Genomic DNA, 72089 nt, shown 5'->3' on the forward strand with positions numbered 1-72089 from the left:
TTTATCATAATATTTGACATAAAACAACTTCCTTTACCTTTCTGAGTTCAAAGATTTTGAGGTACTTCAAACTATGACTCTTCTGGAAATAATGTCCAAAATTCTAAATAAAAAGAATAAGAGAGTAATTAATGTACTTCATCGCAGAACAAAACCAGTGCAACTCCAAACAAGAAAATCATGTACCGTGTATGACAAATCTAAAGGTCATGTGTCAACTTCAAGAAGCTGTGATAACCTCTTATTATTATTTAAAGAAAACATGGTGTGTCCTCCACATAACATTAAATCCATGACATTTTTCTTCCTCTGCTGTTTCACGGTGATTTGAATACGTTTCTTTTCTCTTTAACAAGGCCATCTATATTTACAGGTATCATGATTTAGATTAAAATTATTTACTACTTTTGCCTTCTTTTCTTTAAGTAATTATGCTGAGTTAGTAAGTCAGTTTGGTGATTTTTAGTTCACTCTTTTTATGCTAGAATGTTTAATGTACTTTAAGAGTGTTCTGGGAAAAAAAACACACCAGTAGCTAGCTGATATTCACCTTTACAGTGTAATTCACCCTATAAAATGAAAAAACCATAAGGTAATTCAAACCTCAACAGGATAAAATCCCAACGCATCTAGGCTGCTCTCATAATGTGTTAGGCTCAAAAGACAAAACTGAGATAAAAGGATTCAGGTCTTTATTCTCTTAGTAATTCCAATGTTCTGTGTAATTGTTCAATCTGAATAGAAAATTACATTTATTTCCTCAGTAATAAAAAAGTAGAAGTTAGAGTTCTATCAGGTAACACAGATATTGTCTAAGTGGTATTTATAATGCAGATTAATAAGCATATTATTAACTGACTTAGAAACTAGATGTAATTTTGTAAGGACTGAATTACATGCATCTCGTGATTCAGCCTCCATTTTTACTCTGCCTACACAATGGTGCCTCAAAGTTATTTGTATGCTAATTTCTCGAAAGTAAATGTAGTCTGGTAATTAACTTTTGGGGATTTTGCATAGTGGTTTCACATCTATCCTTTAATACAAGTTTATTATCAAAGAATTTTTTTTTTTTTTTGACCATGCTGCACAGCATGTGGGATCCTGGTTCCCAGACCAGGGATCTAACCTGTGCCCCCTGCAGTGGAAGCACGGAGTCCCAACCACTGGACCAACCAAGAAGTACCTATCAAAGGATTTTTGCCATGATTGCCTGTACAGATTTTTCAATAAAGAAAAAACATGGTATCTATGGATATCTATTGTACTAACATTGGTCATATTTTATAGCTTTTGCTTGATTATTATTTTTATTTTCTTCTGGATTTTTTTTCTTGTTGATAATAATAGTAATAGACATTATAGTAAATATGAGCTACTCAGAACAAGTTTTTTATTGTTATTAAGTCATTTCTTATAAAGTCAAGTATTCATTTTTTAAGAGGAATGGAGGTAGTTCTGTCTAAACAGTCTTTCAAAATATCCTCTCTCCCAGTTTTTTTTTTTTTTTTTTTTCTTGCGGTACGCGGGCCTCTCACTGTTGTGGCCTCTCCCGTTGCAGAGCACAGGCTTCGGACGCACAGGCTCAGCGGCCATGGCTCACGGGCCCAGCCGCTCTGCGGCACGCGGGATCCTCCCGGACCGGGGCACGAACCCGCGTCCCCTGCATCGGCAGGCGGACTCTCAACCACTGCGCCACCAGGGAAGCCCTCTCCCAGTTTTTAATGTGAGCCTTTGCCATTATCTACACAATCATTTACTTTGTAGGTTAGCCCCTGCAAGTTAAAAATCCCAGCCTTGGTAAGTGCTGATCACTCAGCAAATTCTCTGCTCTTGAATGACAAAATCAGTTTAATATTACTCTAAGCTAACTATAATTTTTAAGGTAAATCTAATTCAAAAATCAAGGTCTTGTGACAAATTGCAAAGTCAGGATAACACTTCTCTGAACTGTCTGCTTTTTTATATAATAAAATTAGGTACAAATGTGAGAGTCCAATAGAAGTAAGACTCTGTCCCACCCAGGCCTCTCATTATCTCTCTTGCTGTGAACATAATACTTAATCTCTTTCCTCCTGGTTCCCCATGTACAAAATGAAGACAAAGTAGGGCCTACCTCATAGAGAGGCATAAGCATTAAAGAGATAATATGTAAAGCCTATAACATGGGTCCTGAAACACATCAATCACAAAACACTATCATGTTATTTTATTATATTAAATATATATGTCTTGTAAATAGTATCTATTATACATTATAAAAAGATGTATTAATATATATGTATTATAAATATTAAATTAAGTGTATGTAACATATTTATAGGAATAGTATATATTATTTATTACATTAAATATTAACATTTATTATAAAATGTTATTTTTAGTTTTATCTTAATCATTGCTGTTTGTCTCCTCTCTGTAGTACCGTATGTCCCATCTTAGTTACATATTTGAGAACTGTATTGGCAATCATGTAAAATATTTTAAGATTTATTAATAATGTTATCTGAGTTCTATGTTTATTTTAAAACTTCAGTCACAAGATAATGTCAAAGGGAATGTAAAATAGTTTCTGATTGAAAATATTCTTCTATTATGATCCTTTTTAAAGAACTTTTTGACTACAACTTAGTGAGCAAACTCCCTATGAAGAAGAATGTGAAATAAAGGGGAAAATAAAACTATAAGACTGATATAGATAACAATTATTTATCAATTTCTTCTTCCATAATTTACATCCACATTCGGCTACTATTATAGCACTATATCTGCTGCTTTATAATGATAAACTGGTTTTGAGTGTATATATATGTGATAATCCTACGTTTATAATACATATGGAGAGAAATTCAGAATTATTATTCCATCTTACCTTCCTGATTTCCAACGTCTCTAATATATTTGGTACAATTATAAAACTGTAACTCAAGCTGTCAGCGTATAGTGATAAAAGGTGCATTTAAAACTCTCCCTGAACAGGAAGACTGAAGTGGAAATACATGAGGAAATCCTCCTTTTTAAGCATATTTATATAACTCCAAACAAATAGAGTGGACCTCTCTTCTATCTTTTTCCTTAAATAAACAATCGGCCTGGGAAAGGCACACGTCTTATGGATGGTAGATCCAGCACCTTCACTGTGTGGAGCTCTGAAGGCAGCAGGAAATGAAAACAAACGAGAAGTAAGCACTGACGTATGGCAGTAAAACGATGTAGCCGGATTCAAAACTGCATGAAGGACAGAGATCGAAAGAAGATAGGGACGGAGACGCATTGCGCTGAGAACATTAGTTTACGTTTTCACCAAACTACCCAGAAAAGACTCAACACTCCAAAGAACACACATTGCTGAAGGGAGATGCACTTTAAAGAAAAAACATCAAACACATGTACTCCTGAAGGTTGGATAACATGTGACTTTTGTAACTATCATCTCTTCAAAAATAGATAAATTGACTAATTAAAATCATTTTTTCCAACTCTTGACTTAATGTGGATGTTATAGACAATATAGCATTTATAAGTTTATTTTCCCCATCATGTCAGAGGAGAGCACATGTTTCTGATGTTTTATGTTAAATCTAGCTCTCAATCTATGTTCAATTCCTTTGATGTAGATCTAAAAGCAGGAGCGGGTGACATTCAAAATATTTAAGAACTGGTCTGGCATCAAGAAATCAGAACAGGCACCAGCCGCAAGCCTACAGTATAACTTGACAGATTGTGTGACATGGATGAAGCATAACCGATGCTTCTATCATTTTCAAATACAAAGGAAAACCAAATTGCTATAAGCTGATCAAGATTGACAAGTTTTTGCATGAGAAATTTGACACCCAAAGTATCCTTGGATGGTGACATTATAACAACAGATCTCACAGAGTTAGTACAATTCAAATATTGAGTCAAAAGAAATAGTTTTTTTAAAAAAGTACAATACAGAGAAAGAGGTAAGATAATAATGTATCTGAAAAATAGTTGACACTTTCATTTAACTGTAAGCCTCATAGGAACCATACCATCTGATGGGACTACTCATTACTACACACAACACACATATCACGAGAATTTCGTGTTCAGATCTGGGAAATGGTCTAATTCAAAATAATGGCCAGAGAGAAAATGGCGAGGACTGTAAAGAGACTTGAAACCTCCTGATGAACAGGCTATAAACATCTGTGATGAAAACAAGAATATCTGGGCAAAATATCATGGTTGCTTCCAAGTATTTGAAAGAATAACAGGAGGAAGGGGGGAGCTGAGTGGGTCTCTGTCATCCCGGGGGATAGAATGAGAACAATAGACCTTTTTCTAGCTAGGAAATATTTTGCTGTTCAACGTAACAAACAACTTCATAACTGCGCTCTTCAACAGAAACGCAGACGCCTGGGGTAGGGAGTGAGTTTTTCATCGTTGAAAAGTGTGAGAGGAAGCCTGGGCCATAGTAATGAGGGTTGCAGCCCAAGGCATGCCAATATTGGACGAGGAATCTTACAAGATGATCGCATTAGGATGGTGATGGTTTATCACTGATTACTGCAGCACTGAGACTGATTAAATCCTGAAAGTAGAGAAATGAGCTGGTTTGATGCCACAGCTGGGTGACTAGCTGTGAGGTGCACCTCTCCTAATGAAGGCTTCTTACGATATTCAGGGCCGCTTCTGAGAACCAGCGGGGCCAGCTAATTCTTTTCTCTGCCTACCTGTTTAGTCAGTAGCTACACCCATGAAACCATTTCTGAGCATCTTGCAAAGCCTGTTTGAGTTATTGCTAAACAAGAAACAAAGACTTCATGATAAAGCAGACAACACAAGAGGTTCGTCACAATTAGCCCTGATTCAGAAATAGGTTCTTACGTAGTAACCTACTTATACATTCCTCAGGAATCATCTTGGTAGATCGTAGAAGAAAAGACAGCATATTATTTTAGGAGTTTTTTATTTTAAAGTTTTGAGGCAGTTTAAAATCTCAAGTTCTCTCAAGTCAATTTTCGGTGGTAAATAAATGTTTGTTGCAGAAAACTTAGAAAACATTAAAGCATAAAGAAAATAAAAGTCACTTCAAGCCAAAAAACATGTCATCCATCAACTGCTCTCACAGCATTCGCCCAATTTGCTATTATAGGAATTTTCATTTTACCTACAACAGTTGTAAATGATCTGTTTCCTCATCTAGATTCTAACCTTTTTAAGGACAGGAAGTCTCTCTTCTTGGTATCTCCGGATGTTGCCTTCTCAGATTTACTGAATGAGTAGCACAGTTGTAAATGTAACTCCACTTTTCAAAACAAGTCAGGCAAAAAACATATTAAGTGTTACATGTTGTATTCTGTTTCTGCCCACCCCCTGCCTCCAGAAAGATATGTTGAGGTTCTGATTCTCAGTACTTCCAAATGTGACCTTATTTAGAAACAGGGTCATTGCAGATGAAATTAGTTATGTTTGGATGAGGGCCTACTGAACTAGGGGTGAGCTCCTAACCCAACGTGACTGATGTCCTTTTAAGAAGATGGCCACGTGAAGACAGAGACACACAGGAATGATGCCATGTGACCCCGAAGGCAGAGAGATTGGACTCATGCATCTGTCAACCAAGGAACACCAACAGTTGGCAGCAATTCACCAGAAGCTAGAAAGAGGCGAGGGAAGCTTCACCTTCAGGTTTCAGTGTGAGCATGGCCCTGCTGACCACCTGATTTCAGATTTCTAAACTGCAGAACTGTGAGACCATACATTTTGGCTGTTTTGTTTTTTAAAATGTATTTATTTTTGCTACTTCTTTTTTACAATTTTTTATCTTATATTGGAGTATAGTTGATTAACAATGTTGTGTTAGTTTCAGGTGTACAGCAAAGTGATTCAGTTGTACATATACATGTATCTATTCCTTTTTCAAATTCATTTCCCATTTAGGTTATTACGTAATATTGAGCAGAGTTCTCTGTGCTATACAGTAGGTCCTTGTTGGTTATCTGTTTTAAATACAGCAGTGTGTACATGTCAATCCCAAACTCCCAATCTATCCCTCCCCTGGTGGTCCAGTGGTTAAGACTCCTTGCTTTCACTGCTGGGGCCTGGGTTCAGTCCCTGGTAGGGGAACTAAGATCCCACAAGCCTAGCAAAGAAATACAATAAGCTGTTTTTTATTAAACTCTCTTCCTTGTAGCTTAGTTCCTTGGTCCAGCTGTTGCTGTATTTTATTGGTTTATTGGCATCAGAATAAGGGAAGAAATCAATTAGATGTGCGTTTTGGTTTTTTTGTTTTTTCCTTCATTTCTATGGTTGGTTGAGCTTGGGAAACATAGCTGTTACTAATTGGGAGCTGCACAATGTTAGAGGGAGCTCCCGTCTCTGAGTTAGACAATACTTTCATTCTTTTAATCTCTGTAAGATAGTACTTTCATGATGTTGAAAGAAAGTGGTCTATGGGTTTCACGTGCTCATTCGTTTCTTACTACACATTTATAAATGCAATGCTCTGTGAATATTTATGTTTTATCCACAATGCTTCCAGCCTTCTGTTTGAAGGTGAAAAATTCAAGTGTCTGAAGAGTCCTATACCCCAAACTGGCATTTCTTGCTCAGGTTAGAGAATAGATAATTTGGAGGGCTTTGGTGGAACATCCCACAGTGAAACTACTTTGAAGAACCTCCAGACTCTCCACTCCAGAAAAATAGATATTCTGAACTTTTACTACTTTCTTAGGAGGCAGAGGGACAAATGTGTAATTGATAAAAAGAAAATTACTGTCTCCTTAGGGCTTAATCCAATCTGCTCTTGTATGGAGCAAAGTCCTAGGTGAAACCTTAAAAAGAGGGACAAATTTCTCCCTAAATATATGAGGGAGAGTTAGAATGACCTAGCATGGTCCCCGAACAAAAGAAATTTAATCGCAGGGATCTACAAATATACATATCCTTCTTTAATGTGTAAATGCAGATATCTTATAATAAAAGATGGTAAATGCTTTAGGGAAACATACTAAGAGCTGAGCACATAAATGCATCAATATTCCCATTAGAAGGAAAAATATCATGTGAATGGTGGACAGAGGACTGGAGCTTTCCCTGTCCATACACCCAATTCCAAAGAATGATTAATTTGTGACCTTATATTTAAGTGCCTAACCGATTGATGATGATTTTGTATCTCTACAGACACACTACAAAATAAGCAGGATTTAATTTGATTCATGCTACAAATGATGCCACAATGTTTCTAACTTAGAAAAACAAAAGACAAAACTGTTGGGCTGTTGCAGAAATTACTGATTTTTAATTTTTAAATATTTCCAAAGTCATGAGCTAATGTCTGCTTTATTTTATGTTGATATTGTAGATTTAAGTTATATTATTTCCAAGGCACTTGCAAACAACTGGCCTTGGAGCATAACGGTAGTTTTTAAAGTTACCAAAAAAAACACAAAAAATGGGAAATTTTCCTCTTTGCTTTCCATTCACTCAAGATACTCTCCTAATGAGTATGATATTTTGTAAGATGCTTTCAATATTTCTAATGTTAGACTGCAGTAATTTACTTTCACATCTATCAAAAGGCTTGATAAAAAGTGAATAAATGTGGGCTTCCCTGGTGGCACAGTGGTTGAGAATCTGTCTGCCAATGCAGGGGACACGTGTTCGAGCCCTGGTCTGGGAGGATCCCACATGCCGCGGAGCAACTAGGCCCGTGAGCCACAACTACTGAGCCTGCGCGTCTGGAGCCTGTGCTCCGCAACAAGAGAGGCCGCGATAGTGAGAGGCCCGCACACCGCGATGATGAGTGGCCCCCGCTTGCCACAACTAGAGAAAGCCCCCGCACAGAAACGAAGACCCAACACAGCCATAAATAAATAAATTAATTAATAAACTCCTACCCCCAACATCTTAAAAAAAAGAAAAAAGAGGGCCCCAACAAATGCGAGGATATTGTTTCATATGGCAGGAATTCTGGAATAATGTCTAGTCTTTTATACCAAAGAGGCTTCTTGCAAATGAGATCTGGCCATGGGGACATTCATCCCTTAACTTACACAAAGGGAAATTTACCCATTGGCCAGGGCCAAAGTAATTTTTTAAGAGAGTGATTAATGAAAAAAAATATGCAAAAAACCCTGACCAGTATTCCTCAAGACTCCCAAGGTCATCAAAAACAAGGAAAGTCTGAGAAACTTAACACCCAAGAGGAGGCTAAAGAGACACTGACAACCAAATGTAATGGAGTATCTTGGAAAGGATCCTGGAAACAAAACAAAAAAAAGGACATCAGGCTAAAAACTAAGACAATCTACATAACATACAGGCTTTATTAATAATAATAGGTAATATTGGTACATTAACTGTAACAAAGGTACCCTACTAATGTAAGACGTTAATAATAGGAGAAACTGGGTGCAAGGTATAGGGAAACTCTCTGTACTGTCACAATCTTTCTTTAAATCTAAAACTGTTTTCAAAAATGAAATTTGTTTTAAAAACAACTATTTAATATATATATGCATATATGACACTCTAGCAAACGATGCACCTGAAATCTTACTCATATGAAATTTAATTCCTATAACACACACACATCAATGTGTATATGACAATAAAATTTCTCTTTTTTTCCATGCAAAGACCCTAATAAAATGAAGAAATACATTTCCTGAACTGCATTACTGAAGACAGTTTGTGATGACCTTGAAGGGTAGCAGGATACACTACCCCAAAATATATCCCTTCGGCATAAGGATTGTTTTGATCTGAAGGCAACAGGAGAAGAAAAGCTCTCTCCTCTCCCATTATTTGCCCAAGAGCAGTACACAAATTTTTTAAGGTGCCTCCTCTCCCCTTTCTACCAGGAAGAACAGGAAATAATCATCGGAGACAACCCTAGACCCATATCAGCCCAGAGGCAGTACCAGAGGAATCTATATAACAAACTTCGCTAAAACTAGCTCTTATCTACCATCATCTTGCCATATATTTGCCTTCCCAGAATTTGCTGCCCTGAGAAGCTCAAAGTTTGCCATTTCTCTATAATATTATCGTTCTTTTGTTAAGATGCTACATAAACCCAAGTTCTAACCACCCCTTTGAGTTACTCATCACTGGGTGCGTAAACTTCTGCTGGCTTTTTTCTTGTCAATTAGTCTTTTGTCAGTCTAATTGACAGAGCCCTAGCCAGTGAACCTCAAATGGGTAGAGGGAAAAGATATTTTTTCTTCCCCTACAACCTTAACTCCCACTGATATACCTAGAGTACCAGTTCTTAAGAAATTTCTTCCCAGACCTGGACACTTCTTGCATCTCTAGCTAGGAAAGATGAGCCCGTGAGGCAGAGGAGCCCTTGTGCAGCTGTTTCTGTGATTATAAAACAAACAGCTATTCTACTGTCAATGAGCTATATGTTGAAGAGAAATTACAAGTGACTCACTTGCTAACAAAAAGTCTTGGGTTTTAAAAAGCAGCTTCCCTCATGGTCTAGGGAACAAGGAGACGTTCTTTAACCCAAGCGTCCTACAGCCCTGGTGTGTGCATATACGTAGGTGTTCAATTCATATGTTTAGAATTTAAATGAAGAGAAAAAAAATGTGTTTTTTCCCAAACTTGGCAGCAAACAGATAATTCTACCGTATCATTCACCCTAAAAGGTTGATGTGAGTTTTATTTTTCCTATATAAAGATTGAAAAAAAGCCACAATAATAAGACAAGGCCTCTCGTGATTAGCATACGCACTGCAGAATAGCAGACGTTACAACGTATCCTAAGGACAAAAGAAGCTGCACAAATTGAATACGCCAGCTATGACCACCCTGGAACTCAGTTTTGCCAAATGTTTGAAGCACAGGAAATGACTTGAGCCACTCTGTATTTCTTTCTTTTTAAAGCATGACTAAAGGTGGAGTCTTTCAGATGGGAGGCAGGTAGCCCATTACAGCTATGCCCATCGTCTGCAAATTTCTCCATGAGATTGCTGTGTACATTAACCCAGAGAGTTATTACTTCAATTACCTAAAGTAATAGGTTCATGATAAGACCCCTATCTTACCATCAACTTATGACTGAGTTATTTGCAGTCGTCCAGACTGTATGGTCTAAATTAGAGGGGCTGAATAAGGAATTAGAGGAAATATCAAAAATTTAAAAAAATCTCAGTGTGATATTGTTTCACATTTTTTATTCTCTGGATTATAAGCCTTGTACTCCTGCTTTCATCCTACAAATATTTATGAGTGTTTTCATCCAATTTTCATTCGTAATTACGGACACCCCGAACATACTAAGGGGGCATGGAAAATTTTTTTTAAAAAATTCAAGTAATCTATAATCATTTAGTGGATTAATTTTGTCAGAAATTGTAGCATTTTGTAATTCTGTAGAAATTTGCCTAAAGGAAAAATCAGGAATATTTTTGGACAGATATTGTACCTATATGTGCATATATTTATTTCTGAACAAACAACCATTAAATCATTTGACAGTTTATTCTGGCATAGGACTGAAGGTCATATGCTTAGCCTCAGTGTGTGACAGTTGACTTTCTTTTACAATCTCTGACAACACCATTAAAGGATTCCAGCTGTGTTGGTCACAAATTTATCATCAGTGACAGAAAAACAAGTCAAAGTACAAGCAGGTTGGGCCAATAACATCATGATTTGCATATGCATGGCAAGTCTTTTCAATCCTGCTCCCTTGTTTCTATTTGTCATGTGCCCAGATTACATTGCCACTATAATCCTAAATCATATCAAGGATATACAGAAAGGGAGTGGCTTTCAAATGGTTGTATATATGAAATACACTTTGTGTAAACGGCTCCTGGAATTATCAAAATAAACTAAAGATGGATGACTCTTTTGTTCTGGCCAAACTTCATCCTCCCAGAACCCAGCTTAGAAATCATTTCCTCTGGAAAACAAATAAACTATCCTCCACTTACCCACCTCCTCAGATAATCTGTTTCTATTGTGCTACATAGGAACTCTGTACTTTCTGTTCAGTTTTTCTGTAAACCTGAAACTGCTCTAAAAATTAAATCTGCTTGGGACTTCCCTGGTGGTGCAGTGGTTGGGAATCTGTCTGCCAGTGCAGGGGACACGGGTTCGAGCCCTGGTCCGGGAGGATCTCACATGCCGCGGAGTAGCTAGGCCCATCCGCCACAACTACTGAGGCCCACGTGCCTAGAGCCCGTGCTCCGCAACAAGAGAAGCCACCGCAATAAGACCCACACCACAACGAAGATTAGACCCTGCTCTTCAGAGCTGGAGAAAGCCCGCGCGCAGCAGCAAGGACCCAATGCAGCCAAAACAAATAATTAATTAATTAAAAAAAATTAAATCTATTCACTTTAAAAATGTATTGCAAAATAAAATGTGTAGGGGTCAAGATTTTGTTTCATGTGACCGAGCCATATCAAATTTTTTCTCAAACGTTACAACTGCCATTAGCGTATTTAAAAACTCCAATGTCAGCATATTAAGATTAATTTGGCCAAGCTGTAGTTTGAATGTCTCAGATTCTTTACATTTCTGACACGCTGCCAGTAATCATTACTTGGCAAAGCAAGTCTCTCCTTAGGGAATCTTCCCTACTTCTTCTTCTTCTTTTTTTTTTATACAGCAGGTTCTTATTAGTCATCTATTTTATACATATTAATGTATATATGTCAACCCCAATCTCCCAATTCATCCCACCACCACTCCCTGCCACACTTTCCCCCCTTGGAGTCCATACGTTTGTTCTCTATATCTCTCTATTTCTGCCTTGCAAACTGGTTCATCTGTACCATTTTTCTAGAAGGAATCTTCCCTACTTCTAAACATACTTTTCTATCTGTCAGCAGCCTGCTAATGTTTAAAGTATATTAGGTAGAGTTCCCTGTGCTATACAGTGCAGGCTAACACAATATTATAGAGCAACCATACTCCGATAAAAATTAATAAAAAAATAAAAATATAAAGTATATGTGCACACAAGGGAAGAGTTTCATGTTTAGTTATAGTAGTATTTATTTGAGGATTCTATGTGAAGTTTTTATAACGTGTATAATAAACTTATTACACTAATAGATTATATTCAAATAGTATATTTTTGACTCAAATCTATAGTGCCGAGATTATTTCCTCGATCAAGATAAATCTTTAAAAGACTGCCCCAATATATACTTTCAGCTATTGTGTACTCAATACTATTAAACTCAAAAATACTGAAATAATTAAATTAATTAAAATTATAATTTATCTAGAATCTCTTATCCTTCCAAAAATATTTTAAATTACACAACTTCCAGACCAGGTGTGAGAAGCTGAGAAGATAACAGAGGACATTCCTACCATTAAGGAATTTACACTTTCTTGAGTGAAAGGGACCAATGAACAGACAATTATAATACAGTACAATTATTTCTACAGTAATGGATAAGTTTAAGATTTTTAGTGAGTAAAAATTGTTCACATACCTATTGCTTTTATGCCAGTCTGAGAGATATTGCAGAGTTAAAATAGACAGGATAAGAAAAATGATTAGGAAAGGAAAGAAAAGGTGGAGGAATAGTAAGGATATGATGATGGTCTCTGACTTGGGGAAGTGGGGCGATGAAGACATGGTGCGTGGGAGCAGGACCGGATTCTGGGGCCTGTTGGAGGTGAGAAGGGGAGAGTGATCAATGCAGATGGAATTGCAGATGCAAGAACCGGGCTTTAGATTTGAGAATGGTTTGCATTTAGACAAAACTGACGCCAGGAAACGAATGTGCATAACCAGCGAGTCTGTGTAACGTGTGAAAACAAGAGAAGGCGTTAGCATTTAGAAGTTGACATCAACAGGTTAACAGAAGAAGACCTTGCAAAGAATCCTGAAAAGACTCAAAAATTAGAGAGAAAAAAGCATAGAGTGCAAGGTCAGGAAACTCAAGGCAAGAAAATGTTTCAAGAGGTAAGTGATAAAGAGGGTTAAGTGGGGAAGAGAAGTAAATGTGGTCAAGACTGAAATGTGCTCGGGCCTTGCGGTGTGGGTACTATTATCATCTTAACGGAAATGTAAGATGGTTCTGTTTCATCTGCCCACTCTCAGTGCCCAGCTCACTAAGCACCACCCATTCACTGATTCAGAAAATATTTATTAAGGGCCTATTATGTCCCAAGAAATGCAGTTCTTTCAAAAGAAAAGGTGAGCTTTTTCAGGTTTGGAATATATCAAAGACAAAACACACCCAACTCTTTGCCCTTGTGGTGTACCCATTCCAGAGGTAGGGAAGACAGACAATAAAACATACATATATTTTTTAATGGATTGAAAAATGAACAGAAAGTGATGGATTTAAGATAATGAATATATACCAATATGAAAATACGTTAACTAAATATGACAGCAAGAGATTTTTTTCTAATTCAACAGAAAAGAAACTGGAAAATTTTCGCATAGCATTGATGCTAGCAGAGAAAGAAGAACTGAAAATAAGGGGGAAAGGAAGCGGATAAATGGTGAATTAGCATTGCTATGAAGAGGGAAAGGACTAGATTTCAAAGTACAGATGGAGAGATTAGACTTATACCAAAGTGACTTTGCTAGCATGATTTGGATACAAGGAGAAAGGAAGTAAAGTCACAGGTAGGTTGATAATATTAGAGGAAATTCCATTTTATACTTTCAGGGAAAGTAAAAGGTTTCCTCCTGACAGTGAAAGGAAAAGAATAGCGATAAAGGGGTTAGAAGAGAATTCGAACGCTTGAATTATATAATTACCATCGGGCATGAGAGAGAGGACAGCATTGTTAGAGTTTATGATTTGCCCTCATAGCACCCTAACTGCCTGAATTTGAAAATAGAGAAGCTGGATAGTTGTGTCATTATAGGTCCAGTATACGGACAATGGCACAAAGGTTACTGGCAAGAAGGTAATGCACTAGTGGGTTGTGGGTTCTAGAAAAGACGAGGAACGGGGAAAAGCAAGAGAGGCCGGATAGGCAAGAAGAATGCCCAAAGATCTAGAGGTGCAAGTTTGAAAGCCTTGTGAAGTCCAGCTTATCGATTCTTCCTTTCATGGATCATGCCTTTGGTGTTGGATGTACAAAGTCACTGCCAAACCCAAGGTCAACCTAGATGTGCACCTATGTCATCTTCCAGGAATTTTATATGTTTGCATTTTATATTTAGGTCTGTGGTCCATTTTGAGTTCATTTTTGTGAAGGGGTACTGTGAAGGTCTGTGACCGTTCATTATTTTTGCATGTGGATGTTCGGCTGTTCCAGCACTATTTGGTGAAAAGACTATCTTTGCGCCATTATATTGCCTTTGTTCCTTTGTCAAAGACTGGCTAAATATAAAGATCTTCCTCGACCTATGATGTTGTTACATCCTGATAAACCCATCATAAGTGGAAAATATCATAAGTCAATAATGCATTTAATACACCTAACCTACACCTTAGGGGGACATTGTTCCCTCCTCTCTGACCCCATTTTGGCCAAGAAGACCCAGTCTGAACCTGCTGTATAAAAAAATAAATAAAATAAAATTTTAAAATTAAAAAAAAAAAAAGAGCCAGTCTGGATATTGCTGGCAACTTGCAAAGAATTTTTTCTTCTCCCAGTTTTGATCTACTTTGCATTGCTGACAAATGCCACCTAGGAAAGACTACAGAACTTTGTGGTTCTCTTCTGTGGCCTGGATGCCAGGGGTTTTTGAGGATCCAGAAGTCACCCTGAGGAGGGGGAAGTTGTCATGACAACCTCTAGTGGTTTGGGGAGAAGGATGAATTGACTCCCTTTTTCCCAAGAGATGTCACATAACACCCAGCACATAGAGGGGGAGCTGTTCCCAGGTACTACAAAGGAACATGCACCCTGATGTCCAGAATTTGGTTTGCTGGAGTCACTTGTGGTAAGACTACAGGGGCCAAGCTGAAACCATAATTTGTACAGAGACACTGTGTGTGATATGAATCACACAGGGTCTGGAGGAGACTGTACCAAACTTGAGAGACAGTGCCTTTTCTGAAGGTGCATCCCCAGATGTCTTGATGACTACGGTTATAAGAGATGAGTGTGTACATATCACACTGGGGCATTTCCTGGAGTTGAGGTCATTGTCAGAGCAAATAAGGGTTTGTTTACTCCTGTAGCCTATGAACTGTTCACCTCAAGGCTATTACTGCACAGACAAGAAAATGAAAATAGAAGAAAGGGAAATCCTATAGTCTTTTATCATCCAGCCAGAGTTTTGTCGACTCAGATAGAAATGATCTTTACGCTTACCAATGTTGCCGGCCCCTAAGGAGGGCTACCCTTCCCAAGGCATGGAGAGACAGAAGGTCAAGTCAATATAAGCGTGAGAAATCTTCCAGTTTCTGGAAAAAAAAAAAGAAGTAGATCCAAACTTTTACTGAACCATTTTTTAAAAAAGTTCTACTGACATCTGACAAACTATAGACTGCACATAATTAAAGTGTACAATTGGATTTGTATGATGTACATATAAACCCATGAAACCATTGTTAATCATTCTAATGAACACTTCCATCACCCCTATATTCACCCTGTGCCCTTTGGTAATCTCTCCCTGCCCTCACTGACCCTCAGGGAAACCACTGATTTACTTCCTTTGACAGTAAATTCGTTTGTATTTTCTAGAATTTCACGTGACTAGAATCATAACATGTTTACTTTTTAAAAACAATCCTGGTTTCCTTCATGCTTCATAATTATTTTAAGATTCATAAACACTATTTTTGTGAATAGTTCATTATCTTTATTGCCGAGTAGTATTCCACTGTATGGATACACCAGTACTTGTTTATCTGTTCAGCTGTTAATGGACACTGGGGCTGTTTCCATTTTGGGGTTATTGCAAATAAAGCTGCATTTTTTTTTTTTTTTTTCTGGTACACGGGCCTCTCACTGTTGTGGCCTCTCCCGTTGTGGAGCACAGGCTCCGGACGCTCAGGCTCAGCGGCCATGGCTCACGGGCCCAGCCGCTCCGCGGCACGTGGGATCTTCCCGGACCGGGGCACGAACCCGTGTCCCCTGCATCGGCAGGCAGACTCTCAACCACTGTGCCACCAGGGAAGCCCTAAAGCTGCAAATTTTAAACGTACAATTTGATGTTCTGATACATGCTTAAACCCTTGACACCAAAGGTGTCCTCTGGCCTTTTAAATCCATCCTAAGTGACTAATAAAATTATTGGTACAAGGACGTATCCTAGCTTTTGGAGGATATTCACATGGAGTGGATAGTCACACATCCATACAAATAGCCAGGAATGTGCTATGAAGGCTTAGTCCTCACTGTATCTCACGGCTATTCTTGCTTCACTGGTGTCCACCACGTTACGGGGTTATTTTACTTACAATTCCAAACACCCTGTCACTTAATGCATAACCTCTTCAGAGTGCATTTCTAAAATATAATTTCATAATCTTTGTAACTATCACACAAAATAAAAATATTTAAACTATGATCAGAAATGGATACGGTGAAGGAGCTGACAATTCATAGAATAAAAAAAAGTGACCAGTAAACATATGAAAAATATCCAACTACACTAGCAATAAAGATATACAAACTCAAATACAGCCACCGATTTAAATTTTTTGCCCACATTTGGCAAGCCAAGGAGAGAGGCCTCAGAAGAAACCAAACCTGCCAACACCTTGATCTTAGACTTCCAGCTTCCAGAGCTGAGTGAAATAAATATCTGATGTTTAAGCCACAGAGTCTATGCTATTTTGTTACGGCAGCTGGAGCAGACTAGTACGCTATGAAAGGTTAGAAACATCTCACCTGTATTCTGGAGCCGAAAGTTTACCCTCATCAGCATTGTTTTTCCATTTTTTTTTTTTTTTTTTTTTTTTTTTTTTTTTTTTTTTTGCGATATGCGGGCCTCTCACTGCTGTGGCCTCTCCCGTTGTGGAGCACAGGCTCCGGACGCGCAGGCTCAGCGGCCATGGCTCACGGGCCCAGCCGCTGCCGCGGCATGTGGGATCTTCCCGGACCGGGACACGAACCCATGTCCCCTGCATCGGCAGGCGGACTCCCAACCACTGCGCCACCAGGGAAGCCCTGTTTTTCCATTTTTACCTGTCTTTTATCTCTAAATCCAGAAATAAATATGAACATCAAGGAAGAACCTAATAACAAGGATTCATTGGTCAAAGTATGCACGGCAGGTCCTGTAATGGGTGCTTCACAGAATGCCAGTTTACTCTGCACCTAACAGTCCAGGGCACTTTGGGCCATAGACATTGAGTAACCAGGCCAAGCTCATACCATCAGCACAAAGGTGGGGACGGCATTTGAACGCACATCTGTCGAAGAGCTGAGTTTGCTGGAAGGAGCAGAGGCTTGGGTTTGAACCCAGGTGTGTTGCTAAATCTCAAAGTCTGACCTTGGGAGAGATTACTTGTCTTCCATGAGCCTCAGTTTCTTCATCTGTAAAACGAGGGGAGTAATATTTACTTTGCAGGATTGGAAAAGGGATTCAGTGAGATAACATGCAGAAGAACGAGAACATAGTAGATATCCCAAAGTGGTCAGCTCCTCTGCTGTAGCTTGCAGAAGCAAAGCCGAGACAAGAATCCTTGACCCTGGTGTTAGCAGAAACTACCGTATTTCAACAGGGCTTTTTGGTTTCAATACGGAAAAAGCCTATTTCTGTGTTGCTTTATATGTGATTGTTTAAAAATTAAACAAGCTTTTATCTATCAGGTGACTGATCTGTCACAGGTAGATCAGTCACCTGATAGACTGGGGCCCTCACAAGCTGGGGCCTGTGACTAGGTACATTTTGGGATGTCTGTGCTCACCCCTGGGCACAGGACAAAGGAAAATCAAGTGGAAACTGGCCTGTCTTAACAAGTCAGGGCTGAGCTACAAGCACTAGTGTGTGTGTGAAAATATAATGTGATCAAGGAATTCTGATTTGAATTTTAACTTGAATTTAAGTCTGTTTTTAACTTGTGTTTCTTAAAGAAATCACTATTCAATCATGGCGAAAAGTACTGCTCCGCTACAATTATCTCAAAAAATAAAGAGTTTAAGAAAAAGAAGAAGAAGGAGTACCACTCAGGAGTCAGCCACACTTGGAGTCAAAGCCAGCCCCTTCTATTTTCTAGATAAGTGACCTTGGCCAAATCCCCTAACCTCCCCAAACCTGTTCTCCTCATCTGTAAAATGACCACAATAATAACCACCTCACAGTTTGGTAGTGAATAACAAATTCAATTACATATGTAGTATTTATTTAATTCGGTATAGTCTTTGCAACAACTTTATGAAATAGGTACTATCATCATCCTCATTTTCCTGATGAGGAAGCTGAGATTCAGAGAAGTTATGTCACTTGCCCAAGGTCACACAGCCAGTAAGCGGTAAAGCTGGATTCCAGAGGCTGTGCTTTTAGCCTCTATGGGATGACAGTCCCTGAGTAAATATCAAACACCTGCAATTGCATCAAAGGAAAAATAATCCCTTTGTTTTTAACATCTTTATTGGAGTATAATTGCTTTACAATGGTGTGTTAGTTTCTGCTGTATAACAAAGTGAATCAGCTATACATAAACATATATCCCCATATCTCCTCCCTCTTGCGTCTCCCTCTCACCCTCCCTATCCCACCCCTAGAGGGGTGGGATAAAAATAATAAAAATAATCCCTTTTAATTCGACTGTTAACTTTTGTTTTTATTTTAAGATAACTTTGTACAACAAACTAAATAAAACATAACCTATAAATAGGAATACTTTCACAAAATTATATGAATGATGGTTTGTTTCAGATTTAACCTAGTTTTAGCTAAGAATTGTTTTTAATTACACAAATTACATTGACGATAGAATTATAGAGTTAATGTAAATGAAATTAAATAATGTTATGAGCACGGAAGATGAGAAATGTTTATCAAAAAACCACAGAGGAGGGGCTTCCCTGGTGGCGCAGTGGTTGGGAGTCTGCCTGCCGATGCAGGGGACATGGGTTCAAGCCCTGGTCTGGGAGGATCCCACATGCCGCGGAGCAACTGGGCCCGTGAGCTACAACTACTGAGCCTGCGTATCTGGAGCCTGTGCTCCGCAACAAGAGAGGCCGCGACAGTGAGAGGCCCGTGCACGGCGATGAAGAGTGGCCCCCGCTCGCCGCAACTAGAGAAAACCCTCGCACAGAAACGAAGACCCAACACAGCCCAAAATAAATAAATAAATAAATTAATTAAAAAAAAAAAAAAAAAAAAAAAACCACAGAGGAATGGGGAATTTGTTTACTGGGTAAAGAGTGCTTCTTTTGGTTTTCAAATATACTATACATAATATCCTTTAGATATTTTAAAATCAAAATGTACATTTATTTAATATAAAATATCAAAACATTCTTCTTCCAAACCGCCATACCCACGTATTTTTTCCAGTCTTACTTTTAAGTTATATAAAAAGGTAATCACAGTCTATGGGAATTTTCACCATTTTCCATCTTCTCTCAAACACATATCTTATATTTATCTGTTCTTTTCTTTATTCAACATGTATTAAGCACAGACCCTGCCGTGGGTGCTCAGGACACAGCTTGAAGGCACTCAGGGACAGGAAGGTAATTACAATAATGTGAATGAGAAGTGTTTCCACTGTAGAGTTCTCCAGCTCAGTGGGAAGACAGGTGAAGAAAGCAGGAGGGGACTATACTCAGGTGAGCAGATACTGTATGGCAGGGGCCTGAGCCTGGACAGTGGGATAGGTTTTAACTGATGTGGCTTCCCAGGCTGTAAAGAGGGGTTACAAGAAAGATATGGGGAGTGGCATGCCCTCTATGCCATGCCCTGGGGTTGAGATAGTTTAAGGGTTTTTAACATCAGAATGTCTAAACACGATCAGATCAGTGTTTTAGAACTTTTATTGGGAGGAGTGTGGAAACCGAATTGGATCTAAGAAATCTGGGGGCAAGGAAATCATTCAGGAGTCTAACTGCTGCTGCTGTCACAGGAAAAAGTATAAGGGTCTGAACAAAGGCAGTGGCCATGGAAACCAACGGGAGGGAAAGGGGTTGGGGGTAGATCCCAGTCCTTCCTTTGTGCTAATAAACCTGTTTCTCACATTTTTCTCCATCTCATGTGTATTATTTGTTAAGGACCCAGCAGTAATTAGTTGAACTAATATTGTTATTATTTTGTGCCAGACGTAATTTCATTGTTGCAAGAAATCTGAGGCACAGAGCAGAAGCGACTTGCCCAAGATCCCACAGCTGGGCAGGAGCAGAGAGACAAGACCCGAACCAGCTTTGTGTGAATCCACAGCCAATGCTCTTCCAGTTCACCCACCCACCCCCGTACTGCTTCCTGTTTCCGGTTTTGCTCTCAGTGACTGGCAGCCTTTTAACCTGAATCCGTCCCCTTCCTTTCTTAAAAGAATAACTTATTGGCTTACTAATCTTTCCAACTACTGTCCAATCTACTGCTTTCCATATCATGTTGGTCTGGAGCCTCTGCAATATTCATCTTCTCATCAGACATTGTTTTCCTTAAATTTCAGCCATTGGGTTTCTGTGCCATCTAAATTTACTGACGTTGGCTACTGTCTGGAAAAATTCAAAGTATTTCTTCATCCTTCCTTCCCTGCACTTATCAGAGTACTTTGTGTTAGTAACAACTCCTTTATTCTTGAAACTCCTTTCCCCATATGTGCTGCAACACTTTGCTTTCCCAACATGCCCCTGGGTCACTCCAGAGGCTCCTTCTCTGGCTCTTAAGGTGTTCTTTCTTGATAAAGAAAAACAGTTCCTTTTCTCCTTCTATGTTCTGTGCGTGCCCCTAGAGGTGTTGGGTTTTCTTTGGTTTCCTATGTTTGTTTGAATCCTCTGCTGTTCTCTTTCAACGTGAAGACTTGTTTCAGTGATTTACTGACAACATACGTTTCACACAACCTCCCCAAACATTCCTGCCCTGTCAGTCACCTCATCTGCCGGTGATGAAGAAGTACACAAAGGATTCATTCTGCTGTGTAAGCTTTCTGCCTGACCCCCACCTCCCCAGGTGCTTAAATTTCTTTGATCATGAAAATAAATGCCAAGCAGGTATTAAGCTTACAGAATTAGAATTGAAGCCTGCAGGTGAGAGAGAAAGACAGACAGACAGACAGACTAGGTCAGCTGCATATTCCCAGCTGAATGCATCTCAGTTCACAGCTCAAGCTCAAGTTCCTGGAGGACCAGGAACCTCTGTCCCATACTTAACTCAGAGCCTCCAGAGCTAGTATGACTCAACCAGCAAGCATACCATTGAACCAGCACGCCACCAGGGTGACAGCGAGTCTGGGAGTCCCGTGCAGTCAGTGATGACAATTCTTGCTGGGCACTCTCCGGATGACCCAGGATTGATACTGATCTGAAACGTAAGTGCCAATAAGACTCCTATTTCCAAGATTCAAGAGTTCCAGCCTTGAAATGATAGGATCCAGGGGTTTCTGTTCCGAGCACAGTGCACCTTTCATCTCCAATATCTATACAGGTTTGTCCAAAACACAATTAAGAAAGAAAAACAAAAACCCCAAAAAACCCACAACGGTGTTCGTGACCTCTGCTCCCTCCATCCCCACCCCAATGTCCAGGAGATGGGAATTCAGACAAAAACTTAGACAAAAAAGCAACAGCCCTAAAATTGTGCTTTACTGTTTGCTGGGTTTGTTTGTGGTTTTTTTTTTCCCGGTTTTATTTTTCTTTGGGGTGGGGGGTGGGGGAGGAGAGAGGAGGACCTGGGCGCAGAGGAGGAATCCAGGCTCTCAAGCCTCTCCTCCACCCTTCTTTTGTGGGGTGGTCTTCAGCGCACTGAAGGGAACACTTCTTGGGGAGCACCCTTTCTGCTTGGTGCCTCCCACCGCCAGTCAGGCAGCCACAGGCAGAGGGGAGGCTCTGATCTGGGCTTGGCTGCGAGTCAGGAAGACAAAGATCGCGGAGCCGGAGCGCTCAGGGCCAGGTGACACAATCGTGGGTGCCCGGCGCTGCTTGACAGCTTCATCCCCGCCCACTGGCAGGAGAACGCGGACGGGCAGCACGCGAGCGCGCAGGGTCCTTAAAAGCCGCGGCCGCGCGGAGACGCCGAGCTCGCCCACCGCGCGCAGGCGGCGACATGCACGTGAACGGCAAAGTGGCGCTGGTGACCGGCGCAGCCCAGGGCATCGGCCGAGCCTCCGCCGAGGCGCTGCTGCTCAAGGGCGCCAAGGTAAGCGAGGCAGGGCGCACGGCGCGAACCTCGTCGGCCCGGGGTCCCGGGGGATGGGAGGAGCGACCGAGGCTGAGCCCCCGGTGCCCGCCGTGCAGTCTCCAGAGCTGCCCAGGCTGGCGCGCTCGAGCGGACCTCGAACGCTCCGGGAGAGATCCCGAACTGTAAACTGCCCCATCTCAGGTCCAAAAGAGGAGCGTCCTGTGGTCTCTTTATTGTTGGTCTATTTCAAGAGCCGCGCAGGATCTCGATTCCTCTCCTCTTGTCTGTAGGTAGCGCTTGTCGATTGGAATCGTGAAGCAGGTTTAAAGTGTAAAGCTGCCCTGGATGAGCAGTTTGAACCTCAGAAGACTCTCTTCATCCAGTGCGATGTGGCCGATCAGGAACAACTAAGAGGTAAGGGCGGGGAATCCATCCATCCACGCAGAGCGTACCTTGAGTAAGCAGCAACAAGAAGGCAACCCCCGGCCAGAGATCCAGCCTGGGGCGGGCGGGCGGCCGGCTATCTCCTGGAGAGCAGCTACCTCTGAGCTGCAAGAGATAGCTGGGACTGTTACGTTTCCTCTGATGTCTCAGTAGCCCTAAAAGCTAAGGAGCAAGAAAAGCCAAGCATGCTTGAGAAATCCTTTTATTTTAGTCCTTTGGCCGCACAGAATGTAATCAAGATTCCTTGGTGTATTCCAAGACGGTGCTGCTACAGTAATTATTAAATGATTGAACTTGCAGATGGAACTGGGAAAGACAACGTAGGCTAGGCGAGTATGGCAAACAACTTCTCCCAGAAAGCTGGAAGACACAGAGTCCAATGACAATCAAATGTGGCAGTGTTTCCCTTTGGAACGTACTAGAATGAAAGGTCAAGGGTTGTCATCACAGACGTACTGGATACTTTTAACCACATGCTCTCTCTGGTGTTTCCCCTATGAAATGATATTTTAAAAACAATAATAGCTGTGCTGTAGTCTTAGAATTGCAGAAGAAAAGTTTCTACCAGACTTTCCTCAATGCTTTCCTGTTTCCGTCTACTCACTTAAAATAGACCAATCTAGTTGTGAAATATCAGGGACCCAATTGGTGTAGACAATTAACAGATTTGGTCATATAGAAGCCCAACAGATCTATATGAAAAACATACATGTTTTTCTGGGGGAAAATAAAATATTTGTATTTCACAAAGTTTTTTTGAAAGACTAAGTAAATTATTAGGCACGTCTTTAGTCAAGGGACCAAAAATATCTTCATAAAAGTCACTCTGGTACTTCTGTTCTTAACGTGGATGTGTGTTTTTTCGAAAATGTTGGGCTGTTCTGTGAGAGAGTGAAAATGGAGGTCTATGTTAGAAGGAAACCAACTGCTGTTCAGGGAAACTGTTTTGAAGGAAATTATATAATTAAAATCCGAAAATGTTATAAAGACCTATAACATGGATTACAAGCACGAGTAGAAGAGACCTGTAAACATAGTGCTAGTTGCTGGAGGATAAAGTTTTGCTGATTGCACAGGATAGTTTTCATCAGGGATAAAGTCGTGTCAAATCCCAACAGCCGTGCTGATGGAATAGGGAACAGATTCCCTATAGATCATCTGAAAGCTATTTCTGTCTGAATTTATGTAGTTTCACAGGTGACATTTAACCTTAATTGTTTTGCTTCCCAGTATTTAAAATTAGTACCTTGACTGTAAACACATTCCTTAAGGATAAGTGATTGTGAAGGAGGAAACCAGACACATAATGAGTGACCAGCAGAAGGCATGTTGGTCGTGAGAAATCCACATGTTGTCTGGACATCAGCGTTTATTTGCAGTTTAGGAAAACATGGCATTGGCTCTTCCAGTGTCAGGATTTAATGCTGCCTACAACTTTTAAAACTGCTTAGACATGTGGCCAAAGAGACTTCATTGAAATCATAAAAATACAGAGGTGAAAAAGTTCTTGGAGATGACTTACAGATGAAAAATGCAACCTGAAGAGTTTAGGCAAATTACAAAGAGTACCACAGCATATAAATGTCAGCAAGAGTTACTAATAGACTGTAAGTTGCTTGAGCCCAAAATTCAGTGGTGTGTTATAAAGAAGAATACACCGATGTATAATTTGGTGTGTTATACACCAGTAAGGGCAGAGTATAAGGAATACAGTGGACACCGAAAGAGGAAAGAAAAGTAAAGAAGCAAGCAGACGTCCATATTTGACAACCTAATTTCCTGTAAGGTGGATGTGGAGTTCTGAAGAGTAGAATATATTTAAGATGAAAATGCAAAAATTAACAATAATAATATTCCTTAGATCTTTTCTACTGGAGGACCCTTTCTGGAATCAATTTGAGATCTTAAGAAGCATTTTAAAGATTCTTTGAAAAAATGAACAGTTTTTATATATTTTGTTGTTTTCCATTCCAGTACAGTAAAAGGTACTGTAAAGGGTACATATTAGAAAGTCTTGGCAATATTTTTGGCAGCTAACTTGCATAGTAATTTATCCATTTGGCAAATTAGTCCATGCCGTCTTCAATATGTTTGGTGGTTGTTAATAATTCTTTAATTTTATTTCAATCAGTATAAAGTTTGTGCGGATCTATTTTTTTCAAGGAACTCATGTTGGACCCAAGACCCGAGAACACATTTCTATCATTTGGAAGAATAACCACAATTGTTATCTATAGTTTCAAGTAATAGAACTAGAACCAGTGGTAAAAGGCCCAGGGAAACAATAGAACTATGTAAAAGGCTACTTTGAGAAATAATGTTTCTCAATACCAAGGGGTAAAGCCTAATTTTAACTGGTCAAGGAGGGTTGGCAAGGACTGGAAATGTGGTTGGACAACGTAATGAGGGACCTTCAAACCTCAGAATCTATGCAGACTTGACCTTAGTTGAACACAGTTGTTATACAAACTTGCAATACAAAGCTGTCAAAATAGAAAAAGAAAAGGCAAACATCGAAGTTACAATAATCAAATAAAATCATCTGAATGAAAAACAGACTTACTAGGATATCCAAATGCACTGAAACGATCATAATGGATCTGGATACATAACTGTTTAATATGACACTTTATGAAGAAAATATGGCTTATTTTTAAAGGGATGCTTGTCATAGTCTAAGCCACAGAGCTTCCGTAACTTCTTAGGGACAGAGATGCTGGCTGCCCAGACTGACTTCTAAGAGCTCTTAGCATAGGGTGCTCAGTTCTCTAAAATTTACACCACTGATACTGCTTACAGAACTTTAACGTGCATACAAATTATCTGTGGATCTTATTACGGTTAAGATTCCGATTCCATAGGTCTGTGGTGGCCGCAGATTCTGCATTTCTAGCAGGTTCCCAGGTAATACTGATTGATGCTGCTGGCTCACAAACCACACTTGAGAAGCAAGGCAGGAAGTCACCGTCTAAGAGTGTAACCTTCACGAGAAGCGTGGATGAATTAAAACCTCATTTCAGGGCACAGACTGTCATAAATGTGTCTGTGCAAAATAAGAACGTATCTATGATGTCTTTTTTCTTTTTTTCTTATTAGATACTTTTAGGAAAGTTGTAGACCACTTTGGAAAACTGGACATTTTGGTGAATAATGCTGGAGTGAATAATGAGAAAAACTGGGAAAAAACTCTGCAAATTAATTTGGTAAGCCGTCTTAGCCATGTTCATGGTCTACAATTACTTAACAAAATGCTTTAAAAGGAAAAAAGGATTTTTTCATGGAAACAATACAATGACCTACAATGTAGAAAAAGGGAAGTTATAAAAAGCTGGGGAAAAAAACATTTCCTTTTACAAATAGGAAGACATTTGAGGTTTTCAATTATGAAAATAAATCTGTCTTAAAATATTAAAAGGAGATATCAGAAAAAAACATCGTTTACTGTATAACTTAAGAGTTGGCAAACTACGGCCCTCAGGCCAAATGAGCCTGCCACCTGTTTTTGTGACCTGCAAGCTAAAAATGGGCTTTACATGTTTTAACAGTTGAAAAAATAAGAAAAAGAAGAAAAACAAGAAATATATGAATATACAAAATTGAAATTTCAGTGTCTATAAAGTTTCATTGGAACACAGCCAAGGTCGTTTATTTACATGTTATCTCTGGCTACTTTCATGCTACCGTGGTAGAATCAAATAATTGTGACAGAGGCCCTATGATGTGCAATGCCTGAAATGTTTACCATCTGACTCTTTATAGAAAAAAAAATTTCTAACCCCTGGCTTAATTTATGTACTTAAAAAATAAATCTTAATTCTAGGACTATAACAGACAACAAGGCTAAAGTGACCGCTGGACTCTGTAATTATTAAGATTTTTATCCTGAATGCCGGTGTGTGTGTGTGCATGAGTGTGTGTAATTCCCACAATGTTTGATGATTATTTAGCTCTTCCTTGAATTGTAAACATGTAGAATAAGGAAATAAAATTTGTCTTATTCATTGTATCATAAGCTTGCTGATTATCTTATTTTATAAACAGACTTGACATAAGATATTGGGGTTTAGTAACAAACTTTAGCTGAAGCCAAATGTCAGAACTGGGCGGGGCATGGGGTCACCCTGTTTTTGGTAAGGTCTTTCTTACTAGTCTCGCAAAGCAGGCACATGTAAAGTACAGAGGGGCAGCTGTGTGTGTATAAATGCACAGGGAGTGGTCCCTACTTCACCACATCCAACTCCTTAAAAACAGGAACCATGTGATGTTTTTCTTTGTTCTTCTCTCAGTAATCAACACAGTATCTTGAAGATAGTGCTTTGTCAATAAATGTTTGACTTGAATTGACATTCTCATGAGTAATGACTTAACTGTAATAACTTGATAGGAGTAATGAGAATTACCCTAACTCACAAGAAAGCTGAATCTGTGAGTACCACTTTGATAAGGTACAAGCTTGACAGATGCCTAAAGTCCTTTGACCCAGAACAAAAGGTACTATTTTAAAGTACAAACACTCTCCTTCCAGTTCTTTCTAAAATTTGTGTCAAGTGTTCCTGGATATCATTATAGTTCAAAATAACTTTAAAACCTATTTGTCAAGTGTCCCTCAAAATCTTTCTGGTGTAGTGTGTGTGTGTGTGTGTGTGTGTGTGTGTGTGTATGTGTGTGTATGTGTGTGTGTGTGTGTGTGTGTTTAGAGACATGACAACTGCTGTTCCTGAGTTAATTCTATGATTTTCTTCTACTTTAGACTAATAATGTAGTGAAATAAAACGAAACATTTTCATACTGTGAACCATACTTACATCTCTTGGCTAAATCTTACTTTGTCATGGTATATCCATGTCTAAGATACCATTGAATTTGCTTAGTTAATACCTAGTTTAATTTTATATTTGTGTCTCTCTGTTATAAATGATAAGAGCTTATAATTTTCTTTTTTTTTTTTAAAGAAGATATTGGGGGTAGGAGTTTATTAATTAATTAATTTTTGCTGTGTTGGGTCTTCGTCTCTGCGCGAGGGCCCTCTCCAGTTGTGGCAAGCGGGGGCCACTCTTCATCGCGGTGTGCAGGCCTCTCACCGCTGCGGCCTCTCTCGCTGCGGAGCACAGGCTCCAGACGCGCAGGCTCAGTAGTTGTGGCCCACGGGCCCAGCTGCTCCACGGCACGTGGGATCCCCCCAGACCAGGGCTCGAACCCGTGTGCCCTGCATTGGCAGGCAGACGCTCAACCGCTGCGCCACCAGGGAAGCCCTAATTTTCTTTTCTTAAAATATTTCTATTTGGTTTGGCTGTCAGCTATTCCTTTGCTTACTTCTATCTCCTTGATCTGTCCGTTTCTGAATAGCATGTAGTCATATCTCAAATGACAAACGTCAACTTGCCTACCTCTTTCAGTCATTCTGTCAGTGTGAATGCTACATAAATGGCTGGTGATTATAATTTACTGATCTTTGATTTTTTAAAGTTGTAGCCCCACTTGCAACCTGTGATTTTTGATTTGTTTTATATTTCCAGAAATAATATCGGTACCTTATGTTTTCTTTTGATTCACATTTACCTAGGCGTATCTTTTTCTATTTCTTTATTTTGAAAATGAAAGTAACCTTTTATGTGAATTTTGTGTCTTGCTAACAGTATAATGTGAGATCTTAGTTTTCAAATCACATCTAGAAACAAATGCTTTTTATATTTGTGAATTTAGGTCACTCATATTTATTTTTACTCTTCTATTAGGACTTATTCCTTCCACTTTAGTTCATACTTTATGTTCACTAAATTTTCTTTGTTTATGTTCTTTTTCCATTCTTATCTTAAATTCCATTGGATCACTTTAATTTTCTTCAGCTGGTAAGAAAACCATACGTTTTATACACAGTCTTTGGTGGTTATCCCTGACTTATGAACCATACTTCATTACATCCTTTGGTTGCCAGATTTGAAATAATTTTTTTTGGAATATGCAACCAATTGGAAACTGCAGGAATTTTTAAAAACATGTTTTTATAAACTTATGCCTCTCTCCAAAACCACATAAAGTGACAAGACTTCATTTTTAATCAAGCTATGTTAATGAAAAAGCACAAATCACACAGCAGCTCTCTCCCTAGAACATCACTACTATTTGTAGTTTCATCAGTAAAACTACAGATATTTTATAGATAGAGGTCCCTAGGGTATAAAGTTCCTATATTCAGTGCATTCATAATGGGCACCTACTGTGCCTTTCTTCTGAGAAATCAGCTGTCAGAAAACATGTGCAGTGATTAGAGTTAATATAATGAAACATGAAAATAGTGAAGAGATTGTCTCAGAGGTAATAGGATTCGAATTATCTATCTTCATCCAGCAGACAGGGCATGTTTGCTTTAATATAATAAATATACAGGTGAATAAACACCTGCTCCAATGTGGAAAGTTCCTGCATTATCTGCAAATAGAAAATTCTGCAAGACGGGAATTTTATTCGCCTTGTTTGGTTACAACTCACCCTCCTGGAGCTGGCCTTTATTTTTCTTTGAACTCTGCTGACAAAGGCCACTCCTTAGCTTAACTCCAGGGACTGATGACATTTATTTAATATTACATAAAAAGAACAAGCTATAACCTTTGTTACCCATATATAACTTAAAAACAAATTACTTCCCCTCCTACTTACAACACCCATTGCAAAAGTAGATTAGAGTCTGACCAATCATTATCCTTATAACTTGATTATCTCTGTTAGTATAATGCAAATATTTGTGTGTGGTTTGTATAATAATTTTCTTCAACTCTGCTCTGGATGTAATTTACCTCCTTGTACAATTCCCTGTGTGGTCTTTTGCATATTTTTCCATGTTCTTGTCCATGTCAGAGAGTAACGGCTTAAAGGACCTCACCATTTATCTTTCCCTCTTCTGAAATTTTATACAACATAGTTTATACCATCCTTATAAGGCATGTCAGTTTTTAAATTTTATTAGAATTATTTCTATACATGTATAACTTATGCTACTCTACTGTAAGTTCTCTGAAGGCAGAAAATTGTCGTTTTGCATACACAGATGTTCAATTAAAGTGTATTAGAAAAATAAACTGCTATTCTATGATATTTTGCATACGTGGATATTCATTTTTGTGTTTCAGTACAATGTTTGGATGGTTTCCTAACGCATCAGTGTTGCAAACAGTGTACGACAAACAGTATATATGTCCTTCCACTTTTACTCCTTAGCAAACTTGCCCTTTCTTTGTTCTTCAGCCAGCAGCTCCCACTGCTCTTCCCACACAAGAGATACAGTAAACCTCTTCCCAGTCTTTTGTTTCCACTAGGCTCCTCTGTGCGTCAGCCACAGCTGCCTTATTTATAGCTGCTCAGGCTCACAGGGAATGTTCAGGAAAGAATGAGTCTTTGTATAACTCTCAAAGGTTGGTCTGGCCATTGGGCAGAGGTAGACTTAACTCTGAATATTGATAAGGCCATTTGGTAATGTATTTATTTTACTTTTTGAAGCTTTAATAAACCTAAATAATTCATTCCCACTCAGATGGGACTTCCAACCTAATTTGGACCTATGACTAACTTATATTGACGCCTTTAGTATATTCAAATAAAAATTAAACAAAATAGATGGCTATTGTTGGGGATTTTAAAAAAGATTTGCTTCAGACCTGAATTTAAAATTCATGAACTTTTATTTCATGTCTCTGATCTTGAATTTCCCAGTTTGTGAAAGGATGAAGGTAATCCTCTTACCTCTAAGGTTGGTTAAGTGTCAATAAACCATAATTTGTATGAAGCATCCAGCACGGTGCTACTACATAGCAGTCACTCAAAAAATTGCATTTCTCGTCCAGAGACTAAAAACCTACACTTTCTTCATTCGCACTATCTCATTTCTAAACGAGGTGGGTCCCTCTGCTCTATACTGTCTCTAATGAAGAGTTGAGGAAATGGACAGAAACAGTGTTGTCAAGTGTACTCCTTTTTCTTGGCTCCCAGGGGTGTTGATTACACCTTAAATTAGTAACTACTTTCTGTTACTACTACTCTGCCATATCTAAAGATCCCATTGAAATGTTATAGTTAGGGAAAGCTTGCTAAATTTTCTAAGTAGCTTCTGCGAGGGGGAAGACAATCATATCTACCCCCTAAATACGCAGAAATTTTACAAGACTGAACATGGAAGAATAAAAGATGAGAAAAGGTTTCAGGAAAAAAATGATCATCTATATTAGTATCCCTTGAGAACTGGCTGGAGAAAAAAACAAGAAACCTGAAAGGCAGAGTTTCATGATTTAGATGACAGAATCTTTTAAAAAATTGCTTTAATTACAGTGTAGCACAAGAACCATAAATAAACTAAAAGCAACTGCAGACTGGAGGGAAATTAAATAAAGGAAATGACAGATTAGGAAAATTCCGTAGTGGATACACACACACACGCACACATATACACACAAATGTTATAGAAGCATATATACATATATGTGTGTATAATAGGAAGAAATTATGCCTAATAAGAGGAGTTAAACACGTTCATTTATCCATTTATCTGTATTACTAGAGAATTATTTCCAGGATAGAGGAATTTATGAGAGTGGTTTTAAGTTATAGAATGCTTTAACTTGTTAAAAAAAAAAAGTATGTTAACATTTGGAATACTATACAATTTCAGTATTACATATAAAAACTGTCTCTTCGTAACTAAAAATGTTGAGTAAGCATGTGTTAATTATATCACTTTGTCAATAACTGAATTTTCATTTATCCTCACTAAGTAAAAGTAGACTTTGGATTTTCCTCTTTTTTTGTTTGAGAGTCAAATACAAAATTTTAATACCTTTACAAAATGGACTAAAATAATGCTATAGATTCCAGCTTTTTTTTTGTATCTGTAGCGAGAACATATCTGTAATTTTTGTTTTTTTTTTTCCCTGGATATTACAATGGCCCAATCTATACAATGTATAAACATTGCCAAAAGGCCACAAATATATTTAGGAAACATTTTTATTCTGTGTTTTTCTAACAATTCCATTAATATATGATCTGGGATATGGAAGAGGTTGTCAAAGTAAAGGAAAAGAGGTGAAAATTTCTTATATGTACAGCTAAAACCTTAGGCTTTGTCTTGCAGGTTTATCCTAAGAAGCCTTTTATTTGAAAAGTTACTCAGTTCTTAACCTGATAATGGATGGCAAGATAATCCTTTGCCTTCTCCATCAAAAACCAGGAAATAAACCTGGCTTTTAAAAAACATTAAAAACATTCCCAAATTTTCTATCTGGCTGCATCTTGTAGATGTTGAAAACACAAAAGCAGGTGTCAGCAAAGCTGTAAATACCTGAGAATAAAAGCGTAGCGCCAATACACATAAACAGAAATTCTGTTCAGACATGCTGGAGACTTGGGCAGAAACACACAGAATCTAACTGACTTCAGTAATTTCAGCCATCTACATTCTTTTCCTTCTTATATAAGCCATTAATGTTTTGTTTTTCCTTTTTAAAGGGAATCATGTGCAGGTTTTACTCATTCTCCCTAAGCCTACTTAATATCAAACTGATGCATGCCTTAAGTGAATAGAATCTTCAGCTTACTTTTTTTTGTGCTAGAACTACTGTTAGGTAGAGAGGCAACTCTGGATCCTTGTCAAAAAGACTCCAAAAGGACTTTTTAAAATAAGAAGAAGGTAACCACCAATATATACCCTCAGGTTCAGACTCGTTATCTCATTATCTGTTGTATCATTTTCTTTGCAGTGCTATAAAGAATGAGAGACATAGGAATTAAGATGTCAAAAGCAAAATTTCACCTTTCAAAAGTCTGAGTTGGAAGGGAGAGGAGTTCTTAAATCTAAAAGGGAATGCAAGGTTTCAAATACGTTTCATGTCACAAGTTGATTTTGACAGTGGTTAATTCTTAAATGTTAGGATAAAACCGAAAAGGTGCCTATACCTGGATGTGAGTTGAGCAAAGCAGAGTAAGCTTTCGAAAGGACAGCTGCAGGAGTGATGAACAAAATTAAGTGATTTCATTACTGAAGACCATATGTCCAAGGAACAGAAATCCCTTTTGCTCAAACTGGGTACAACGGCTATGTGATCTCATACGACACAGAGTTCAGGATGGCTTGACGCTGCAGCTCCCAGATCTCATTCCCGTCTGCCAGCCATCATGGTGGTTTCCTCTTAAAGATGCTATCAATATAACTTCATTCCAGCCATCGCCCCCATATGAAGCAATGAGAAAGGAGTAACGCAATCATTTCTTCCTGGTTTTCTTAAGAGCGATGACAATTTTCTCCGCAGAGTCCTCTGCCATCACCCTCCCCAGCCCAGACTCCACCTCCAGCGGACTGCTTCTCAGGTCTCGCCAGAAATGGTCACATTTGGCTCCTAAACCAGTCACGGGCAAGGGGAATGGGATTTCTGTGATTGAAATAGATTAATCACTCTCTGCACTAAAACAGGGGAGATCACCTTCCTCTGTATTACATGCAGAAGAAGTAGACACGAATGCAAAATAGAAGAAGGAAATCAAAACTGTGTAGGAAATCAAGGGTATCCACTATTACATATTCCAAGATCCAAGAGAATGAAACAGAGCAGATGGATGTAGAATAGTTGGACAAGAGAACCATGTGCTAAGAAGGGTGAATACATTTTGTATCCAGTATTTAGAAAAGAAAAAGAATGTACAGAATTCTTGAAGATGCTGAGGATTAGTGAAAGTAACAAGACACTTGGAATATAACCTTTATCATAAAATCTCAGATCAGGCAACTAAGTGAAGTTTTGCAGAGATGTGATGAGCTCTACAAGTTTAGGCAAATAAAAGAGAATCCAGTCAGTGCGTTTGAAAAAAACACAGCCACTTCAAAACCTTTCATTGATAACATGTGCAGGAGTCTCCCTCGGTGTCTGGGATAGCAATAAAAACTGTGGTGTGTGACCATATGATAAAGTATGATAAAGTATAATAGCTATTTATCAGAGCTATACTCTTTAACAGAGTATAATAGCTCTGTTGCTTTTCCCATTTCTGCCCCGGACTAGGTTTCTGTCATCAGTGGAACCTACCTGGGTTTGGATTACATGAGCAAGCAAAATGGAGGTGAAGGTGGCATCATTATTAATATGTCCTCGTTAGCAGGTAAGGACAATTATCATGTTAATAATGATTTCTTACTGGTAATTGGGACCACAAAAGTAACTCGTTCAAAGTGTATTTATTATCAACTCAGGTTTGGAATTGAAACTTGGTTTACTTTTTTTTTTTTTACTGGTTCTATGGAATTTTCTGTTATATGATATCAGAAGTTCAAACTCTAAGTTTATTCCTATTATCTTAAATTGTGACTTTCTCTTTCTGCAGTACTATTTTAAAAAAATGTATAGATACTTTCCTAGAGTTGCTATTTGTCAAAGGTTACTGTGAGATTCCTAAGCAGGAAAACATGTAAAAGCACCTTTGATAGACTAAAAAGGACTAAAACAAAGTTAAGGTATCTCTAGTCCTGTGTGATTTTAGTAAGCGTGCCTCATTTTAAAATATGGCATATATAGTTAGTTGGGATAAACTGTAGGGGAAGCCAGACTTGATCTCTACTTCCTCAGCCTCTCTGGCCCAGCCTGAGAATGAAATTGACATAAGATGGATCAACAAGGGCAAAGCGTACAGGTTTTCACACATCCATGAGAGTCCCCACAGGAAAATGAAGACCCAAAGAAATGGCAAGGCCTCGCTGTTTATAAACTAGGTTGAACAAAGCAAGGCAACTGTGGGAAAGTAACTAAAATATATGGGGAGACTAAAGAAAGATAAAGTTATTTTAACAACGTCTGTACAGATGTCTCTTGGCCTTGACTCCTATCTCCAGCGATAAGGTTTCTTTTCTCCTGGTACCGGGACAGCATCTTTTACATGGGATTCTGTGTCCTGCTTTCAGGAAGAAAAGGGAGATTAAAGTGCTCCTTTGCATCTGCTGTTTTACAAGTGCCTTTAGCTCAAATTCACCCTTATGCCCATGTGACATACTTTGGGGTGGCATATTCCACTTCCCTTCAGTGCTAAACTGCAATAATAAATAGACCCAAAGGTGTAATGGTTTAAACATAGCGTAAGCTTATTCCTCACTCATATATCCGCCCAGGGCAAGGGAATCTCTTCTGTACGCAGTCTTTTGGGAAACCAGGCTGGCAGAAGCTCTTCAGCGTGGAGCTTCCAGGGTTACGCTGGCACTGGGGGACTCCTTTCTCTCCTACAGAAAGAGCAAGAGAACCCTGAGGAGGTGTGGTTCCTCTTCTAAATCCCAGCCCTGCAATGGCAAACCCCACTCTGTTCACATTTCTATAGGCTTTGACCTCATGGCTCACCTGACAACAGGGAGTCTGGGAAATGTAGTCTAGCTGTGTGTCTAAAGGTGGATGTCAGAGGGGAGCTGATCATCCTTGCCACAAAGGGCAATCCAAAATGTGTTTTATTCAGGGCAGTGTGATTTACGATCAGCCGATGTCGTCTTACTCCGTATTAGCTATAAACCTTTGGCAGGAACTTTTGGAGCAGAAAGACTTTACTTTGAAAATTCTAGGAAAAAATCATTAATGGGTCTTGAATAGTTAAAGTGAAATCATGAAATTTTAGAACACTGACCAATATTGACAGCAAGTCTAAACTATTCGTGTCCAAAAAACAGTGAGACTTTCTTCAGTCATTGGGTTGGTTTCAGTTATTGTGGTAATTGCAGAATCGGTGTTCCTTGCCCCCCACCCCCCATCCTGTCCTCCACCTCCTGGCTGCAGTAGCACTGGGGGAGTCAGGTGACCACACTAGTGTCTGAGGCTCAGCGTTTTTCTCATTCCTCCAGGAATCATTGTCAGATGGTCTTTAAACCACTGTGAACTTAGCACGAGTGGAAACTTAGACATCTCCCTCTTCAGAAGTTCTCAAAAATAAACCCGCATCTCATTTTGAGTTGCTTCAAGACAAAAATGCCATCCCTAGAGTTATTATAGCCCTGGTTCTATAAATGGTTCAGGGTAATCTGGTTATTTTTCCTAACATGTCATCTACTTATAAATTATAACATTTCAAGTCCAACAGTACAATAAAAGATGAAAGCATGGGCAATACTTAAAAGAGATATTCAGCCCCAGAGAGGGCTGAAGTTTGGATTCTCAGAGGCTGGAACCCAAAAGGCAAATTGTCACGGCTAAATCTACACTATTTTGAAATGAAATCATAAGAAAAATATATAAATGATTGGAGAATTAAGAAGAAATATTTAATAGGTTAATACAAATATAAATGTACAAAAGAACCTAGGGTGGTGATTAAGACATAATTCCATGAATTCTCTCTTAAAGTTAAGGGGGCTGGTGACACGAGAACCATGAACATCAGAGACTCTTGACCTTGTATCACTGGAGGCACTGGTTTCAATCCCAGGAAAGAGAGAAGGCCTCGGGGTTGAATCAATATAGGACTCTCTGGGAGAGCCTCTGTACCGGAAGAGGCTTACTTGCCCCAAAGAGCATGAATAGAGAAATGCAGGGTAGTACTGCCTTTTATCCAATAAAAATATTTAAATATATAGTAACAATTAGCTTTCACTGAGCGCTCACTGTTTGCATGATACTCTTTTAAACACTGCGTATGTGTTCTCTCATTTAATACTCTCAACACCACAGTGAAGTAGATTCTATAACCTTCGTCTTGCAGATAAGGGAACCTAGCCTGGGTAGTGTAGGTTTCTTGCACAAGCTTACATGCAGGGAAGCGGGGGAGCTGCAGTTCTCATGCTAGCAGCCTGATACGCGATCCCCTACTCTTAACCACTTGATTTTCTCTCTCTTCTATCTATGAATCTGTCCGTCTCTGTCTCTTTCTGTGTCTATCTTAGCCTAATTATGAAGAAAGAGAAACTGAATTCCTGTAACTTGATTAAGCCAATGCGATGTGCTAGTATCTTCAGGCCTCCTGGGCACTACTTGAATCTCAGGACTATTTATTAAACCTTCAGCGAAAGCTTAAGCTATTGCCCCATTTGACACACACAGAGTAAAGCCCTGGAACCATTTGGGGAGCTTACCAACATCACAAGTCAAAACATGCCATAGAGAAGAGTAATTTAGGGATTACAATTAGATGTCCACTTGGCTTTCTTGGCTAAGAGCTTGCTTTGTCACAGTACCCATCCTGGGTGTGAATTTTCCTCTTAACCTATCTCAGAGCCAGTACTGGGAACCCTGTGTGGATCCTTCTCTAATCGGGCAGATAAAACAATGAATGGATATAAATTCAATGAGGAGACCACTTTGGCTTTGAATTACCTTTCTGACACTCTTACAGTCTAGTGAATAGCAGAACAGTCTAAAGTGGAGTAGTACTGACACAAATACACTACCAAATGCAAAATGCATGGCTAGTGGGAAGCAGTCGCATAGCACAGGGAGATCAGCTCAGTGCTTTGTGACCACCTAGAGGGGTGGGATAGGGAGGGTGGGAGGAGACGCAGGAGGGAGGGGATATGGGGATATATGTATACTTATAGCTGATTCACTTTGTTATACAGCAAAAACTAACACAACATTGTAAAGCAATTATACTCCAATAAAGTTACTTTTTAAAAAAACAAAGAAACAAACAAACAAAAAAAGCAAAGTGGTTCTCCCTCTGATATTTCTCCCAACAGGCAGGGTAACTCTGTTGATCGTGGTTCAGTAGTTCGTCTCTGTCCATTATACTTGATTGGGTACCTTCATAATGCCCGTCCTCCATACTTGTGGCATCTACACCATTTCCTTGTTGCCTCTGGCCAATCCAGACAGCCCCTGCTACCCCTCCTCTGACCCTGGGCTTTGTCACTGAGGTGTCCTCATCTCAGAAAGAGAATTAAAATGTATTGTCTTGAATTTTATCCACTCACCAAGAGCTTCTGTTCTTCCCATAATGAGATCAGTTTGATAAAAATACAGGATTTTGTAATAGTAGCAGAAGATAAATGTAGACGTCTCACATCCTCATACTTTCCTCAGAAATAATATCAACAATTTTGTTCCCTTGAAGTTGGAGCATGTCGGCAGAGGTCAGATGACCAAAAACATCTTTGAGGGGTTACTGGAGTCGAAGTAATTCTTTTTCTTTTTTTTTGAGTCCTCAGCTTATATGAGGTATAATTGACAAATCTGTAGGAAGACAGTTCTCATGCTTGCTTCCTCTGTGTTTTCCAAATATTCCTTCCTTACAGACTTTCCCTCTTTTCCCCCTACTGCTCACTCTGTTGAAGGAATGGTGGGTAATATTCAACCCAACCAGAGTCCATCCCGTGATCTCTTGCACAGATCCAGTGGAATCATTTAGTGTCATAGTAAAACCTCAAGTTGACACACTGGTTTCGGCAGAGAAGTTAATGAGTAACAACCGCTGACGCAGACCGAGTATCAGATGCAATTAATAAGTTTAACAAACAGAGGAGTAGTTACAGGGGAGAGTGATTCCTCGGTGTATTGAGGGAAGGGTGTGCTTGTCCCTGGAAGCCCTGGAAGTTGTTCCAACCTCTGTTAACCATATAGATTCTTCTGTACAAGTTTTTGTCTATAAATATAATATATAAACCTGCACTCATTTTACCACATCCATCCTTAACTGTCAAACAAGAAAAAGTTGAACAAGAGAGAAGAGTGAAGTCTGGTTTAAAGCAGATAAACAGCTCTGCTCCCATGAGGCATCCCATAGGAGTCGAGTATGCTGCTTCTATACTTAGTGGGAAAGGAAGAGTAGTCATCACAGAAAGAGTCTGCCCACCAACCCTGCTCAGCTACTGAGGTCTTGGTGTTTGCTATGCCTCAAAAATAAGTCACCCAGTAGCATTTGGTGAGTGACACCACGAAGGTTGTATCTGCTCTGAATTGAAAACATTAGAGTCTCAAGAAAATACCTGAAAATCTTAGAACTTGTTTAGCATGTCTTAAACCCAGCCCAGTGACATACTCACTTGAGCTCTAAGTTGTATCGACAACTATGTAATTACTTTGTGTTACAGTAGAAGAGCTCAAGTTACCACTTTAAATAACACATTCAAGTTAACCAAACGTGTTAAACGTGGACAGAAGGGAAATGGGGCTATGAAAGTAACTGGCAAAGTTTCTACCCCAAGAGCTATATGTCAGTGTTTCGTCAACATGGCAGTATCAGCGTGGCATAGGTGAAACAGAAGCACGATGAGAGGTACAAGGCTTTAGAACTCACATGACCTGAAGAGCAGCTGGACTGGAATGTCACAGCAGGCCAGAAATTTCAGGTAATCACGTGGTACAACCCTCTGCAACTATTTTTGCTTTAAAGAAGAGGGAGTAACATATTTAGCAAGTGCCAAGTTCCAGGCACTGTGATAAACTATTGGCTCTGTGATATCACATTGAACTTTTACAAATCCCTACAATAGAAGTCTGTTTAATTATCTCCAATTTACAGTGGAACCACTCATCTCAAACAAGCTGCGTACGTGGGAAAGGTGGTGACGATTAGCAGTAGTAATAAAAGCAATTGTATGTTGCTCTGTTTTAGTGTATATCGTACAATGGCTGAGTCTGCATTATTTGGATCTTAACTGGTCAGATGTCAACGGCTCTGAGTACGTGGGCCACCTCCCTCACTTAGTACCAGCGAAAGTCTTCGTGGTGTCCGTTTTGCTGTCTTATGGCTTAAAATTATTAAGAAGACACGTACTAAAAGGAATCAGTAGGAAAGGCTAAATATTTATAAATTGGCCTTTTGAGGAATGGATAAAAGATGTAGGGTTTCCTAGCCATAAAGACTATTAAGAAAATGAATATTCTTCTAGAATTCAACATGAGAGACATTACCTGCGGGCTCTGTTTAGAGGCAGATTCTTCTGACTCAGTAAGTCTGGGGTGGATCCCGCAATTCTGATGCTGATCCTTGACCCACACTTTGAGGAACCAGCCTCTAGTTTGCACAGGGACATTCTCTGAGTGGCTGAGAAAGCTCATCTTGGTTTCCTCTGATCACAGCCTAGGGGATAACTGAACTTTTAGGAAGGGGGATTGTGATGGGACCTTAGGGACAACTTTCTGAGAATTAACAATCCCTGGAAAGTGCTGCTGGGGTTACCTTTCTGGAAGGTAGAAAGATGTAGTCGTTCTGTGGAAGTTTATCCCACTTTTTATGTCAGGTCATACTTTAAGACATAATTTGTTAACGGCAAGCATGTGACTGGGGAGAAAAAGCAGCATCAGATAAGGTGTTCTGCTGTGTGGAAACGCATCTAATAAGGAAGTCCACCAGTTACTTTGGTCCACTTTCTGCACAAACATAGATAAACGGATTCTCATCAGTTCTCTTTTTTTCCCTTATTAGAGAAGTGCTGGTTAACCACAGAAAGATGGGTAGACCGTTTCTTTTCTGATTTTAAGGAAAATGTGAGGAATTTCGACCCCTGCTTTTTAGCACAGCTGCTGAACTCAAGTTTTTATCATGCAAAGATCAGTATCCTTAGATTCTCAATTTCCTTTCCTAAGTTGAATTTCTTTAGCACTTCTGTATAGTCTATCTTACCTAGTTTCTATCCATTTAAAAGAAAATATGTTTAAGGATTCAGTACAACTGCCATCCGAGCAGATTTCAGTTTTTTGCACAAAAACTTTTTGAGCGATTTACCTCCTGTGAAATGTAGATATTAAAGTTATCTTTTGTAAATACAGGTAGAAAGAATATTAAAGATAGAGGAACTAATGTGGAAAGGGAAATGATATTTTACTTTTCCAAATGCCTTCTTTATTTGTTCTATAATTACACGTGTCATTTTCAAGTATTTAAAATTTTTTTCATAATTATCCCATCAGTCGGTGCCATTTGGTGTTATTATCCTGAGTGGCTGTAGAAAATATTTCTCTGTTTCGTGGGTAGAATTTCTCCCTCTGTTGATATTATTTTTCTTAATCTACAGTTAGGACGGACATAAACCTGCAACTAAATTACACGTATTGTATTTTGGAGAGAGCCATTTCACAATTCTTTAAGTAAACTTGCAGAGTGCTGGGCCCAGAATAAATAAGTATTGAAAATCTATTCTTAACTTTTTAAATATAAGGCATCCATTTTTAAGCACAATTAAGGATTCCCCACATCAAACAAAATGACATTTTTTTAGAGACTGTTCTCTCATGGTCTCAGTCCTTTGTTGTGTTATTCTTAAATCCTTTAACATGAAGACAAAATCATTTTGCTGTGCATATGGGAATTAATTTGCAAGATTTTTAAAAATCCAAATTAATTCCAACAACTGGGCCTGTAGTCACTATCCTGGCAGAACTCCCTGTGAAGTCAGACGGGGTGATCTGGATGGTCAGATATCAAAGCTCTACCCTAGCCCTGTGCCAGGGGCTCTCAATAGAGCAGATTTAAAATACTACGTCAATATCCTTTGTATTTAAAGTAACTAAATACATAGTTCTTAAATGGATGCACTTCTGTAATACTGTTGAATTAGGATTAGCGAGAGTCCACAGTTTGCCAAGGTTCAGAAACCAAACCCAGTTAGGATGCTGTAACCAGATTTGTGGCATTTTAGTGCAAAAGACACATTTTCATAAAAAGGTACGATGTGGATAAACAGGTAAATAAAACAATAAATAAGACTTGAGATGTTTCATCTTTAGGAAAAATGATTACATCTATATAAAGATAATGGCAAATAGTAATGCTTTTTATGTGTCAGGCACAGTTTTAAGTATTTTATGTAAATTAGCTCATTCAGGACTCAGAATAGCTACTATTACTACTCTATTTCACAGAGGAAAAACACCATGGTAGGCAGCAGTAGCCCCTCCAAAGGTAACAGAGCTCATTGTGGTGGATTCAAGATTTGAGATCAGCCAGTCTGGCACCCAAAATCCAAACTACTGTGCTATAATCTGTCTCGACCAATTCAATTAAAAGGACATTTTTAAATGGTTAAGTAGTATAAGAAATAACATTCTGGCCAAATGGTGATCCTCCCCTTGGTTTTATACATTTCAACTAACTATTTAAAACATATTTTCATTATATTTGGCACTTATTTGGTACCAAACACATATTTCTAAAATGAATTCACTCCTATAAAACCTTTTGAATTAGCACACACTGTATTTTAAGGGAAGAAAACTAAATTTCCCATCTCAAGACAGAGTAAAAGATCTTGGCTGGACATCTGGAATTTAAATTTGAAAATTATGTGTGTGTGTGTGTGTGTGTGTGTGTGTGTGTGTGTGAGAGAGAGAGAGAGAGAGAGAATGAGAATGAAGAAGACATGGAGAGAATGAATTTCATCCATAGGAGTGGATAAGGTCACCTAAGGAAAGAGTGCACATAGAAAAGCAGAGAGGAGCAGGATGGGCTCTTGGGCCCCTAGCCTCTTTGTGGGTCTGGTCGAGGAGTAGGAGATGCTAGTGAGGGTGAGGTGGCAGGACACCAGCGTAAGGAGGGAGGTGTTTCAAGGAGAACATCATGAACTGTGCTGGTTGCTAGTGAGCAAAGTATCAAGCAAGATGAAGACCTAGCCTTAGCAGACGCCCGTCACTGGCAACCGCCACAAGATCTGTTGCACTGGACTGGTCAGAGGAAAGCCTGGTTAGGGGGAGCTGTGGAGCAGTGGAGAGGTAGCTGGAGAAGGAAGTGAAACCAAGAAGGCTACTATTTTTAGATGAGTGATTTTGAGATGTTACTATCTCAAAGAAAAGCCATTCTCTTTTGATTCTGCACATGATAAAAGTAACCACTCTAGGCTTCTTAAAATAGTCCCATCTTTAATCTCTGCAACATGACGCTTAGCTTGTTTTCTTCCTACCTCCACTGGTTCATCCTTCTTAGTCTCTTGCCCCATCATCCTCCTCTACCATGGAGGGCTGCCATGTATAGTTGTGCAGGTTGTAAACTGCAGGAACACTGTGGGGCACAATCTCCACAAACTACCACGTGAGTGGTGTCCCCAGAGTCCTATCAGACACACCCTGAACAATTCTCTGAGCTGACCCTTATTACTAGCCTCAGAACAGGTTTTTATTTGAAGCACATGGAAACGTTGTATGTTGGTGCTGCAGGTCTAAGGTTGGTAACAGAGGTATGGCTAAACAATACGATACTGAAGTTGACCACAACAGCAGTAATGTTATACTTGGAAGGGAGAAATGGATCGTGAGACCCAATAGAAAATGTTGGATTTCTGAAAAATTTCCACCCCAACTAAAATCATTGTCAAAAAGAAAAACCTTAAAAAAAGCCTTAAAAACAAAAAACAAAAATAAAACCCTTTTCTCTCTCCCTTTAGCCTCCCTTTTCAAAGCAGCAAACTGAGGGAGAGAGAGCAAACTTCTACACTGAAAGTCAGTTGGCAAGTTGGGGACAAATCCCACACATCTTTGCCTGTCTGAAACATAAGGAGCCACAGTTAAAATCTACATGTACTGGGGAGATAAAGAAAAACTCTCTACTTAACTAAATTAACTACAACTTGCCTAAATAAAATAATTGAAAAACAGAATTCTCTTTTTTTTTTTTTTTTTTTTTTTTTTTTTTTTATGCGTTACGCGGGCCTCTCACTGTTGTGGCCTCTCCCGTTGCGGAGGACAGGCTCCGGACGCGCAGGCTCAGCGGCCATGGCCCACGGGCCCAGCCGCTCCGCGGCATGTGGGATCCTCCCAGACCGGGGCACGAACCCGTGTCCCCCGCATCGGCAGGCGGACTCCCAACCACTGCGCCACCAGGGAAGCCCAGAATTCTCTTTTTTTATAAGACCCCCAAACTGAATATATCTATCAAAAGAGCAATGCATATGCAATTGATAGGTATATCCTTACAGTGTAATACCATTCAGAAAAAAAAAAAAGGAAGAAAGAGAAAAAAAAAAGGAAGAAAGAGAAATGAGCTATTGATACACATTACAACATGGATGAATCCCCTAAGAATTATCCCGAGTGAAAGAAGTCAGACAGAAAAGTTTACACTGTATGATTACATTTATGTAAACTTCTAGAAGAGGCAAACTAATCTATAGTGACACAAAACAGATCAGTGGTTGCTTAGGGGGAGGGGAAACGCAGAAGGACAGGATGATGGGGCACAAGGAAGCTTTTAGGGGATGGCTGTGTTCATATCTTGATTGTGGTCGTGGTTTTGTGGGTGTAGACCTATGTCAAAACGTATCAAACCACACACTTTAAATATATGCAGTTTATTGTATGCCAGTTATACCAAAAAGCTGGAAAAATATCTTAAAAGGATGCTTGATTTCTGAATGTCTGAAATGGATTTATGCAGCCTTTGATCTAATGTCAGAGAGTGAAAGCAATGCAAGAGGAAACATTCTGCAGGACTGCAGTGAAAAATGTCATTGGAATGCCACGGGAGTCATAAAGCTAAGCGCCACTCTAAAAATGCAAACAAATTCTGATTGCATCTGCAATTCTCCCTTTAAAGGAAAGTATGTGTTTTGCAGCTGGCTTCTTAGACAGAACCAACACAACAGTATTTGCTCTCTTTTGCTGCTGTGACACTTTGAACCAGTTTGGGTTCAGAAGTTCAGTGCCTCCACATGCGTAACAGAAATTCATTCCCATTCATCTTTGACATCCTTGTGTTTTTTGTGGCTGTCAACAGCTCATCTCTGACTCAGGTTCACTCTGCATTTCCTGCTGTCCGTGAACGCCACCTACAACCACTACCTTGGTCTCATAAACATTGAAGGAGCGGGTAGAATAGTGACTAACTTACAAGAACAAGAAGCAGCAACGCCTGGCTGCACCTGTTTATTGTCTTTATCTCGATCTGCTAATACACCTGTTCACCCTGTGGAGGCATCATGAATTCTTGTTGACTGACACTGACAAACTTAATTAACTTACACTCGTTACGAACAGAAGAAAACAAAACAAAAAGAGAACCACGTTATGTACTTTGAGATCATTGGGAGGACGCACTCTGTGCCATCTACCATCCCCAGGGATTTAAACTGCTCTTGAGCAAACGTACTTCATAAATTGAGACCTGGCAGGCACCCAGGGAGTGGTTAAGGTCCGCCATTATTACTGCACTTTGGTACAACACGCTCACCATCGGTGGGGTTCTGGGACTAGTTAGCTGGGTGGAGATGACCACATCTCAGCAGAATCATTTAGTAGAATCATGACATTTGACATTAATAACATTAAAGTAATCAGGGATCGCTCTTCCTTGGAGAAATCACAAATTTTAAAAATGGTAGAACGTGTTAACTCAAGAAATTAGTTAAAAGCCAAGATGTACAAATGGCTCTAGTTAAAAGTTTCACTGTTGATTGAGACAGAGAATTGACCATTATGAGAAGTAAGCTTGATAGTGATAATAACTACAGAAAAAATCAGTTTTTCTTGTTTTGTTTCTTCTGGTAGCGGGGAGTGGGTAACGTTGGGCTGGGAGATGGGGGGGGAAAGATGCCATACCTGCTGCAGTACCACTTTTTCTCCACACCATGGATTTAATCATAGTTTTGAGCAGTTACTATTGTGTGTAAATGGAAAATTAAGCCAATTCTAAAGCTGCTTGAGTTCTGTTACTGAGTACATAATTATGAAAGGAAATAAAATAGGATCAAACATTTTTATTTCTGATTTTCTTTTCCTAAGTCATGGGATGAGAAGATCTAGGCATCTGCTACAGATCAGAATCAAAAGAAGTTAATTCACTTTTAATTTTCTTAAACACTTAGCGGCATTGTTCAGTGCAATTCGTGACAGGGAAATGCTTACTAACTTATAACGAAGACAAATAATACTCTCCAGATCCCGCTTAAGCAGTTTAAAGTCCTTCAGCCATTTGGAAGCCTTAAAAAATAAAGAATATATACTTTTTAAAAATCCAGACATAAACACTGAAAATCAGATAGTAACTTACTGGATTTCAAGATGATTCTTTCGGTGTTTTAGAGAACACTGACTTCTCTTGTCTTCATCAGGGAAGCAGAAAAACTTATGTATCACTCTTGGCTACATCCCTAGGCGGTAGCTTACTGACCATAAGTTTTGGACAGTATAGTAGAGGTTATAGGAGGAATAAACTATGCCTGGAATAGTGAGTTTTACAAAACTGTCCAGTGATTACCTTAGTGTATTTTCTAGATTAATCTTAAAATGGAACAGGCACAAATTATTCATTTTCATAGCAAGTATTGGGGTTTGTCTGCTCATTTTTTTAATAAAAGTGTTTTTGTTTTTTATTTGTTTGTCTCAGGGCTGATGCCTGTTGCACAACAGCCTGTTTATTGTGCTTCCAAACATGGCATAATTGGATTCACACGCTCGGCAGCGGTGAGGATACAACGACCGCAGTGTCTCTTTTTCTCTTTTCTGTGCATATGTGACGCATGAGTTCTATGAAGTAGAGGGGAACAGGGTCAGAATTCAATACATCTGGATTAAAGATAGAAAAATAAGTTCTACTTCAATATTTATTATTAAAAAATAGTTTTCAGATCATGTAAAGGACTAAATATAGAATAATTTTATTTTACTTTAACATGAAATTAGCCATCTTATTTATTTACTTTATTTATTTATTTATTGGCCTCACCACACAGCATGTGGGATCCTAATTCCCGACCAGGGATCAAACCTGTGCCCCCTGCACTGGAAGCACGGAGTCCTAACCACTGGACTGCCAGGGAAGTCCCTAGAATAGATAATTTTAAAATGAAGTAGATTCTAAACATAGGTTACTGAAAAATATCCTTAAGGGTAAAAAATGGAAAGATATTCCTTATTTTTTTTTTTTGAAATTGACTCCAAATTTAAAAATCATTAACTTAAGACTTCCTTAAATGGAATATACAGTATGCTCCAGGTGTTACTTGTCCCTGAAGATATGGTAAAAATGAGGGAGAGCATGGAGAATGGAAGGAGGGGTGCGGCCAGAGTTTACCTGATAGGGTTGTCAAGGATGCTGTCTCCATGGAGACCTAGGGTGAAAGTGTACAGAGCTTAGGAAACTATTTGAGAACTTACTGACCACATGCATTGATAGCATGAAGTGCCTTTTTATAATAACTGAAAAAAAAAAAAGGGCAAGCTTGAATGGAGCCTGATGAGCAAGGGGAAAGGAGCATGTGATTGACTGGAGATGTAAGCAGAAGCCAGACGAAAGGCGGCTTATGAGTCAGGGTCATGAGCTTGGATTTTATTCTAAATACAGCCGTCAATGGGTTTTTTCTGCACAGGACTGACAAGATTATATTTCCATTTGAAGAAGACCATTCTATCTGCTCTTTAGAGAATGTATGGGAATTCCCTGGCAGTCCAGTTGTTAGGACTCTCACTGTCAAGGGCCTGGGTTCAATATCTGGTCGGGGAACTAAGATCCTGCAAGCTGCGTGGCATGGCCAAAAAAAACAAAATAAGACATAAAAAGAGAGATTCAGAAAGAATGTATGAGAGAGGACAAGTGCAGAAAAGGAAAGAGCAGTTGGGAGACCTCTACAGTGGTTAGTCTAGGTGAAATGGAGAGAGGGGCCAGATGAACAGGAAATCATTGATAACAAGAAACACTAGGGATAGAGAAAGCAGATGGTGAACGGTAAATGTTCAGTCAAAAAGGAAGATTGGCAGCTCTCACACTCTTAATTGAAATTGCTTGGAAATTTTAATTTAATTTGCAAAGACTTAATCTTTAATTCAACTTTTAATGAACACAAAGCGAAGACCAGAACTGTTGCATTTACAGTTATAAGACTGGACACCTGTACAGTTGATGCTCATTATTTGTTAGTTATGTTCTATAAATTCACTAGCAAACACTGAATTAGAGGGTACTAAACTGTTGCTCATAGGGGAAATTCAGGGTTAAGTTCCTTTGAACCTCTGGCTACAACGTTTTGAATAACCAATCAACACATAGCCTAGTTTTATGTATATTTCTATTTAAAGACACCTTATTTAATATGCATTGTGTTTAATATGTATTGTATTAGCATAGCCAACAGCATTTATACCTCATGCCTGAAGGAAGCTCCTCTAACATGTGTATTTTATCCATAGGCACATTGCAGCCTTCTCGCACTTAGAAATACTAGACAGCACTTCAGCACTATGCCTTGAAGACATTTCAGATAGCAAAATCACCAACACAAGCACAAAGATGAGAAAAACATGGGCAAGTACCGCGAAAAGGACACTTGTTCATGGTGTAAGAGCTGAAACAAGGAAGCAGAGCACCATTCTATTTGACCTTGGTCCACATCGGGCAACTCAAATTTCTTATTACTCTGTGCTTGTCCACAGAAAACCTTGAAAGCACCACAAGTATTGATTAGGGGGATTATGAATAAATGTTAGCAAGAAAGCAATTGGAATCCACAAATAACTGACTTACATTTTGTTTTATAAATAGTTCAAATAAAAGCCAAAGAAGGTTAGTCTAAAAATAATTAAAATTGTCTTCCAGATAGTGCAAATTACTAAGAGTGTCTTTAGAATCAATCAAAGTCCTAAAATTTTCCACTAACAGTATTTTTTAAGTAAGTATTCTCTTTAAAATACAACCCCAATTTCAAAGGAAACTTGGGATATCAATCCTAAGCCTCAGCTTCTTACCTTCAGCTGCCTGCAGTGTTCAGTAGATAAGAGCACTTTAGATAATCAAGTATTTTCAGGAGTCGCCCAGTAATATTGATATTTTAAAAAAGTAATTAGGTGAGGCTTGCAAGAATTAGTTCAGCACTTTAGTTATGTATTCTTTCACTTTCTGCCACCAGTCAGCCTTACCATTGTCATCATTATATAGCTAGAAGGACAGCTGTCTAGTACTTTTCACATCAGCATCTTTTAACTAGCTTTAATTATCAGTTTATCCTATGTTATACATTTACAAAACTCCTGAAATCTGCAACCTTCTACTTCCAATTGGCAGATGGCTGCTAATCTCATGAACAGTGGTGTGAGACTGAATGCCATTTGCCCAGGCTTTGTTAATACACCCATCCTCAAATCCATTGAAAATGAAGAAAACATGGGACAATATATAGAATACACGGATCATATCAAGGATATGATGAAATACTATGGAATTTTGGAGTAAGTAAAACTATACCTATCTTCCTTTATACAATGGAGCAAAGTGCTATCTAGACATAAGCAATCGAAAGGAAAAAAAATTAGCTTTTAAATTTGAGAAACTCATGCAAGCTTCAAAGTTTTGGTTTGACAAAATCTCTGAAAAAAAATACTTTCTCTGGGTTTCCGAATAGAATATGTTGACACATCATGAATTTTGCTTTTAGGTATAAAGAATGCATCATTAATACCTTCAACCATAATCAGATACTTTTTTTTAAAGGTGATGTTTAGTTGTCTTTGGAAGCAATGATACCTTATCTGCCTAAATTCCAAGCAATATTCATATATACCCTTTGTGAAATTAAATATGCCCCCCTAACTTCAACCACTTTCCTAAGAAACAACTGATCAACACACGTTTGGGGAACCATGTCTGAGTTAGAGCAGTTGGCATCTCACAGGACGGAGTCATCTGGATCTAATCCTGACTCCACCACACTCACCATGAACTTATCCATCAACCTCTACTTCCCTTGATTTTCTTGCATGTAAAATGGGGATAATACTAAAACAAACTTAGGGGACTTTGGAAAGTCCACAAATAAGTTGATATATGTAAGGTACTTAAAACAGTAGCAGATAAATAATAGACACTCAATAAATGTTAGTTACAATTCTTCAAATTTCTACTCTAATAAACATTTCTCTCTGATAAGTCTAAACTCTACTGATAGGTTAAAGATGGAAAAATAATCATTTACTCAATGTAAATAATAAATATAAATTTATGAATCCTTCCTATAAAATAACAGAAGGGTGGGTGTGGAAATCTACCACTAAATTTATAATTTAGTCATCTAACTGAATAAAAAATGAAAGTAGCAATAGCTTCATGATATACATTTCCCTATTACATGTTAAAGGTGATAGATACTTCAAAAATAACTCAAGACAATGTGATAATTATGCCTCATTCTTTAATTTTAAAACCTTGATGTTTCCTTTATTTTTAGCCCATCAATGATTGCCAGTGGATTAATAACACTCATTGAAGATGACACTTTGAATGGGGCTATAATGAAGATAACAACTGCTAAGGGAATTCATTTTCAAGATTATGATACAACCCCATTTCACACGAAAGCTCAGTGAACATCTTATGTGTCAGCTTTAACCGAAAATAAGCACGAATGACTTAGACCACATCTTCATTTGAATACAGCTTTTTCAATGAAATGTTATCGTTTGAAGCTTTCCTTTCATGCACGTGATGTTCATTTTTTCTAAATGATTAGTTAAGTATATAGATTTAAAAAATGAGGAACTATCAAAAATATGACGTGGACCAAAGCTAGGTTTTGACCTTTATAGCCTAAGTAATGTTTAAAACAAAGGATATTCCAGGAATATTCTGCCTTGCAGAAAATATATTTAAATTTGTGATTCATAAATGTTAATGTTTTTCAGAACATCATTTTAAAGGAGATACTTGAATTGTTATTTATATCAAGCCAGATGTGAAAAACTCATTTTGTTTCTATGTTCGCACTTTCAAAGAAGGAAGCTACCTACGATGGCAAATATTTAGTAACAATAACTTTTACTTGTATACCACCTTTCAGCCGAATATTTCAGCTCTTTGAGGATGTGCCACCTTTGGGGGCCTGTAGGTAAGGAATAAATTACAGTGTGAATATATCCTAAATGAAGAATCTAATGTATGGAAAAGTGACAGAAATGAACTGGCTGAGATGTTAATCCACAGTTCAGCCTCCCATCTGGGGAAAACATTTCTTTCCTCTCTGCTTACTTTAAGAATTTTGACTACAAAAATCTCAGGAATTAAACTCTTAATAGTTATAGCAAAAAGGATAGTTAGTGCTCCTAAAACAAGCTTGTTAAGAAAAAAAATACAAATGTAATTTTTTTCAGATTACTTCTTTGTTTATTTGTACCAATTTCAAAAATGCCTACTTTTCAATAAAACTTTTTTTTTCTAATCTTCAGAAGTTACTTAGTGTTCTATGTATAGCTACTGAGAGAGGGAAACCAATTTTGTCAACACCTCAACTGAAGATGCTTTTGTGTTTTCAAAGCGGTAATGACAAGAGGTAAAAATAGGTGTGATGTTTTGCCATTTTCCCTGTCAGGTATTTTAAGATAGGATCATTCAATGCACCTGCTTTGGGTAACACGATTTGCAAGCAATAATTAATGCTAATAATAGTGAAAGCACAAGATTTCCAAATCAATCATTTCTTCATAGAAATATTGTAGAAGTAACACATTCTGCCTGCTAACTCCAAAGCTCCCAGGTGGGAGCAAAATCCATCCACGTGAGATTAATAAGGATTTCCCAGCGATATTGGCAGGTTGTCAGATCTTGCTCTGTTTTAATTCTGCCACAGACAACTGTTGCCTTCACTTCTAAGGAGTGCATTGAATATGAGTGACTGTTGTCTAGATGTCCACATAACGTCTTTGAAAAACACCAAGTAGTGAACATCTAAGAGGAGTTGTAAAATTAGGCACAAACTTGTTCATACCTTGTGGCAGTAACTAACCAGTCTATGATATAGGTATGAGGAATATCATTTATCTCAACTCTTTTTTCCACGGTAATGTTCAAAGCTATAGCTTAAACTTTTCATTTGCGGATAAGTCTTTGCACTGCCGGCCTTCAATATACTTTGTGCTTTGAATTATTGTTTTTAAATCAATAAACTATGCAGACATTTAAAACCACATACTGAGTAGAACTGAAAAAAAAATGCATTATATTTTTAAAAGTTATTTTTACATTAAAATGTATCTTATATAAATAGCTTTAAATAAATCTATAATGTTTTAGGTGTAGAGCCCTGTATCAAGGGCACAGGACAAAAATCTCCGGAATTAACTGAGCCCGCATAGCGACTGTTGCCATGGGCTCTCCGGACCTAAACCGGACAGCCCTCGAGTCCATATTAGGTAAAATATTCACGATGTAGCAACCATGTAGCATCCTGACCAATCACCTAATGCCATCCCGCCAGCAGGAATTTTCTTTGTCTTGAGGCTATAGAGGTTGGCTACTAGCCCACAAAGGGGGTCGGCTCTCCCTGGTCCATCAGGAAGTCGACCCCTGTATTCGCAGCGCCCCTCACTAACTCTGCTCTTTGTTCTCAATAAACTCACTCTCATCTAAAATACTTTGTGTCTGGAAACTCTTCTTCCAACCCACGCACGGACCACAACAATAGGGTACCTCTATTTACTGGCTGAGAAAAAAATAAATATTAAATTTGCAGCGGGGGGAGTCTTAATTTCCTTAATCGAATTTTTCAGTGAAAACCCTAATGTAAATAATTTTTTTCATACCTATTTTTCTTAATAAATGAAGCAGCAAACTAAAAATATGTTGGCACTGAAAAAAGATTAAGAGACTGGATAATGCCATTGAAATATTCAACACAACTATACAAAATTATAAACATAATTTTAAATATTTGCAGTACCATTTAAAATACAAGTGATTATGTGATGATTTCAGTCTAATTTTGCCCTGTTTATAAATTTGGGATACTGAAGAGGTCTGAAAGTATACATTTCTAATTTAAGTCATTTCACAAATTAAGTATCATTTGTAAATAGCTTTTTACTTACGTTAGAATTTCAGAACTTAGTTTACCGGTGCTCAGGAAAAATGAGCGGATCCAGGATCACAAATGTCATCGTCCCTCCATGCCTTCCCTCTTGGTAGCTTCTCTGTTAGGCAGCTCTCTCCATCTGATGGCTCCCAGGATCCATCCCTGATTCTCACCAGCTTCCAGTCTGGCCAAACAAGAAAGTGTTTTTGGTGAGAGAGTTCATTGGCCTATCTTAGCTTATGCGCCAACTATTGAGACATTCCTTGTGGTCACAGAGATGGCTTCTCTGTTTGACCAAAACTAGATGACATGCTTCCCCCAGAGCTGGTCAAGTTGGAGAGTCGGGGGGACAGGAGAGGTGGGCAGGAAGTTGACCTGAACCCTATGGACTAAGAAAAGGAGAGGGATAGTTTCCAAGAGGAAAGCAGGTGAACACACGCTGAGATAACCAAAACAATAGCTGGCCACTATGCAGGAAGACAAAGAAAGAGTGAGCAGAGGATGAGTGATGCCTTAATCCTTTGGATACACTTTCAAAGATGATCACGGTTCCTGTAATATGCCGAGACCCATGTTTTCAAACTGTGTCACACTGGGTAGGATATGCTAGAAGAAGATGAATAGGAAATATAGCAGGAATCTCATGCATATATGATTGCACTCATTCTCAATATAAAATATATTTCCTATTATGAATCAAAGTGGAAAAGGGTTGAAAAGATACTTGCTTTAATAAAGGCTGTAATCTTTGCCTCTAGATTTCCTTCTCTTTTGAATTTATGACTGCATTACCATTTTAATTCTAGGGCTCCATTCAAATTTATTAGCACGATTTCTAATACCTCTTACTAAAATTTCCTCCTTGGCATATAGTTATGTAACAGAGAAGAGCAAAGCTGACTCCTTATTAAGTCTTTCCGTTTAGTTCTAACATTTGTGTTCTATTGCCTGTGCTTAGTCATGCTGGCTCTGCACCTTTTAGTAAAGAATATACAGGATAGCCCATTCTCAAGGCTCCGACCTTTGAAGGTGTAACACTTTTCCATTCATTTAGAGATAAAAAGTTGCAGAACAGAGAATAACATTTGTCTTGTTGGAGGCTTATAGGAGCATCGCGAGCTGACCTCCGCGGACAGCTGCAAGAACAAAGGATTCCAGCACCAAGAAGTCTGCAACAACCAGCCACACCCCCTCCCCTTTTAGTACAAAAGATGCCTGAAATCTAAGTGGGGTAAGATGGTTCTTTGGGACACTAGTCCAGCATCATCACAGTCTGCTGGCTTTCCAAATAAAGTCGCTATTCCTTGCCCCAACAAGTCGTCTCTCGATTTATTGGCCTGTCCTGCGGTGAGCAGTACAAGCTTGGACTTGGTAACAGTTACACAAAATATTAATAGGGATTTCTAGGTTTAACTTTGAAACATTAAAATGTCTCCCCCTACCCCCAGTTTTCAAGTAACCCTTCCATACATATATTCACTCATATAACAAATAATCACTGAAAAGTTATTTTGTTGGTAAGTTTATATATGCAAGTTGTGTTACATATTGTGTTCTATGTAGCCATTAGTGCACACATATATTGATTAGGGTCCTCTCTGGAGAACAGCATTCAAGTCTGAAGGACTCTAATATGAGGAACCAGTTACAACGGTACTGGAAGAACTGAGGAGACAAACATGGGATGATGAAGTAATCCGGCAGCAGCAGGAAGGCACCACCACCTCCAGAACTGGTGGGATGCAGGATATCAGTACCACCAGGAACCACCAGGGAGGCTGCCATGCAAAGTTGTGACTACAGAGCAGGGGCTGTCCCGTGGGTGTTAGGGATGCCACCTGCCCTGCCACGGATGCCACCTTAAATGAAAGTAAGAGGAAATCTCCCATCTGCCTGCCCTTCAGTATTCCTGTCAGTGTCTGCCAGCTGAGACTGGGGTCAGGAAAATGTAGTTTGCAGGGTCAGCCCCTCGTGATACAGAGCCAAGCAGTGGAGTGGAAAGGAATGGATTTGAGAATAAACAGGCAAATGACAGGCATGACATACATTGGATATGTTCCCTGCTACAGTCATAGATTTGAGCTTTAGCGCCAACTTGCTTTTAAAAGTCATGAGTAAAGATATCACTCTAACTCCATAATAATATAATGGTGCAATATTCTGGGGTCTAATTCCACAATAGCTAGTGACCTTACAGTCATCTTGCATGTATGTAACAGCCTATGCATTTAGGCATAATGATGCATGGATTTATTATTAATTCCTATCACTAATCCTTAAGATCATTTGTCTTCTTTGTCTTATATTCAAGAAATACTGTCTCTCCATCACTGTATAGATGCTGCAAAGGATACAATGATATTAAAACACGTTGACTGTCTTATTAAATCCTATCACATTTTTGGGTTCAACCTCCTGAGTTTAAATTGTAAGAGGATAAACTGGTAAATTCCTAGATTTAGGTTGCCCTAAAGCAATTGCATGCTAATCAGACACCATTATCTAAAATCTAAATGTATAAGCTTAAGTAAATTTTTATTTCTTTGCTCTTAAATTTATATATGTGTGATATGTAGAGAGAAACATATAGATATAGATATAGATTTGTTCCTGGACCCACAAAGTAATTTATAGAACTTTGTGTACTTTGTAATCATTGAGTATGAGTAGCAGAGGATTCAGATAAACCTTGAAATTCATGACTTAACACAACAGAGTTGTTTTTCTTTGCTCACAGAGTCCAATGCTGGTATACAGTGAGCATATTTCCACAAGGTGGTTTAGCCTGCTTTGCCTTGTAGCTCCACCGTCTAGACCTTTGCAGTCATTCAATTCCAGCCAGTGGACTGGAGAAGAAAAACTGGAGAACGTATACCTGCTTCTTAAACATTTCAGCCCAAAAATAACATTCATTATTTTACTCATAGCCCACTGGTGAGAGCTAGTCTAAAAGTCCTATCTAGATGCTGAGAAATGCAGACACATACATGCCTCCCAGAAACAACTCTACACAACAGAAAGGGCGCATGAATTTTCAAGGGACAAACACATCTTTTGTCCTTGCCACATCTACTGTCTCTATAAATCCCGTGTTCCTCACACTGAATACATTCGCTCCCACTCCAGGGAAACATCCTAAAATCCCATGCAGTTACTATACCCAACTCAAATCCAGATCTCCAATAGCGGCACTGCCCTCTCCTTTAGGACACTGTGGCTTCTCATGGTCAAGGGATGATTTATCTGGCCTGAGCACACACTCTATAGTCATGAGCAGAGAGAAAATCTACAATCAAATCTCTCATTTAGAAAAGGGAAGAATGGGATCACTGGTCAATAGCCATGGTACAACCCTACAAGTAGGCATTGTGAGGTCTCTGCCCTGAAGTGGGGACTTTCTTGACTTTCCTACAGTCTTCAATTTGGGATTAATGATTTCACCATTGTGCCGGAAAGGGGAGGGGGAGGGGGACTCTGGCTTTGCCCTAAGCGGGAGGGGGACTCTGGCTCTGTGGGTTGTTTGTTTTTTTGGGTTTTGAGGGGTTTTTTTGGTACCAGATCTTCTGGGAAGTGATGTAGTTTTCACACATGCTATCCTGTCAATGCAAGTTTCAAAACCCAAGGTTTACTTTAAGTCTTAAACAGTTAAAGGCTTTTTCAGTCTGGCGTGTGATTTCTTTAGCTGAGCAATTCAAAAAAAACGAGTAGGCTTCTGCTCTGTTTGCTTCCAGTTGATTTCATTTGCCTGAAAAACACCCAGATATCTTGAATAGTCATAATTACTAGTCATAATCCTTCAGGCTGATATATTTCTTTGAACCTCCTCCCCCCATTCCTTCTCTTCTTTCAACATAAGGGTAGTTACATTGAGGTAAGCCAGCTTGGAGGGAACTCTACACTAGTAGTTTGTGGCAGAACTCTGCTTTAATGGATCTTTTTTTTTTTTTTTTTAATGGATCTTTAATGCAGAAAACATTTCTGAATCTTACCTTTTCATATTTGGAGTCTAAAACCATTTGAGTTTTCAATCCAAAAGGCTCCAAATTTCTGGATTCTCTCTTCTCCTTTTCTTTCCATTTTTACTGCCAACTAACCTATATCAGCCTGAGCTTAACTGCTAGTTCTATTCCTTGCTAAATGTAACCACTAGCTTTCTGTCTTCCAACCTCTTCATCTAGAAATTAGCCTGAGTAGGCAGGGGAGACAATATACTTGTCAAATGTTTCATCTTTGCTTAACAAGTTCCTCCAGTTTTGTAGCCTCACTGAGTACTGACCTACTAAGCCAATGACACTGCTGAGAAGTATAACAAAATGGCTATCCAAAATGTGTTGAATATCTTGTGTTTGCCCTCCCAGGCTGCTGATATATAAAGACTAACTACTCCTTTGCCTGTCAGCACCTGATTTGGTTCAGTCAACAGGAGGCTCTCAAAAGAGGTTGGAGGACCAGAGGAAAGTGAGGTCAGGGTATATTTCCTTCGCTTCATTCCTGAGTTGTTGGTATCAGCATCTGTCTGGGAGTCCTTCCCCTATAGCTACTCACATTACAGCCTGGTAACCATTCTCTTCTCCAGGTCCTTGGGTGGTAATAATCTCCTGCAGTTACTACCCCAGGGTCCTACACTCCCCCTTGCTATTTCCCTGAACACCACAGGTAACTTTATAAATAAATGTTTTACTCAGCTCTCTTCAAATTGCCCAGTTTGAGAGTGCCATTTCTCTCCTTCCAGAACTGTAACTAATAAACTCAAACTTATCAAATGACTATTAGCTAGAGCTGTTACTCTTTCACTCAGTAGCACCCTGTCGATAGAGTTTAAATTAGGTGAAACGGGGGTAAAACACCTCATACTATTGGTAGTAAAAGGAGAATTCACAAATAACAACTTCAGGAATAAAAACAGGTTCTGTAGAAAATGAAAAGATAGTACAAGGATATTATTAACAAATTGCAATAGTAAATACATTAACTGGGAAAATACCTAGAAATATACAACTTACTAAAATGGACACAAGTAGAGAAAGAAAATTGGATTAGTCAGATGACTACTAAAGAGATTGCAAACTAGCCAATTTATTTGATCTATAATTGGATACTTCCCATAAAGAAAGTCTTTACCCAGATGGCTTCACTGGTTAATTCTCTCAAATATTTAAGGAGGAAGCAATTCCAATGTTACGCTGACTCTCCCAGAATACAGAAGAAGCCAATTCCCAATTTATAACCTTGATTTCAAATACGGACCTTAAAAATAAAACAGTTATTTTACCAGCAAAAATGGGTTTATTCGGGAATAGCAGAGGAATAGCAATTCAGGAAAAGCAAGCTATGGCAAAAGCCATAGGCAAGTCCAACACACAACAAAGAGGAATGTTATTTTCTAGAGAGAAAAGGAGCAAAATGGAAGGGGTTATTTTGAAAAAAGTCCATCGGAGAAAAGTGAGAGTTCAGGGTGATGACGGTTTCTCACTGGCTGAGTTGCTGGGGTAGTCAATTTCTTGTAGGAGACACCAAGTACATCTTTTCCTGTGATGGATGATTCTTTCCTGTTGATGATTCTTCTGTTGGGGTCTGCAATTGACAATGCTTCCTGTAATTGACATCAGATGGTACTGCCTGAGAGCTCCCCCTTCTGGCTTCCTGACTCCATCTTAGTGAGGTTTTCCTTTATTAATTTTCACCAAAACCTTCCAAAGACTTTTTTTTTTTTTTTTTTTGTGGTACGCGGGCCTCTCTCCCGTTGCGGAGCACAGGCTCCGGACGCGCAGGCTCAGCGGCCATGGCTCACGGGCCCAGCCGCTCCGCAGCATGTGGGATCTTCCGGGACCGGGGCACGAACCCGTGTCCCCTGCATCGGCAGTTGGACTCTCAACCACTGCACCACCAGGGAAGCCCCAAAGACATTATTTTTAAAAGTGTAGCTCAATAACACTTGTGCCACAATAAACACAAAAATTCTAAATAAGTTAGCAAAAAATTCTTCCACATCAAAAAATAACAGAAATTAACAAATTGGTTAATATAGTAATTAAATTTGGTCTAATATTCAAATTGAATCAGTGAAATTATCATATTAACAAAATAACTTTAAAAATCATTTTAATATATGCAGAAAAAAAACAAGTATCCGCAAAGTACAGCATATTAATATTGAAAAGTTTTTCAAAATCTTTTCTTCTGCAATTGGGAACAAATCAAGGATGTCCACTCTCTCTCCTTTTATTTTAAATTGTACTGAATGGTCAATCCGGTGCAATCAGGCAATGAAGGGAAATGGCATTGTAAAACATTGGAAAGGAAAAGATAAAACTATCATTGTTTGCAATGGATGTGACTATCAATGAGCAAAAGTCTAAGAAATTTAAATTATTAGAATTAACGATGACTTTAGCTTTGTAGACTACCAAAAAGTGGCCACAATTCTTTGCAGCTTCTCCCAATGAGAGGTGGAGTCTATTTCTCCAACCCTGAATGTGGGTTGGCCTTGTGACCTCCTTTGTCACAACAGTGCAGGAGAATGGATACTGTGTGATTTCGGGAGAGGCCTTCACATGTTTCTGCTCTTGTGCGTGGAATCCCGCCACCTCATGAACAAGCCTGAAGCTAACATCACATAGGGAAGAACCAAAACCTCCTATTAGCCAGTTCCCAGCCATCCCCCCAGCCGGCAGCAGATACATGAGTGAGCCCCACTGAAAGATTAGCCAAGCCTGACTCAAAGCAGCTGAGCCCAGCCCAAATCACCAACCTCCAGAATTGCAAGATAAATAAATTGTTGTTTTAATCCATGAATGTATGGGTTCTTTGTTATGCAACAAATGCTAACTAATGCAGGAAGTCTCTGAAAACAGAGTATAGAAAAATATGAGAAATTCCTAAAACCAGAAAAAATATATATATAGTATGTTCAACAGCATAAAAATTACCAAGTAGCCTCTGGCTTTGATGGGCTTCAAGAAAGAAAGAAAGAAGGAGAAGAAGGAGAAGAAGAAGAAAAGAGGAGAGGGGGAAATGGAAGGAAGAAAGAAAGAAAACAAAAAAAGCTTGACTGAATGCAAAAAAAAAAAAAAAAAATCGTCTCACTGATGGCATAGGAAAGCTATCCAGGCAATCAGAATTTAAGGGACCAAGATGCTGGAGAGAAGATAAACCCACTGAAATGAGCATGGTGTTTCTGCTCTTTTCTGTTGAGACACCACCAATTTGTAAAAGCACAGAGATGCTTTTACTGAGCAGAGCATGGTTGCTAAACTGCAGAGAAGTAGAATAGAACAGACTTAAAAGAGTTACATGGCGCGGAGAAATGGCGCTTAGGACTATCAAACAGCCAGGACTTAGGAGGAAAGGATTGTGGAAAGAAAGGATATACAGAAAAGAAAGCCCAACGATCTGAGCCAGTTTCCCCCCAAGCCATTCGCAGCTTGGTTTGACAGACAGGCAAACTTGGTGAAAAGCTAAGCATAGCTCTCATCAGTATCACTACGTGAGGGAGAAAACAGTAAGAGCCAGTTCCCATTATGGTGGTGAGGTAATAAAAAATAGCCCAGGCTTTCATCTGAGGCCCCCAAAAGGTTATACTTTATAAGTAAGGGCAAACCAGAAATAGAGACCAGGCCTTATGAAGACGAAAACCCAGACTCAAATCAGCTTAATATCGTATTAGATTTAACTGATATAATATTATTCTCCTGGTCTGCCATACGCTATTAAAAACCTTCTCTGGAGAAAAATTATCAGCCAAAGCTTCCATAACTTTTCATACACAATTTCTAGCATTCCAATACAAATTAATATACATAAAAACAGATAGTGATAAAATAATAATGTATTTTAAAAGACAGTTCCTAAGGGCTGTCATCAGAAACGGACTTTAAAATAATTATGATTAGTATATTTAAAAATTAGATGACAAGACTGGGAATTTTGCTAAAGAACTAGAAATAATAAGAGTCCTAGAACTGAAAATACAATAACGGAAATTTAGAAAACAATAGATGAAATTAAAGATTAGACATAGCTGAAGAGAGGATTTGTGAGTCTGATCTGTGAATAAGAAAATAGGTCAGCAGAAAATGTCTAGACGGAAACAAAAAGAGGAAGGGGGATGAGAAATACGGAAAACAGTATAAAGGAAATATAGACCTTCAAACAGTCTAACATGGGTGCAATTAGAGTCCTAGAAAAGAAGGAAACAGAAATTGAGGTAGGAGCAACATTTGAAGCCAATGTCCAAGAATTTTCCAAAAGTAATTCAAGCTTCTGATTCAGGAATCAATACAAATGACAAGAAGAAAAGCATGCCTTGCCAAATAGATAGTAAAACCCACTGAAAACCAATGACCGAATGAAATCTTAAAACCAGCCAGAGGGAAGCAAAGGAGCAAAAATAAAATTGGCAACTGACTTCTTACCAGTAACTGCCTAAGTCAGAAGACAATGAAATAATGTTTCAAAGTTTCAAAACAAACAAAAAACCTAGAGTTCTACATGCAGAAAAAAAAAAATCTTTCAAAATTGAAGGTGCAATAAAGATATTTCCAGAAAAAACAAACAAACAAACAAGCAACTGGGAGAACTTATCACAACAAGGAGTTTTTGTGATACAATCAAGGAGTTTTTCAGGCAGCAGAAAGGATCCCCAGATAGAGAAAGAGAAATGCAGGGAGATATGAAGGATATTGGAAAAGGAAAGGGAAGTGAGGAAATAGAAATATTTATTTTATTAAGCAATGAAACTACTGACTTTCAGGATTTAACATATATGAAAGCACAGAAGTTAAGAGTAAATAGAGTTAAGGTGCTCTAAGGTATCTGTATTTTCTAAAATTTGGTTAAAAACCACTAATTAATATTAGATATCAATAAATCAAGCATGCCTATGGTAATATATAAGATAAATCATGTATAACCAGTAAGCTAATTGAGAAGAGATCTTAATAATAATAATTAGCTGATGAGTCCAAAGGAAAGAAGAAAAAACAGTACATATAATGGTGGACCCAATAGAACACAAATAGGTCTTTGAGTGAGCAAATCGTAATTTGTCATCCCACACTTCTCTTGACAACCCCCTTGGTTTCCCCCTGCAGTTAGGACAAAAATTCTCATTTGAGTTATTGTAAGGAAGACAGAATAGACATAGTTTTCTCCAAGGAACAGAACTGTGAATAAGTGGAGGTCCAAGGGATGTGGTATAAGGTACCATCAGAATTAGGATACTCCAAATGAAATACATTTGCCCTGGAAGCAGACAATTCATTGCTCATTGAGATGATGGAGGCTGATACCAGTTAGCCACCTATTCGGGATATTGTGCACAGCATTTCTACCTAAGTGGGAAATTGGACCAAAAGCGCTTTAAATCTCCTTTAACTTTTGTTTCTATTCTATGCACTATATAATGGTCTTTGCAGTTTAGTTTATACAAAGTAAATACCATCCATGATAATGTTGATACTTTTCCTTAGTCACAAAAGGTCACTATGGTATTCCTGCACTATTTTGCTTCCTTTCTAACTTTTTTAATGTCTGGTTTCCCCTATCTATTTAATAGATGAAGTATTTGGTAGGAGGCTTTCCAGAACTGTGTACCTACTTTGCTGCTTCCCCATCGTATAGTCAGGTGCCTACTTCCAGCCTACGGCAGGGACCTTTTCAAATGAATCACGGCGGCTGCCTAATTTTGGATAAATCCAAAGACTACTTTATTCAGATTGCGTGGCAAAAGGTTCACAAAATGTTAGTTGATTAATGGCCTGCTCCATTCTTCCTGCCCATGGGGATGGGAGGGGGGGAGGTTTTCTTGGCAAGGAGGATGTTTTGAGCACTGTTTTCTTAAGTAAACTTTATCACCCTTATCTAACGGCTGCTCAAGTATTATGGTGAAAATGATTTTTTTGGTCACTTCCTATGTCTTACCAGTGAGGGGATGTTGAAAGTTCACAGGAACAACACAAGCAGACACCTAGGGTTTTTTTTTTTTTTTTTAACATCTTTATTGGAATATAATTGCTTTACAATGGTGTGTTAGTTTCTTTTTTTTTTTTTTTTTTTTTTTTTTTAAACATCTTTATTGGGGTATAATTGCTTTACAATGGTGTGTTAGTTTCTGCTTTACAACAAAGTGAATCAGCTATACATATACATATGTTCCCATATGTCTTCCCTCTTGCGTCTCCCTCCCTCCCACTCTCCCCATCCCACCCTTCCAGGCTGTCACAAAGCACCGAGCTAATATCCCTGTGCCTTGCGGCTGCTTCCCCCCAGCTATCTACCTTACTACGTTTGTTAGTGACACCTAGGGTTTTATGGGGATGAACGTGCTGCCTTATACGAAACTGAGTCAGAAAGTTGCATCTTTCTGGTCTTTGATCTTTTGTTTTCCTCATCCCTCTGACCCACTTCTACTGCCCCAAATCAAGTTCTCATAACATCTTACGTGTGCTAAAGTAATTTTACTTTTCTCATTAACTGCTCTTAAGTCCCCAGTATCTGTCTTAGTCTATTAACCCGAAATACTGATGTGGTGTAACCTAACACATGCTCTAACTGGGTCACTCCCCGGCTCAGAACCTCTGCCTTCTGTTTCCAGAGGCATGAAGTCCAGACCTCCAGCCGAACATTCCAGACCTTTCCCAATCTGACCACCACTCACCAGTCCTGCCTTATCTGAGCTCATCCTTATCAAATTATAGGCTTCCCCAAACCCAGCCCCACCCCACCCCAGCTTTTGCTTATTCTCGTCCCTTTTTATCCTCATCTATAAATCTTCTCTATATTGAAAGGAGAAGGAGAATGTGCCAGGGGATGTTTTGGATAGAATCCCTGCAAGTGGAAGAAAATTAAAATGGGGGGTGGGGGCGGCGATGATGCAAGTTTTAGGGTAAAGATGCTAGGAAAAAAATTTGGATAAATTTCAGATAAACATGGTTTTCATATTTAGCCTAGTATAAAAGCATAAGGAATCGATTTCTGAATTATCTGCATACAGATGTTTGTAATCATTGTTGATTCAGATGCAACTGAACAATGAATAAGCTTTTCTTATTATCATCACAGCACCTAAGACAGAAAAGCAGGCCTTTCCATGGTGCCCAATACCTCGCTGGTTAAGTGCTTATCACATAGTTAAGTGCTTTTTTACATGTTGGTTCACCTGAACTGCTTAGTGGTGAGGGGTGATCAGTCATAACCCGAAACGGCCCGTCCACCATAGGGCTTTATCCCTGCCAAACTCTTTCTTTGTGTTCTAAAACGTCCAAAACAAGTCAGGCATCACCTGAACTGCTTAGTGGTGAGGGGTGATCAGTCATAACCCGAAACGGCCCATCCACCATAGGGCTTTATCCCTGCCAAATTCTTTCTTTGTGTTCTAAAACGTCTAAAACGTCCAAAACAAGTCAGGCACCAGGGTTGCTGGGTTGCTCGGTCTCAGCATCATTTCACACACAGGATGACAGAGTCCTGCTTAGTCCCTGCTTCCCATTATCTTTTTCATCTAATTACCAGTTGTGGTGAGTGACTAATGAGGATTGCTGAACTCCGAGCAATCCTATTTTTCTTGTCATTGCTGTAAAATATTCAAAACTTAAAAAAAAACAACAACAACAACAAAAAACTAAGCAGGATAACACTATTTGGAGAGCTCTACACACACAGACACTCAAACGCACAACTTGATTGGGTAGAAATGCAGACACAAGAGGATTTCCAATACAACTTTCTCATTTTTAAAATAATTCTTATTGGAGTCTAGTTGATTTACAATGTTGTATTAGTTTCTGCTGTACAGCAAAGTGAATTAGTTATACGTATACATATATCCACTCTTTTTTAGATTCTTTTCCCAAATAGGTTATCCCAGAGCATCGAGTAGAGTTCCCTGTGCTCTACAGAAGGTCCTTATTAGTTATCTATTTTATATATAGTCGTGTGTATGTGTCAGTCCCAGTTCTCCCATTTTATCCTTGCCTCCCCCTTTCCCTGCTTGGGAACCGTAAGTTTGTTTTCTATACCTGTGACTCTATTTCTAAGACTTTCTCCTTTAATAGGCTCCTCACTTTTAGATGTTTCTAAGGCAAATGCTAGTATCTTGTTTCATTCACCTCTTCATGGCTCCTTAAGCATTTTATAGAAGAGAGAAGAAGCTGAGTCAGCCCAAGTAATTCTCAGTCATAAGCTTCCCTGAGTCCATCCCTGCTTGTGTTCTCCCCCTTTACACCGAAACAAAATGTAAATAAAGGGGCAAACTAGCCCTTCTTTAAACTCCCCCTTGTTTAACTTAAATATAGTCAATCAACCCTGTTGTGTTTCAGCTTATTTGTGACAAATCTTACTTTAATGACGTTTCGACCTGCATGTAAAAAACTAAAGCAATAAAGTATTTTTCTATTCTTCCCTGTCCCTCTATCTCAAGAAAGAGACAATCTTGCTTTACTTTAATTTAGTGCTCTGTTACAGTCTAAACCAGTCCTTTCTACCCATAGAAGAGAAATTTGTAAGGAAAGTTAAATAATTTTCTTAGGGCTCTGAAGTAGGGTATTTCCTGAGTGAATTTTTAAATTTAAACTACATTTAATGTTGTAAATTCCAAGAATAGTAATAGATCTACCTTCAGTTCACATACGTTTACTGAATAACCTCCTTGTTTCAAGCACAGCCCTAGAAACCAAGCAGCCAAGGATGAATAAGTTATGTGTCTGCTTTCAAGGAGCTCACAATCATGTTTGGGAAGCAAACATGTAGAGGAAAAAATTACAATTCCATGCTATAAAGATTGTAACAGATTTCTGTACAAGGTGGATGGGAAAATTGTAACGGAAACTCTACTTGGGTGGGTCAGGGGAGGAGAGACTTCATAAAAAGGAGACACTTGAGCCCAGCCTTGACAGATTTTTAAGAATTTGGAGGAAGATGTTCCAAGGAGAGGGAAAGTGCATAATTGGTTCAACAAACTAAAATCAGTTCCTTATGATTTCAGCATAAAAACTTAGGGTTGAAAGCTGGTGTAAAGCATCCTGTGAGTCATTCTAAGAGGTCTGCACTTTATTTTGGCAGTTGGGGACCTTTCCTGGACGTTGAGAAGAAGTAATATGGACTTATTTGTGTTTGAGAAGATGAGCCTGGGTTGGTTTCAGAATGGAATAGATAAAAGCTGACCTGAAAATCTGGGTAACTTAGTGGGAAAATACCACAAAATTCCATAGGAGAGATGATAGAGGCTTCAGTACATGCAGTAACCATGGAGATGAAGAGGTAAACACAGACAGGGGCACAGTTAGGAATCAGAATCAGCAGTGCCACATGAGAAATGAGCAGTGACAAGGAAGACAGCTCAAAGTTTAAAAAAACCACAGAGTTTATAAAAGCATCATCAGCATCACTGAAATGCAACAGTAACATCAGCAACCTTGAACCAGAATCATTCTTTTCAGCACATTTTGAAATTGATTATTTCCTCCACAGCCACATGAGGCAGCGCTCAACTATCAAATCTACTTATTTTTAATAAATAGGGAAATGGACAGATCTGGGAAGAAAGGATGGCAGGTCAAGAGTGAAACAGTGTCTCATCATTCCCATCCTGGAGAGGTTTTCTGACTCTCATAGTTACTATTATTAGAGATGATAGTGTCTCCAGTGTGTGTTTCACAAATTACATTTCTGCAGAAGAGATTATAGGAAAAAACATGAGTTTGGGCTCTTGGTTTCAAGAGAAAACAATTATAAGGACATCAAGGTGTCTTCCAGAACTCGACGGCAGGAATGCAGCTGATGGCAGGCAGGAACACCTGGGACCAAGATCTCCAAAATATCGTCACTGCCCATTTCTTCTCATCTATTTGAATCTTCTCTCTGTTTCTCTCTCTGAAGACTTGCTTTTATCAATGTCAGATTTCATTTTCTCTCAGGGCATTAATTTTTTTTCAAAGAAGACAAATTACAGCTACTGGGATTCTCTTCAATTGATATTCAATTTACTAAAGTAAAAAATTCTAAAACTTAGTTTCCCTTAAGCCCTTAATCATATATATATATGTATATACATCATATACTTTTATTTATAAATTTAGTAAAATTTAACAATAACTTTCAAATTGGTCTTTGACTGCTCTTTGAGTCACTCAAGTTACAGAACTCAGTAAACACACAGGCTTCTCACAAATGAGTTAATTTAATTGCCTTCAACATTTTAGATGCATCCGTAAGATTAATACATTTGTTGCCTGATCCGACCTGACAAGTGAAGTTTCCCCCAAGTACTTTCTCAAGTATTTACACTACTGTAGTAAACCTAATATATTAAATTCGTAAATATGATAAATCTGAAGTCCCCTCAAGCATCTCAGTAGTCTTTACAATCTTAGAAGAAAAGTCTCTCGTTTTGCAACATACATCCCAAGTTCAAATCAGTTCTTTAATTATGATTTTAAATTAGAATTTAAAAACCTCAACTGTCAGATTCTCTAACAAGCTAAATGTGGTAGCAACCTTTAAGCTGGCCCCCCATGACCCTCCCCTCCTGGTATTCACATTCTCGTGCAATACCCTCCCCTTGGAGGGCTGGAATTTAGTGACTTCTAGTGGACAGAATGCAAGAGAAGAGATGCTCTGTTACTTCCAAAATGAGGTTATGAAAAAACTGCCTTCTGTCTTTGGTGACCTCCTACCTCTCTTGATTGCTCACTCTGAGGTAGCCAGCTGCTGTGTTGTGAGCTTCCCTATGGAAGACCCATGTGGCAGGGAACAGAGGGAAGCCTTCGGGCAACAGCCAGTGAGGAGCTGGGACAATCAGATCAACAAACCATGAGGAACTGAATCTCGTGAGCAACCAGGTGAATGAACTTCGAAGTAGAACCACCCTCTCCCTGCCCTCAGTTGAGCCTTCAAATGAGACTGCAGCCCCAGCTGACACCTCAATTGCAGCCTTGAAGAGACTTTGAGGCAGAGGTATTCAGCAGAGCTGCACCTTGATTCCTGATCTACAGAAACTGTGAGATAATAAATATTTGTGCCTTTAAGCCACAAAATTTTGGAGTCATTTGTTATAAATATGTACTAGTCAGGGTTCTCCAGAAAAGCAGAACCAATAGCTTGTGTGCGCGTGTGTGTGTGTGTGTGCAGTGTGTACACAAAGAGAAAGAGAGACAGAGAGAACTGGCTAGTCCAAAGGGCAGACTGACCAGATGGTAGTTCCAAAAAGAGTTCACGCTGCAGCCTTGAGTCCAAAAGTAGTCTGGCAGGGAGCACGTTGAGGGTGGGGCGGTTGGCAGAATTCCACCCTCTTTGGAGGACCTCAGTCTTTTCTCCTAAGGCCTTCAACTGAGGCCCATCCACTCAATGGAGGGTCCTCTGCTTTGCTCAAAGTCTACTGATTTAAATGTTAATCATATCTAAGAAATGCCTTCACAGCAACATCTAGACTGGTGTTTGACCAGACAGCTGGGCACCCGAGCCAAGTCTCAAGCTGACATATGCAATCAACCATCATAGCATCAATAAATAATTTACACATATTAAAACTATAAATAATTTACTACCAAATATGAGCATATTTTTCCTACATTAATACCAAAGTATGTACTTAACCATGTCTATATTTAACTTTAAACCTCTTCAAGGAGATTGTTTTGTGATTCAGAGAAGAACTGGTATTGTCATCTCAGTGTGTCAACGTGGCTACTGACCTGTGTGATTTGGGGTCAGGATGAAAGGTCTGGGACAGCAGACGTACAGACTGATACCGTTCCTGCCTCTGAAAGCAGGCTTCAGACATTCCTTTAGCATATATTTCCATCTGATTTGGATAAATGGAATTTTACCACCTGAGGCTTTAGCTGCATTTTTTTCACCATTTAATTGGATTTTGTATTGTTTTGTTTGTTTCCTTTTAGATCCAGGTATATCTGTTGGAGCTTGCATATCCTTCATGCTTTTGTTTGACTCAAATACCACAGTGGTAACTGCATCCTGGCTTGTCCTGTCCACAGAGTAGAAAATATGGCCACTAATAGCTCCCATGCTTCTACCTTTATACCTACATGTCTGGCATCCTGAAAGATATTAACTTCATTTCTATTTCTAAAACTGTTGTAAGGATTCCAGTTGATCTGGTCCAGGTATGTCCTGTCCAATGAAAAAAGACACACAGCCAGGGCCAGATAGGCAAGGGCCAACCATATTACATTCTAAGCTTGGCACGTGATTTAAGTTGCATATGAACAGCATGTTTTACTCTGTAGTCTGTATTAAGAATTCTGAAAAGTAACCTGCTGGGATAAGGTCTAAAAGCAAACAAGGAATGATCCTACAGGTAAGAATTCTAGAGGAAGATAAAGAGGTACTTTTAGATGTAGAGACTCTGGTAGCCATAAAGTTGGGAACTGGAGCATGGCTGCTCTAGGCCTACCTGTCAATACCAAGCAGAAAAATACTTATTTGCTGCTTTCTGCTACCTGGATTGTCTTAAATATTTGAACATGATGACCTGAAAGTTGAAGACAGGCTTTCTTCTGCCTTTTCCCTTCACTGTAATAAAGTAAGAGCTATCGTAAGGACATCAAATTAAAATTTCTAATGATTGATTTTTAGAAGACATAGTAGCAATAGAATCAAGAAGAAAAATGAGAATAAAGGAAATCGATTCCTAGGTAACTCTTTAAGCACTGAATGGGTTCTTTCCTCAGAATTACCTTTTTATAAACAGGAGACACATACATGCCCTGCATTCAGTCTCAGGATGGGCACGTAAATCTCACACCAGTTATGTGGAATTCATAACTTTGGCTGGCTACCATCTTTTCCTCTTAAATTAATCATATGCAGCATCTCAGAACTTACCCCCACGGCTGGGGACTAGAAGTGTCATTTAACCATGTGCTCCTTGGAATCTCTCACATGATTAAGTATGTATATCCAGTTCTAAGAAAGAGTAAAGATTTGGTTACTAGAGCAGAATGGAGCTTTCATCAATCTTGAGAAATAAAAATGAAGCTGGAGGAATCAGGGTCAGGGTCCCTGACTTCAGACTATACTACGAAGCTACAGTAATCAAGACAGTATGGTACTGGCACAAAAATAGAAATATAGATCAATGGGACAGGATAGAAATCCGAGAGATAAACCCATGCACGTATGGTCACCTTGTCTTTGATAAAGGAGGCAAGAATATACAATGGAGAAAAGACAGCCTCTTCAATAAGTGGTGCTGGGAAAACTGGACAGCTACATGTAAAAGAATGAAATTAGAACACTCCCTAACACCATACACAAAAATAAACTCAAAATGGATTAAAGACCTAAATGTAAGGCTGGACACTATAAAACTCTTAGAGGAAAACATAGGCAGAACACTCTATGACACACAAGATGTCATAGCAAAATCACAGCAAGATCCTTTTTGACCCACCTCCTAGAGAAATGGAAATAAAAACAAAAATAAACAAATGGGTCCTAATGAAACTTCGAAGCTTTTGCATGAAAAAGGAAACCATGAACAAGACCAAAAGACAACCCTCAGAATGGGAGAAAATATTTGCAAATGAAGCAACTGACAAAGGATTAATCTCCAAAATTTACAAGCAGCTCATGCAGCTCAATAACAAAAAAACAAACAACCCAATCTAAAAATGGGCAGAACACCTAAATAGACATTTCTCCAAAGAAGATATACAGACTACCAACAAACACATGAAAGAATGCTCAACATCATTAATCATTAGAGAAATGCAAATCAAAACTACAATGAGATATCATCTCACACCAGTCAGAATGGCCATCATCAAAACATCTAGAAACAAGAAATGCGGGAGAGGGTGTGGAGAGAAGGGAACTGTCTTGCACTGCTGGTGGGAATGTAAACTGATACAGCCACTGTGGAGAAGAGTATGGAGGTTCCTTAAAAAACTACAAATAGAACTACCATATGACCCAGCAATCCCACCCACTACTGGGCATATACCCTGAGAAAACCATAATTCAAAAAGAGTCATGTACCACAATGTTCATTGCAGCTCTATTTGCAATAGCCCGGAAATGGAAACAACCTAAGTGTTCAGCATGGGATGAATGGATAAAGAAGATGTGGCACATATACAATGGAGTATTACTCAGCCATAAAAAGAAATGAAATTGAGTTATCTGTAGTGAGGTAGATGGACCTAGAGACTGTCAGAGTGAAGTAAGTCAGTAAGAGAAAAACAAATATCATATGCTAGCACATATATATGGAATCTAAGAAAAAAAAAAAGGTTCTGAAGAACCTAGGGGCAGGACAGGAATAAAGACGCAGACGTAGAGAATGGACTTGATGACACACGGACAGGGAAGGGTAAGCTGGGATGAAGTGAGAGAGTGGCATGGACATATATACACTACCAAATGTAAAACAGATAGCTAGTGGGAAGCAGCTACATAGCACAGGGAGATCAGCTCGGGGCTTTGTGACCACCTAGAGGGGTGGGATAGGGAGGGTGGGAGGGAGATGCAAGAGGGAGGAGATATGGGGATATATGTATATGTATAGTTGATTCATTTTGTTATACAGCAGAAACTAACACAACATTGTAAAGCAATTATACTCCAATAAAGATGTTAAAAAAAAAAAAGAAAGGAAGCTTTCTTTGCTGAACTAGATATGAGTCACATACAATTTTCCTGTTTGACAAGAGATTAACTCTATACCTCTGTTTTCCTGTGCATTTGTCAAAAAGTTGAAAGAATGCACTTCACATAAAGGAACTTGGTGAATAATATTTGGTTACATACTTAGAATTTATTCCACTTTGGCAAATTGCCCTCAGATTCTCTTTGGAAATGTCCCTCACTCAGTATACCATATGCCATGAGCTTTGGAATGGATTGACTCCATCCCAGCTCCAAGGTATATTATTTTTTCCCCACTTAAAACAAAGGTTGGTTCAATAGAGGCTTTCATCCAAACCTAGATCAATCAGCATTTGGTTTCTTCCTGGCCACAGTGATTGGCCCAATCACAGTAAATCTCAAGACTTTTATTAAATGGTTATAGGAAGTGACCATCTCTGTCCCCTTGGATGTGAATCAAGTTAACATGTTGCCCTGGTTGCTACTGGCAGCCATTCTGAGAATGTGATGGGAACCAGAGTGAGAATGGGATGAAGCCAGCATGCAGAGGAGGGCATAGCCAAGGGAATCACAGAAAACTGGGAGACCGCCTTAATCAAAACACGCCCGGACTTTTCAGACATGGGAGCCAGTAAATCTGGTTTGTTATTTATGCTAATTTGTGTTGGAGGTCTGTTACTTACAACCAAAAACATCCCAACTAATACATAAATCATCTGGGAAGGTGGACTTATCCAGAGAGCAAATACTAGAATATAGTAAAGGTTAAATTAATCACTACTGTTTATTTTCACTCACTGCAGCATTTCATGAATTCAAGAATATCAGATGGAAAGAAACTAAGTTTATCAGGACCAAGCACTCCTTTGATAGTATATATATGTGGTCATCAATTCAAGTGCTTTTTAATAAATGTTGGATGCCAACTTTGAAAGCCTTGTTTGAAAGATATGCCCAGAAAGGGGAGTGCGCCATTGGGAGGTTGCTTAATCTAATATGTTCTCTCTACTAACCAGCTTCTCTATTCTATAAAATATCCAACATTAGTCATGCTTTCAAAGATAAAGCTTTGAAAGATCTTCCTATTCAAAATTATGATCTTAGATGGGCAAAGTAGGGGCAATTATTTATTACTTAACAACTCAGCAGGCATTACCTTATCAGATTAGGTCCAGC

At 38.9% G+C, this 72089-nt stretch overlaps 1 protein-coding gene across 2 annotated transcripts; it reads left to right on the top strand.

Annotated features, from left to right (window-relative positions):
- The first annotated feature begins 21833 nt into the window (after positions 1-21833).
- HPGD (15-hydroxyprostaglandin dehydrogenase) lies at positions 21834-51420 on the top strand. 2 transcript variants are annotated; one of them, XM_032636225.1, is made up of 7 exons: positions 21856-22183; positions 22456-22579; positions 25706-25812; positions 33652-33748; positions 45863-45939; positions 48533-48696; positions 49692-51420. In XM_032636225.1, the coding sequence occupies exons 1-7, from the start codon at positions 22091-22093 to the stop codon at positions 49828-49830; spliced, it is 801 nt and encodes a 266-aa protein (XP_032492116.1). In that variant the 5' UTR covers positions 21856-22090; the 3' UTR covers positions 49831-51420. The 2 variants fall into 2 exon arrangements, with proteins under 2 accessions (XP_032492117.1, XP_032492116.1); XM_032636226.1 differs by lacking the exons at positions 45863-45939; positions 48533-48696; positions 49692-51420 and adding an exon at positions 42927-43098 and having other exon boundaries at positions 21834-22183.
- The last annotated feature ends 20669 nt before the right edge of the window (positions 51421-72089 follow it).

Source organism: Phocoena sinus, chromosome 6, assembly GCF_008692025.1.
Source record: "Phocoena sinus isolate mPhoSin1 chromosome 6, mPhoSin1.pri, whole genome shotgun sequence".
NCBI classification, from domain to species: domain Eukaryota; kingdom Metazoa; phylum Chordata; class Mammalia; order Artiodactyla; family Phocoenidae; genus Phocoena; species Phocoena sinus.

Coding starts and splice junctions, on each gene's coding strand:
- HPGD (XM_032636225.1), top strand. CDS start 22,091: ATGCACGTGAACGGCAAAGTGGCGCTGGTGACCGGCGCAGCCCAGGGC. Junction 33,749..45,862: donor TAATATGTCCTCGTTAGCAG/GTAAGGACAATT, acceptor TGTTTGTCTCAG/GGCTGATGCCTGTTGCACAA. Junction 48,697..49,691: donor AAATACTATGGAATTTTGGA/GTAAGTAAAACT, acceptor CTTTATTTTTAG/CCCATCAATGATTGCCAGTG.